We start from the raw sequence: 59,553 nt of genomic DNA, 5'->3' as shown, positions 1-59,553 counted from the left end.
ACAATGATATGTAAAAATGGATGAAACACATACATCATGGTGGGGCCCACGGAGCACCAACCACCGGTGGCTGGTGGCAGGGGAGTAGCCAATCCGTTTCGGGGAAGGTCGGATCTTCCTGACACATCGGATAGATGCATATCCTGCAATCGGACTCGGATTGCGTCCTACCCTCAGAGGACCGCAGGTGCTCCGTGGGTCCCACCGTGATGTAGGTGTTTTATCCACACTGTCCATCCATTTTAAAAGATCATAGCAAGGCATCGGCCCAAAAAGGAGGCAGATACAAGACTCAAGTGAGCCACACCAAAGGAAGCACTACTGACAATGACGCCACCGTTGAAGTCTTCCTAGGGCCCATCTTTATGTTTATTTGCAATAATAATGTCAAAGCGACCTCGATGAACGGAAAACACAAATATTGATCAAAAACTTCTGCGGTCCGATCCACTGTTTTCTGTGGTGTGGCCCACTTGAGACTTGTATCTGCCTCCTCTTCGACCATGCCTTTCAATAATGATATGTTTAAATGGATGTACGGCGTGGATGAAACACATGAATCATGGTTGGCCCCACATTCCGTTGCCAAGACCGAGTCCGTCCTGTCAGAGGTAGGACGTAATCCTCGCTCCCTGCAATCATAAGAGAAAAAGAACATGGATGCAACAGGGCCTGGTATACATTGGCTGGGGGCATATCCCTCCAGTTATTTGTGTTGGTGGCCCATGAAGGTTATGTAGCCGTATGTAAGAGACTTTAGGAATTTTAGCTCGTACAGCCTCCTACAACAACTAGACAAATAATCCCGTGTCCGAATCCTCTGTTTGTCCCGATCAGATATTTCCTATTTTCCATTGGCCCACATCATCGCTGCCCTGAAATGAGGGGGAAAACGGATGAAACTGAGTAGAGATACCTCGTTTCAACACTTGAGGCCTTGGTATCGATCCCTAGTGGGGGTGGCTAACATGGAGTGTGTGCACTGACATGGGTGTGTACTAACACGCTAACCCAACAAAAAAAAAAAAAAAGATAAAAGAAAAAAAGAAAAAAAAGAAAAGAGGTATGATGAAGGGAAACAAACAAGTAACAGCTTTATCCAGAACTTCTATGACCCACGACAAGATTTTAATGGTCACCAATGTTTCCTGTATCATGGTTCACTTGAGATTGGATCTTTTCATTTTTAGTCTCACGCTCTAAAATGATCTGATATTGTATCAATGTATAATAATGGGCTTTAACAAGTACTTTTGATTTGTGTAAAAGCAGTAATCTTGTTGGATGAGGTCACTTTTTCTTGTTTTTTTGAAGTACTTTGCAACCTTGGGTAAAATATCTCTGCTGCGGATTTACAATACACTATCTCCAAGATACAATCACCAACATCTAATCTGGACACAGTACACACGCTATGTGAGACCTAATACTGAGAACACCACCACACCTTTGTACGCTTAGGTAGTAGAAGAAATACGAGAGTTTTTTACAAGAAATTGAAGAGACCGTCTGTATAACTAAAGAAACGGAACCTATTTTGTAAACTCAAACGAGAGAGAAGCTTAATCTTACCACGACACTGCTACACTACATGTACATAGCGGTTCACATGTGTGGAGATGCTGCATACATGTGGGACCCATATAAGTATACTAGCTCCTGAATCCCACGTACTCAGGTTCACATGTTTTCATGCTAGTTTTTCCACCAGGCAGGCTTAGGGTGCGCGTATGTACAAGAACACGGTAATCCGTTTTTCAATTTGAGTATTCAATGTGACTTACTGTACATGTTCATCATTCGTTCGCCCAAAACTAAGATTGAGAGAATGATCTTAAACCTGATTAATAGGCATTAATTTGCTGAATTGGAACCATTCATTGATTATTTTCATTTTGACCCTACATTGCACCACCAAGAACCTTGCTAATTAGAACATAATGTTGTAGGGAAAATAGACCGACTGATGAGGAAAGGTGAGGTCAGGATCTTACACACTTCATATGGTCGGACACGGCCATAAACTCAACTTCCTACTCCGAGATCGAGTAAGAGATGAGGTCGAGCTCGGTATCTCGCCTATAGGTCGGAAGACCCACCAATCTACCCAATCCGAAAGGGGTTCAATTCCAAGTCGGCATGACTTGCTGGTCGACATGTCTCAAGGTCGGCACAGGTAGGTATGACCTACCTTTTGATAGGTTCGGCCTGATCCCAACTGCCTCAAAGATCTAGGAGTTCAGTCAGGATATAGATCTCCCCGAGATCCTGGGTAAGAATCTCTGGAAGATCCTCGTGACATATACGAAATCCGAATCTTACTACAACTCATCTCTACTAGATAGGGAGATCTCTCCTGGGCTACTGCCTCTTCCCATCTATAAATAAAGTCATTCCCAATGGTGAGAGGTACGTACAATCTTTAGCTTTAAACCATCATTACTGGACTAGACGTAGATTTCTAACTTTGGCATCGGAGGGTCCCCTGCACTAGCAAGGGTCTTCCTTGTCTGTTCTTTGTGCAGGTATGCAAAGGTCTAAAACAGGTTAACCAGATTTCTACATCAACACATAAGATTAGGGTCTGTTTGATTTTCCATGATATATATAAATCTTGGTAAATAAGTAATTATTACTTTTTCGACTGGTTTGAAAATGTGAGAGTAATTCTACCTCGAAAATTGATACAAAATTGTTGACTTAAATTTGTGGATCCCATCGTAATGTATATGATATATCCACACCGTCCATTTATTTTATTAAAACATTTTGGGGCATGAGCTGAAAAATGAGGCAGATCCAACGCTTAAATGGCCTACATGAAAGGAAATAGTGGCCTTAATTCATCCAACGTTGAAAGTTGTTTCATTCGCTGGCTCCACATCGAGGTTTTTTCATCATCTAACCCGTTCATAGGGTCACAAAGACATGGATAAGGGGAAAACACAAATATCGACTTGATCTAAAACTTTTAAGGGCCCCGAAAAGTTTTTAATGGTAGGCATTCAATTCCCATGTTTCCTATGGTGTGATCCACTTGAGCTTTGGATCTGCCTTATTTTTTTTTTTTTGCTTATGTCCTAAATTCAGCTGGTATAACAAATGATCTATGTGGATAAGTCATATACATCACGATGAGCCCCACATTAATTTCATAAACTTCTCCATTTAAGTGTTAAAAAAGTAAGTTGTCACATTTTCACTTACAATTATACAGTAAATAATTATTACCCATTTAAAGTCTCTTGATATATACTAATATGCCATTCTATGATGGCTCTAGCTTTTAAAGAAAGCAGTGATTTCACATTACATCGTAGCATGAGTCAAGCGTCAAGCTTTGCAGATAGGGCTCTTAATGGGCCAGGCCTGGTGTAGGTCTCAGCCTAGATTTTGAACTGTTTCAGCCCAGCCTTACTCAAAATTTTGATTTTTCAGGCACGACCCAGCCTATTGACACCCTTACTACTGCCTGATTATCTGTCTTCTCCACGTAGGATAGTAGTGAAGAGAGATGTGATGCTGAGTCGGTATTTGGCAGAACCTGCATATCCCAGATCCACCTCTCCACGAGGAAATTGTCCCCGTGATTTCGTAATCAGGACCGTTCATTTAGGCACCGTGATTTCTTAAACGGGACCGTTCATTTAGTGGGAATCATCATGGATGGCTCAAGGTAAAAAATCGAACTTATATAAGGAATTCTACACATGGCTTTTCTTCACTAAATCTGGACTGTTAACTACTTTCTTTTCTACCGTGTGTTTTAAGGCACGTGAAAAGCTGAGATCATCAAACATACATGTTGTCTGGACCACTCATCACCATCCACATTAGGACAACTAGATGAAGGTTCCAGATAAACTCCCATGTCTACCGTATCATCCATCTACAATGCAAGATAGTGACGTAGCATGGAAATAATTATGTTGACACTTACTAGCAAAATTAGCCATGGAAGCGAGATCCGGGATAGATATATAAACAACGCATACATGGAGGTGGGCCCGGGTCCCACCAACCCACATCACTGGATCGGACGGGGATTGTTACTGCTGCCAGCAGGACGGGAGCGGATTGGGCACTACTGATGGGGTTTTCCTCCTCAGTTCAGGGGAGAGACAATGTAGTGGGTTGGAAATTCGGAGTATTTCACCGCGCTGCTCAATCGGTCGAGAGGGCTGCTCGACTGGTCGTGAGTGGTGCTCGACCAATCGAGTGGGGCTCGACTCAAAGTCCAGCGACCATCTGATGTATTTTCTCCGAGGTGCTCGACCAGTCGAGGGAAGTGCTCGACCAATCGAGGACACTGTTCGACCAGTCGAAGTTACACAGATTTGTTCTGCGATTTTGTGTGGATTGCGCAAATCTGAGGCCTTTCGCGACAGGGTGTGAAAAGGAGTTTCCTAAACTATAAATAGGGGTGCTTAGGGCTTTTCTAGGTAATGCAAGAGGGTTTCCTAAAGCTTTACAAGGGTTTGTCAAAGGGTTTAGAGTTATCAAAGGTGAGGGAGTGAGAGAAAAGAGAGAGAGGAAGCTTATAGAAGGGAGGTTATGCTCGTAGAGGTGATCTACTGTGCACTCGACATCTCAGCGCTTCTACGTCCTCATGATTGGTGAGATCTCTCTGTTTTCTTTTATTCTCTTACTGTTTATCCACTCCTGCGTGAGTGAAGAAGGTTGTAACGTTCTACTTCATAGTGGATTGTTGATCTGGACGAGGTCCCATGGTTTTTACCTCTTTGAGGGTTTTCTATGTAAAAATCTCTTGTATGGTGTGGTTTATGTTTTAATTTATTTCATTGCTTTATTATCTCATAATTCTGGTTTATTTTAGGAGGCTAGATCCTAAGGTTTTGTGCAGGGCCCCCAACAACTACCCCTAAAGACGGATGGTATTGTCAGATGCTCTGTGGGACCCATCGTGATAGATATGTTTTATCCAAGCCGCTCATCTATTTTCGAAGATTGTTTCAGGTCATGAGCCAATAAAGGATGCAGATTAAAGGCTCTAGTGAACCACACCACAGGAACCAGTGTGACAATGATCCCCACCGCTGATATCTTCCTAGGGCCCACCATTATGTTTATTTACCATCCACTCAGTTCGTAAGGTCATATAGACACGAATGAAGGGAAAACATAAATATAAGCTTCATTTGGCATTCAATCTTCATTGTTTCCTCTTGTGCGGTTCACTGGATGACAGGTTGGATAAAACATATCTATCATGGTGGGCCCTATAAAACCCTTGGTATCATTGTCAGTCCCTATTTTAACAGGTCATTTTAGGGCATGAATCGAAAAAGAAACAGATTGAAGGTTCAAGTGGATCACAATGGACGTAGCAATGGGGATTTAAACCCTCTCGTCAAAAACTTTTTGGGAGCCATAGAAATTGTGGATTAAATTGATATTTATGTTTTCCCTTTATACAGGTCCATGTGACCTTTTGAATAGGTTCTACGACAACCAAACATTATGGTGGGCCCTAGGAAGTTTTCAAACATAAGCATTTATTTCCCGATGCTTCATATAATGTGGTCTACTTGAGCCTCCGATCTACCTCCTACCCACGATGGACCTCAAAGAGCCTTTGACATAACCGCCGTCTCCAGCTAGGTCATCATGGGGTACCACCCAATCTACGTCCAATGGTCCAGTCAAGGGCTTTATAGGGCCCAGCGTGATGTATATATTAGATCCACAATATCCATCCATTTTGACAGAGCCTAGAGCCCAAAAATCAGGCAGATTGAATGCTCAATTAGACCACACCGGAGGAGGTGGTGGGGATTAAAAGCTTACCATTGAAAATTGTTATCGATAAGCAGATATTTATATTTCCTCTTCGTACGTGTATATCAGACCTTTTGAACATATTGGATGGCAAATAAACAACACTGGCCCTAAGAAGTTTATTAGGAATTCTATCCCCACTACTTCCTATGGTGTGGTCCACTTTAGCCTTAAATTTGTCCACTTTTTAGGGTCATACTTTAAAATGATCTGTCAAAAACAATGTGGATAAAATATATACATCACAGTGGGCCCACAGATCCACTAACTGGACTGGAAACGGATTGGATGGTATACCACAAACCAGCTATATAGCTGGTGTAGATACGTGTCGTGCACAGAGCTAGGCATCGTGTAACATCCTTGATTTTCACTGTTTTGGATTTCTAAAAATCCATCAATTTTTATTTTTATTTTTATTTTATTTAATTAACCTAAATATTACTTAATGACCATTAGCACTCAATGTCAGTTTATACAGGGTGTACCAGTGAAGAACTGCACAAGTCCGGTTAATCATGTAACGTCCCGTCCAACCAGAACAGTGTACTGAGGCGTCCTCGTAGGATTTGCCGCAGGACCGTTTGTTTAAACTACTCATGGTTTAGTGCCATAACTAAATTAAGTTAGGATTAGCCCATTAAAGTAGACCAGTCAGGTTGTGATTGGGCCAAGTGCGGGCCGTCAAGCCAAATGGCCATTTACACTTGGCAGCAGCCCGTGCGGGCTATACCGCGACGTGGGAAGGTCAGAAAATTATAAAAATTGAGGGGAGCATAGATCTCACTGGGTTTGGGGACTATCACGGACCACGGACCCAGTGGACACCCAGAAGTGTAATCTGGCACTTGCCAGATGCGCCCCACCCATGCCAAAATTAGAATCTGGCACGTGTAAATAAAACTGAAATGTAAGACATTTCAGCCATCAGATTTTTTCATAATTTACGATGAGGGTCTAATATATTTTTCTACACCCGCCCACAAAATCTGGGACCTGATCGTGAAGCGGTGACCATTGATCGTAAATCGGACCGTTGCGGTAAAATCCCGCATCCGTTTACCCCCAAATTTTGCATGGCCCTTCATCGGGCCATGGAGCACCTATCCTATTAGTTTCATGGCAAGAGGGCCACCAGAACTGTCCCGATTCTCCAAACAAGCTCTAGACCGCTCGTTGGTGGACCACTAGTTCCAAAACTATAGAATAATGTCTGTCTCATTGGGCTTGACGTCCATTGCGGGAATCGAACCTGGGTACGGTCCAGAATCGGTCAACTTGAGCTGAAGGACGAGTGCATGAGAAGTGCAAATACCCTAAAGGAAAGAGTTGGAACTTAAGTGAATTAAGTCGTCCACTCTTATGCAAAGTTGAGGATTTCGGACCGTCGATTTTCCACCAAAATTCACACGTGGAGTAAGGATATTTCCCTGCTCATATCCGTATAGCCGCGACCCTGATCGACTATCGGTGACCGTTGAACAGACTTCTTATCATATCTGTCGATCGGCGCATCCAAATGGCGGGCCGATCATATCCATACGTAGATCATCATTAGGGCTAGCTATCCTACGGTGTATATTGACTTGTATACCTCATAGTGGGCCCTAGAGGCTAGAAAGACCCTCTCATAGGTCTAGTATAGTAAAAACCCAACACTTGGGGCCATTGTCATCAAATCTGGGACTATATAAGGGCCTCATTTGGGGCACCCCTCTCCCCATACGAATTCGCCCTAGGGAGAGAAAGAGAGAAAGAAGAGAGAAAGAGGAGAAAGAGAGAGGGAGAGTGAAGAAGGGAGTGAAGGTGGATCCTAGATGGAGGTGGGGCCCAAAGAATCAAACCCCACAACTCCCTACCTCTTCTCCAAGAAGAATCCCTCCTCTACGACCGCCTATTCATCCCGTTGATCGTCTAGGTAAGACCCATCACCCCTTTTTTCCTTAAAACCCTTATGATGAGAAGGGATTTCATAAATTTCTAACATGCAAATGGTTGTTTTAGGGAATCCGATCGTCCGACCTCAAAAGCCCTCATTCCTAGGTCGTTTCCAAGATCTCAACGATCCATAGGTGCGGACTATTATCCTTAGGTGGCCTAGCACCAAATTATAGTTGGAGTTTAATGATTTTGTTTGCTTGGTGTGTTGCATGGAAGAATTTAGGAAAACCTAGGAATGACATATTGTTGGAATTGTATGAATTGCATCTTTATTTCTTTTTGATGTAAATCTTGCCTCTCTCATAATCTAGTGTATGGATGATTACATGCTCATGTATGGTTGATTTCTTCTTCTCATATGTGTTGCTTCATCTTGTGTATGATTTATTGCTCTTGTACATATGATTTCTCAACATGGAGGAAGTGTTAACTTCCTCACTAACCCACACCACACACCTACACTTTATTCATGATATTAATAGATGTTTGTTAGAGAAATATGAATTGTATGTTGAGCAACATGAGAACATGGTGTTGAATATGCTTGATGTTACATTGGTAGTTGACATGCTATAAGTCACTATTCCTACCCTTGGGTTGGTCAGGAACATGAGGAGAGCGAAGGTGGTTCCGTTGGTAGGACCACCTTGAGGCTAAACCCATGGGTTTGGGCGAGTACGTGTGGGCGGCAGTAGTTAGGCTACATGGGTTGCTTGTACCCGATGTCGTTCTGCCACATACTTACCTGGGCTCATGCGGTTTAGTCCACCGGCTGACCCACCTGGTTGTTAACCTTGTTTGCTCACATATGTATGGAAACTGGAATACCTACCACTGTTGTAGCCCATCGATACCGGATGGAATATTGATCCACAGTCTCGTGAGCCGGGCATGGTGGAATGGGACACGGTGTGCGTTACGCGGATGACGCGCCTCCCGTAGTGACGCGAGCGACCCCACATTCAAGACCCCCATGTGCTTGAAGTCGGGATGGGGAAAACCGCGGTCAAGGATCGCGGGGTCTCGGCCTCACACATTGGGGGGTCTTGGCCTCGCAACTAGTTCAGGGCATTTGATACGTGGGGTGTATCAGATTCCTAAATCTTTTGAATGAATGGACTTAACTAAGAACCCGATTAACATCATCATTGCATGGCATTAGCTAGGTTGGGCGATCTGAGCATCGATGTATGTGTGAGGGCATACATCCACCGCATGCATGGACATTACAAGACTGATAGATATTGTATGATTGATTGTTTTCATTAAATTCTTATTATAATCGATGTTTTGTGCAACTTAAGGCTAATAACATCACGATAGTATGATTTATCCACTTGAGTGTTTTAAAATACCATAACATGCTCATAATCGGTGATAGATTCATGAGCCTGTGATGCGAGCTAAGGTAGGGGAGATTACTCTTACCATTCGAAGTTGATCGAATCGGTTTTCCCTCTGACGTGTTTATTTTGGGAGGCTAGATCCTAAGGTTTTGTGCAGGGCCCCCAATAACTACCCCTAAAGACGGATGGTATTGTCAGATGCTCTGTGGGACCCATCGTGATAGATATGTTTTATCCAAGCCGCTCATCTATTTTCGAAGATTGTTTCAGGTCATGAGCCAATAAAGGATGCAGATTAAAGGCTCTAGCGAACCACACCACAGGAACCAGTGTGACAATGATCCCCACCGCTGATATCTTCCTAGGGCCCACCATTATGTTTATTTACCATCCACTCAGTTCGTAAGGTCATGTAGACACGAATGAAGGGAAAACATAAATATAAGCTTCATTTGGCATTCAATCTTCATTGTTTCCTCTTGTGCGGTTCACTGGATGACAGGTTGGATAAAACATATCTATCATGGTGGGCCCTATAAAACCCTTGGTATCATTGTTAGTCCCTATTTTAACAGGTCATTTTAGGGCATGAATCGAAAAAGAAACAGATTGAAGGTTCAAGTGGATCACAATGGACGTAGCAATGGGGATTTAAACCCTCTCGTCAAAAACTTTTTGGGAGCCATAGAAATTGTGGATTAAATTGATATTTATGTTTTCCCTTTATACAGGTCCATGTGACCTTTTGAATAGGTTCTACGACAACCAAACATTATGGTGGGCCCTAGGAAGTTTTCAAACATAAGCATTTATTTCCCGATGCTTCATATAATGTGGTCTACTTGAGCCTCCGATCTACCTCCTACCCACAATGGACCTCAAAGAGCCTTTGACATAACCGCCGTCTCCAGCTAGGTCATCATGGGGTACCACCCAATCTACGTCCAATGGTCCAGTCAAGGGCTTTATAGGGCCCAGCGTGATGTATATATTAGATCCACAATATCCATCCATTTTGACAGAGCCTAGAGCCCAAAAATCAGGCAGATTGAAGGCTCAATTAGACCACACCGGAGGAGGTGGTGGGGATTAAAAGCTTACCATTGAAAATTGTTATCGATAAGCAGATATTTATATTTCCTCTTCGTACGTGTATATCAGACCTTTTGAACATATTGGATGGCAAATAAACAACACTGGCCCTAGGAAGTTTATTAGGAATTCAATCCCCACTACTTCCTATGGTGTGGTCCACTTTAGCCTTAAATTTGTCCACTTTTTGGGGTCATACTTTAAAACGATCTGTCAAAAACAATGTGGATAAAATATATACATCACAGTGGGCCCACAGATCCACTAACTGGACTGGAAACGGATTGGATGGTATACCACACACCAGCTATATAGCTGGTGTAGATACGTGTCGTGCGCAGAGCTAGGCATCGTGTAACATCCTTGATTTTCACTGTTTTGGATTTCCAAAAACTTGACTCGACTCGGTACCGAGTCCAGCATGCTGAAACCGATTCGAATCCGGGTCTGGCCTGGACTAATACGGACTAAGTTTGACTCGATAAAAAGTACTGAGTCGGATTGAGTTTGGATCAAAAGATGAGGGAGGGAGGGAGGGAGTGGAGAGGAAAGAGAGAGAGGAGGGTGGTGATAGTGGTAAATGGTTGTCGGGTGTGTGCCGAGCTTGGAAGAGGAGGGTGGGAGGGAGTGGAGAGGAAATAGAGATGGGAGGAGGGTGATGATGTTGGTTGGTGGTTGCTGAGCTTGGAAGAGGAGGAGGATAAGGGAGGAAGAGAGAATTTGAGATCAGGTCGGATGTTACGTATAGTGTTATAGATACTTAAAAATTATGGTTTTTTATTATATATATACCTAAATCCGAGTCGAGTCAGTTTCAGATTAAGTTGAGTATAACCAGATTAAGTTTTGGGTCGAGTCGGGTCGAGTTAGTGGGTAAATTGAACTCGACTCGGTTTGAGTTTGGATTGGGCGAAGCCTACTCAGTTCGGACTAACTCACCCGTTCCTTCGGGTCGAGTCTGGTCCAAACAAGTCGGACGAGTCGAGTTAGGCGAGCTGAGTCACACCGTGCCCAGCTCTAGTCGTGCGAAGACGAGCATCGACGCTCCTCGAGCTCCAAGTTGTACAAACGGTTCAAATGAGATCAAAGTTACATGAGCCCCACAATGATGTATTCATTATATCTACACCGTTCATCAATTTTTCGAGAAAATTTTACAGCATCAAGCAAAAAATGAATCATATCCAAAGTTCAAATGGGTCACCTCAAAAATACCAGACGGAATAATGATTTTCACCATTAAAAAAATTCGTAGGCCCACCATAATATTTATTTTCCATTAAATTTGTTCATGAGGTTTTTTTTTTTTTACACATGCACACACCCCAATAGTTACACCACACACACCACACACGCTTACACAGCGCGCGCACACACACGCCATGGGATTTTACCACTGATGGGTACTCAAACCCTTGACCTGGTGTTGAAACCCCTGGGAACCTGTTCATAGGGTTACAAATACATGTATAAAGAAGAAAAACAGATTTCATATTGATCCAAAACTTATGTGACCCCTAAAAGGATTTCAATGATAGACCTTCAATCCCCTGTTACTTTTTGCAGCGTGGTCCACTTTATATTTACATCAGTCTTATTTCTCGTCTAAATCCTTAGGACAAGCTCATGAACGGTTTGAATATAACACATACATTATGATGTGACCCACATAACTTGCCAAGGTCGATGCAATAGCTATATAAGTGGTGTGTAGTACACTTAGCCAATCGGCTTCTCACTAGACCACTCGTCTCTAGCTAGGTCCCTGAGCGTAGTAGCTAGGTCCCGTGCCCTAATGGAAGTAGATTGGCTGGTGTACCTCACACCAGCTACGCTGCTGGTGTATTTACGTCAGCAAATTCTATGAGTTGAGGTATGTATTTTATCCATCCATTTGCTGAGTTAGTCTTAAGGCTTGAGGTAAAAACATAAGATAGATTTAATTATCAAGTGGATCACGCTGTAAAAAGTAGCGGGGTATCAAGGTCCACCTATGAGACCCTTTTTGGGGCCACGGAAGTTTTGGATCAATATGAAATTTACTTTGCCTTTTCATTCAAGTCTCCGTGACCTTACCAAGAGATTGGATGGAAAATAAACGTTACGGTGGGCCCTACAAATTGTTTAACAGTAAAAATCATTATCTCCGTTGTTATTTATGGTGTGGTCCATATTATCTTTGGATATGATTTGTTTTTTGGATAATGCTCTAAAATGATCTCTTAAAATAGATGAACGGTGTAGATATAATAAATACATTACAGTGGGGCCATGTAACTTTGATCTCCTCTGAACCGTTCGTACAACTCGGAGCTCGAGGAGCGTCATTCGGGCGAGGTAGTTCCCAATCCGCGTCCGCTGGATCCGGCGGCGTTCACGGATTAATTACTCACAGGTTGAGTAGTGAGACTTGCTACTAAGTGACGTCACTAAGTTTCATGGCACAATCATAATATATGTTTTGCATCCCACCGTCCGTAAATTGGAGGGCCCATGTTAAGGAATGATTCAAAGCTCAAGTGGACCCCACCGCATAAAACATACGGGGAGAGTGACGCCCACCATAAAAAAATTTTAGGGTCCACAAAGTTTTTTGTTATTTTGTGTTTTCCCTTCTTTAATGTCTGCGTTAGCACGTGAATAAGTTAGATCTCGAATAAACATCACGGTGGACCTTCCTAAGGTTTGAACGGTGGGAGTCACTCTCCCCACTGTTTTCTGTGGTGGGGTTCACTGCAGCTCTGGATCTGTCTCATTCGCTGGTTGATGCCCTAAATTAATCTCTTCAAATGTATGGACGGTGTGGATACAACACATACACCGTGGTGAGACCACAGAAGTTGGTGACGTCATTTCAGAGTCTCTCCACTCAACCAGCCAGTAGATAATCCACGTCCAGCGGCGTCGGAGATAAGTCGCGTCCATGAGAGGCTCATTTTCAGCTGACAGAATTCCTGAAATGCCTCCGCCTCGTAAGATGGCCCATTTTCCTTTCTTTATATGCCGTCCTATCCGGAGCTTCGCTAAGACCAACGCCTGTAAATGGCAGCACATCTATACGCAAATATACTCTCACCTGCAACACATGTGCAAGATCTAGTCCTTACATCATGTGGGTCCCACAAATCCTATCGCCTCTGCTGAAAATAGAACCATTCAACTCACTATCTACCTCACAAGTTTTTTCGAAAATAATCAAGGGCAATAAAACCTTAACAAAGTTATTTCTACCTATACATTTTAAAAAATATATTGTGAACCTGCGAGGTGATTGGTTGGATCTGATTTTCAGCACATGTCATTTACACGTTGAGAAACAGGTGGAGGACGGTTTGGATCTTTCACACGTATGCCAGATTGGCAAATGTAATGGCCTGAAGATAGCCTTACAAACGCGTGTTAGCGAACCTCTCCCTTCCAACGCTCGTTAACCACTTCACCGAGTAATGCCCCAGATCCTAATGGCTACGCTACACCTAGTAATGCCTGAAGGTAGCCTTACAAACGCGGAGAACCTCTACCATCCAACGCCCGTTAATGGCAATGTGTACAACGAGCCGAACCGAGTCGAGCTGGCCTAAGCTCGGCTTGGCTTGGCTCGATCAGCAGGTATACCCAGCTTGAACTCAGCTCGGGTCGGTGACCAATCCTGCCTCTCCAGCTCGGCTCGGCTCAATCAACAATGAGACCAGCTCGAGCCAAGTTCGAGCTAGTTTTGAGCTTTCGAGCCGTATTCGAGTTCATGCTGCGTTTGATAGACAATCCAAATTGATAGACGCAATCGATATTGGCCAATAGCTCATCAACTGGATGATCTAAATTGATGGGCACGTTCGAAGTTGGCCAATAGCCCATTAATCGGATGATCTAAATTGGCCATCTGGTTGGTGATCTACTATATCATTTTCCTAAGAAGTTACGGCTTATCGGCGAGTTGAGCATGCAAACTGAGTGTGCTGGACAGGGAACAAGTGATCTGAGCATGCCGGACGGCGAGGTGAAAGCTTGCCGGACGGGGATAGGTCGAGCTGAGCGTGTTGGACAGGGACAGGTCGAGCTGAGCGTGTCCGACACCGAATAGGGACAGGGCGAGCTGAGCGTGCAAGCTGAGAGCATGCCAAACAGGGAACGGGTGATCTGAGTGTCCGAGCAGGGCGAGGTGAAATTTGAGAGCGTGCCGGATAGGGCGAGCCAGAGAGGAGGAGAGAGACTAGAGAGAGAGAGAGAGAGATAGAGAGAGAGGAAAAGGAGTAATAGAGATTAGGGGCGCTGAGCAGTAAGGGAAATGGGTTAGGGCTTAGGGGCACCGGTCGTGCAGGCAAAGGAAATGGGTTAGATGCTTAGAGAGTAGTAGGTTTTTATTTTTTATTTTTTATTTTTTAAGGGGTATATATATCTCTGCACCAAGTCGAGTCGAGTCGATCCGAATCGAGCCGAGTTTGAGCTGGATTGAATCCAAGTTGAGCCGAGTTGGAGCTAGCTCGAACTCAGCTCGAACTCGTTTTCGAGCTCTAAAAATCAGCTCGACTCAGTTCGAACTCATGTTCAAGTAGAGATGAGTCGGGCGAGCCAACCGAAATATCTCGGTTCTTGTACACCCCTGCATGGCTCAACCGAGTAATGCCTCATATTCATATACTGCTTTCAACTTTGAAAAATTGGAAAATATTTTACTACATATAACTGACCATCCACATGCAACCGTACCACAATCTATGGTACTTCTTAATATCTTAATTGCCATGATGCTACTTATTTAGTAGATCAGTACCATGTAACCACATTCCCCACCTCCCTTCACGAAGACGACCTTTTTTCCAAAGTGGGCCACATACGTATGCTGATTCAGACTGGTGGGGTTGTCCATTGAATTTAACAGTATGGCCCACCTGATGAACAGACCGAATTAATTTTTGTGCTATAGTTGATTTTGTGTCGCGGCATACTGCCTTAGTGGTACTGATGTATGCCAATAGTGGCATTTTGACAGGGAAGGATGGTACGAAAATGTAGTACCTTGCCTACGTGTGAATTTGTGATCACGTCCCTTTATTATTTTACTATCAATATTAGATAATTATATTTTGGTTCGAACATCATGTAACGTGAATTGCTAGCTGGGTTTGCCACGTCAAGATAACAAAAGGGTAAAATTCTCATTTCATGCATGTGGCGTTTACCGTGATAGGATTCCGTGGATTCTCATGTCAGTTTTCAAATATGGATTCACCTCATTTTTTGTGTACGAGTATTTGACAATTGATAAGATTAAAGATGGTATCTGAACATTTTTGTTTTCTTCCAAAGTCAAACATGGCACTGAAACGTTCCATGAATATGGGCATTTTTACTAATTTACTCTTTGGCCTCTTTGTATAATATCATGTATCTTGAGCTAGAGTAGGTTGCTTGCACCACTCAGCAATTGTACTCATTGGAAATCTGATCTATATTTGGGACCCATCTTAGAGGATTGGAACTATTCATTCATTGGCTTAAGTGGATGGGATTCTTATGAAATTCTCATTGATTGAGAAAGGTATATCAAATTAACATGGTGTACTTGTTGGCGAATCATGGAAGCACATAGAGATAAATCAAACAAAGTACTTAAATCACATAACCAAGTCCAATCATAAACAAATTGAATTTAACGTGGAAAAACTTTTGTGAGAAAAAATTTGCGGCACAGAACGACAATAATGTACTATGAAAGTAGAAAAATTATAAGAGATAGAGATTGCCCGATTCGAACAAGCCTTGAATCACCCAAACTATAACCTTGAAACCCTATGAACGAATTAAAAAGCCTTATATACACCTTATTCCCCATTGCACTAATATATATAGCCTCTATAAGAATCACAATCGGAATAGAAAACAAATTCCGCACTTACACAACTCTGCGTAAATTTGCACAATCGTTCGATGACACTTTTATGTCACTTCGATGATGTTGATCAGCCTTCAATGGCATTGAACTAAACATCGAAACGTTCTAGTGACTAAACATGTATTTTTCAAAATTTTCTGATGGCATCAAGCAGCCTTTCATCGAAATCTGTTCGATGGCATCAAACTTTCATCGACAAATATGTCGACTTACAATTTTAAAAAATCAATTAACAATCTCCACCATGTCTTCAATCGGCAATCTGTATACCTCATTTTTTCTCATCTCTAATTATATTTTTAATCATAGATCCACCATCGTTTCTTGTGCACACTGTTTCCTTTACGCCTTCGCCAAACCCAAAGAAGTTGCATACAACTTGAATTTTGCTTTGGAAATCACCTTAGTGAGCATGTCAGTCGAGTTCACATCGGTGTGAATATTTTCTAAAGTCACGCCTTATTCCTCAGGCACTCATCGGAAAAAATGGTAACACACATCAATATGTTTTATATGTGAGTGATAAACAGAGTTTTTAATCATTGATCGTGTTTTTACTGTCACGATTAATCGATGTGGTATTCTGCCAAAGCCCTAACTGATTTATCATCCCTATCAACCAAATACTTTCCTTAAATGCCTATGTCACTGCTATATACTCAATTTCGATCATGGAAAGAGCTACCACAAACTGAACCTTCGACGTCCAACTGATCACTCCACCCTTTAGCACAAATGAGTAACTGAAAGTCTACTTTCTAGTATCCACACTTCTTGGGTAATCAAAATTCACATAGTCTACTAACTTAACCCATAATTTCTCAAAAGATAAGATGTTATCCTGTGTACCTCAAATGTATTAAAGTAATCATTTCACTACTTCCCAGTGTTGCTTGCTAGGGTTAGACATGTATTTAGTAATAACACCCACCGCATGTGAAATATCGGGTGTAGTACATATCATGGCATACATCGAGCTATCAACCGTATTCGAATAAGGCATGCGAGGCATATCCTGCTTTTCTTCATCTGTTTTAGGACACTATTCCGAAGAAAGCTTGAAGTGAGCCACGTGGGGAATGATGATCGGCTTTGCCTTGTTCATCCCATACTTCATCAATACTTTCTCGAGGTATTCAGTCTGAGATAACCATAACCTGCTCATTTTTCTTTATCTGTGTATATCTTCCTTGTAGCTCTCAAATCTTTCATTTCGAATGTCTCTGATAACTGAGTCATTAGTAAGTCCATCTCGGACATATTCTGACTGGTGATAAGCATGTCATCAACGTACAATATCGAGATAATGAATTTCTCGTCATTCAGTGTCTTGTAATATACACAATGATCGTATTCGCTCCTAATAAACATCTAACTCACCATGAAAGAATTAAACTTTTTATACCAATATTTAAGCAATTGTTTCAAGCCGTACAATGACCTCTTTAACCTGCAAACCTTATTATTTGCCCCTTTTATATCGAAACTTTCTAGTTGCTTCATGTATATATGCTCTTCCAATTTTCTATGCAGGAAGGTAGTCTTCACATCCATCTTCTCCAAATAGAGATCGTATTAAACAACTGACGCTAACACGACTATGATATATATTTACTTTACAACCGGTGCGAATATCTCTACGTGAAGTGAACACTTTCTCTCTAAGCATATCCCTTCGATACCAACCTCACCTTATACCTATCTTATTTCTACTTAAAGATCCATTTGCACTCGATCGCTTTTAGATCGATAAGAAGCTTCACAAGCTCCCACGTCTCTTTTTTGTATGAGGAGTCCATCTTATCATTCATCACAACTTTTCACTTTTCGGCACCTTGCTTATCAAGAGTCTCTTGAAGAGTAGACGGATCCCGTTAATTCGTAATAAGGGCATGCATATATGACATTAGAATCATTCCTGTATCTCACCGGTAACCTGCGATCACTTGGCGGATTCCTTCTCACAGGTGACTACTTAACCGTCTCCTGTACCTCTGTTTATGTCTCTATATCTGCCTAAGTCTCATATGTGTCTACCTGGACGTTCATAACTAACTTTTTTCTACTACTCGTGCTTATTCTTACGGAACAAGGATCTTTCATCAAATTTGATGTCACAATTAAGGATGATTTTTCATGTGACCCGGTCATATAACCTGTATCCTTTCACACACCACCATAACCGACAAATATGTACTTTTTAATTTTTTGGTCTAGCTTATCTCTCTTAATTAATGTTTACATGAGAGTAAGTTTCACAATCGAATACTCACAATCCTAAGTAGCTTACCTACTGACCACTACACACTTCCTCTGAAATTTTATATTCAATGGTCGTAAAAGGGGACCAATTCACCAAGTAACAAGCCGTATTAACAACCTCAGTCCATAATTTCTTGCTCAAACCAGTATTATTAATTATGTATTGGGCTCTTTCTAAGAGAGTCTGATTCATCTACTTAGCCACATCATTCTACTTTGGTGTATGGTGCATTGTGTTGTGCCTCACGATTCCCACTGTTACCTGTCTTTAATACTTTCACTTTTTCCCATGAATATTTTTCCATCAATACCTTCCACTGCTTGAGGTTGGTGAAAATATCAGATTTATTTTTCATAAAATAAACCCACACTTTTCTATAATAGTTGTTAATGAACGTGACGAACCATGACAATCCTCCACTAGAAACTACAGGCAACGACCCTCATATATCAGAATTTACATAATCAAGAACATCCTTACATACATGTTTACCAGACTTAAACTTAAAAGATAACCTTGAATGTTTACTGTATATACATTAATGCTTGCGTATATTAAAATCAAAACTTTTAAAGACCGGAATTAAACAACGGTTAGACAGTACCTTCATGCCCCACTCACTCTTGTGGCCTAAGCGTGCATGCTACATATGTGCAGATGTGGAATCCGCTATAGATGATGCAGCTCCACCCAATAAAGATCAACATATAAACGTTTCCGTTCCTTTGTGCCTTCATGACTACGAGTGCCCCCATTTAAAACTTTAAGGACATAATCAAAACCGATGAATTTGCATCCAAGCACCTCGAGTGCTCGAAAAGATATCAAGTTTTTCCTCATTTCAGGAACATGTCTCACCTCGGTTAAGGTAGCTCCATGCCATCAAACATCTTAATGTATACCAGTCCAACACCCACAACATTACATGCATTATTATTGCCCATAAATACCTAGCTACCATCACACTCTCTATAACTGGTGAACCAATTCCGATGAGGAGTCATGTCATATGATGCCCCAGTATCCAAAATTCACTTTTTCTTATGATCATCGTATAAGTGTTCAATCATAACCACTCGTCCCTCCATTAGACTCGGTAATGTTGGCTTCACTGCAAGAAACCTCTGAATTCTCCTTTTTAACATTAGGATTTATACAATCCTTCTTAATGTGTTTGGACATCCCACAATACTAGCCATGCAACTCTTGTCCTTGGATTTGGACCTCGGTTGAGAAGACTTATTGTCTCGCTTAGAATTTCATCCTCTCGTAACCAATGCATTAGTAGAGGAGCTCACGTCACCGCTTTTCTTTCTCATCGTCTTTCCTTCAAATGTTGAGATAACAGTATCGATGTTAATGGTCGATCTACTGGTGCACACTGAGCCTTTGAATGACTCATACGAAGTCGGGAGATTTCAACAGGATGCATGCCTGATCCCTATCTTTCATCTTTTCTTTTACATCCATTAGTTTGCAAATAATCTTATTAAAGTTACTAATGTGGGTCTCAACATTAACGCCCTCTACCATCTTTAGATTAAATAACTGAAGCTTCAAGTACAGATGATTCTCAAGAGATTTCTTCGTATAAATGTCCTCTAATTTCGACCATGTACTTGTTGCAGTTTTCTCTCTAATTACATTGTAGATGACTTCATCCATTAGGCACAATTGGATATATTTTTGCTTTCTTATTCATCTTGTTCCAATCATAATCTGTCATAAAATCTGGTCGCTTTTCAACGATGGTATCGTCCAATCGTTGCTGAATTAGGAGACCAATCATCTTGACCTTATATAGTTCAAAATTATTTTTTCTAAAATATTTTTCAACATTGAACTTTGGATTAGAAGTCATTGATAGTATGCTTTCAGATTCAATTTGCTTCCCAATGTTATCTTTGATTTCACTTGTTATATAACTGCGAAAGTACCAAAGATGAATCAAGCAAAGTATTCCAATCGCATAACCAAGTCCAATCATAAAGAAACCAAATTTAACATGGAAAAACTCTTGCGGAAAAAAACCATAGCACAAAGCGGCAATAATGCACTATGAAAGAAAAAAATTACAAGAGATAGATATTACCCGATTCGAAGAATCCTCGAATCACCCAAGCTATACCCTTAAAATCCTTTGAATGAATTAGAAAGTCTTAGATACACCATATTCCCGATTACGCCCATATATATATATATATATATATATATATATATATATATATATATAGCTTCTATGAAAATCACAATCGGAATATGAAACAAATCCTGCACTTACGCAACCCTCCGTAACTTTGCATGATCATTCGATGACACTTCGATGGCATCGAGTGGCCTTTGATAGCATCAAACATCTTTGATGTCATCGAACTAAACATCAAAATGTTTTAGTGACTAAATTTGTATTTTTCAGATTTTTCCAATGGCATTGAGCAGCCTTCGATGGCATCGAAGTCTGCTCGATGCCATCGAACTATCATCGATAAATATGTTGATTTACAGATTTAAGACATCAATCAATGATACTAACTAAAGGGTGCAACCTGGGTGGGGTGAGGCTTTAAGAAAACCCAACTGGCAACCTCACATGACCTGAGTTCAAATCCAATGTGCCCAATCTGAACCCAACTCAAGAGTCCTCTTTTGTTCAACCCAACCTAACTGGCCCCAATACATCTAATTTTCTCAACCGTAATTCAAACCAGGTTTGACAACCCAATCTAACCTACTAAAATTCGGGTTGGGTCACTTGGGTTCAGGTCGGGTTCAGTTTGAATTGGTATCGGTAGATGCTTTGGACCAAAAGAGATATTGAGACGGTTGGTGTTAAAGCAGTCGCTACTATCCCATTGATTTAATAACCTAACTTGATGCATTCCATCAGTCCTCAGGCTCGTGGTGTATTAGTTAAGTTCTTAATAGTAGATCATTTAAGTTGATTGGCTTGTGAGCTAGGTAATGTTCTTGGTGGGTCCCAACTAATAATTGGTCCAGGTTTCGGACGACTGCACCGTGATGAAATGAGTCCCTTCCACATTGGTAGAATGGACCCATAATCTTACATTTGTGGTGTTAATTTTTTATGTGAATCGCATGTACCTTAATAGAACGTAGGGTTATTTCTAGAGTTGTACACAAATCGGGTTAGCTCGGTTACCTCGCTCGACTTGACTCGAACAAGCTCGATTCTACAATGTTTGAAACTGAGTTGGAGCTGATTTTTTAACCTCGAAAAAATTTCAAACCGAGTTTGAGCTTGCCCGAGCTCGACTCAACTCATAACGAACCCCAACTCGAATCAAACTCGGATCGAACTAGTTCAGTGACTCGGTTATTTGGATATTGATGTTGCTCATAAGTGTTTGTTGAAATGACTCAACGAAGTGTTAGCCGGTGGCGAGGAAGGTATGAATATAAAACAAATACCCTTTTATCTTGATTATGATGTTGCCTACTGAGTGCTTGATAAAATACTCATAAAATTGTTGCCGTTGTTTTACATACCTATGTATTTGTGAAAATGCGCACAGGCAAACTCATCTTGATCTTGGGTCGAAGTCGGCTCAAACTGGCCCAAGCTGCTGATTGAACCGATTTGGGCTGGCCAATCGGCTCGAGAACCGAGCCAAGTCAAGTTCAAGCTGGGGTCAGCTAGTGGCCGAGCCAAGTCGACCTGTGCCAAGCTCGACCGGTTCGACTAGTTTACACCTCTAGTTATTCCCAAAATATAAGCAAGCATGGCATGTATATCTATCATCTAATCTGTTGAAATGGTTGCACTACAGTGAAGATAATCAGGCGTGCCGTCCGTTCATAGATGACAGTCACAGTGGACATTCAATGATTGACTCGATTTACACGTCTAGCTCAACTGATGGGTGGATAGAACTTATTTATACATTCAACGATCTTCAAGGTTAGGCAAGCCTCTCTGACGGTTCAGATGTTATATACAAGCATGCAAGTGGCTGCCAACTCAAACATCCATTTCGGTGTAAGTGATCTCTTATTCAATGAAAATGTCCCGAAATACAATTCAGGGCAGATTTAGTAGTCCACCAATTCAGGTGGCTCTCCAGGTTGCCATTGATGCAGCTGCAGACGATGGGACCCACTTATTTTCTAAGGGTTTTGGTACAATGCAATGGCTCACACCACGGCTCCGATGTGCGGCCAGGTTCTCACGTGAGATGTCACGAACATCAAAGATCCAGGCCATCCATTACGAGTGATCACTGTCAACATGCCACGTAACAAAAATCGGGGCAGCATACTCATGAAGTAAGCCACACATGTACATTGAATTTGGACCGTTGGATATATTTTCTTTTTCCTACCACTCACTTTCTTAGCACAAATTTGACCGGTCTAATAAGCACACCAACACCTAGAGGTGGGCGCAAACCGATGCCACTCATATAACTCGATTTGTCCGACTCATTTTGATCTGACTTGACCTTACTGAATGGGTGAGTCGGTCCAAACCGAGTAGGCTTCGTCCAATCCAAACTCAAACCGAGTCGAGTTCAAGTTACCCATAACTCAATTCAATCCAAAACCAACTCAATTCAAATTCGGGTATATATATATATATATATATACCTATATATATATATATATATCATATATTATCACAATCAAACAAAGAAACAAATCGACGTGTGTGTGTATATTATCTCTAATCCTAGATGCCACACTCGACCCTATCCTGACTTAATCCCAAACTCTCTCTTCCTCCCTCATCCTCCTCCACCACCATCACTACCCTCCTCCTCCTCCACTCTCTCTCGCCCTCATCTTCTAAGTTTGACAGCTGCCCGATAGCCACCCACCACCGTCACCGAATTCACCATCCTCCTCCTCCTCTCTCTCTCTCTCTCTCTCTCTCTCTCTCCTCTCTTCTATACTTCCTCCCTCCCTCTTTCATCTCTCAATCCGAATCGGTGCCAACTCGAAATGACTTGGTACTTTTTATCGGGTTAGATCCGGATTAGTCTAGACCAGACCTGGATTTAGATCGGTTGAGGCATGTTGGACTTGGTACCAAGTTGAGTCGAGTTTGGGTCAGGCCTATTTCAAAACTTGATTGAGTCCGGTCAGCCTTAACACGGTCCGAGTCGTCTCAATGCCCAGCTCTACCAACACCATTTTTGTTCCCTGACGAACGGCCCAGATATCCGACACGTATACCGTTAGCGGTGGATTTGATTATAATTTCTGGCCACTAAAATGAAGGGCCCCTCGTTGAATCGCGACCTTTAATTGGCCGACGTACATTACAATGTTTCTCCGACAGTTTTAGGTCCCATCGTTTTCACCGGTGAGGGCACGCCATCTGAAATTTGGAGTCTGGTCAGCACGCGCAGTGGTGCGTCGCAGTTGCCGTACTAACAGCCACTTTGCGTACATGTACATCAATCTCAACCGTTCGGATCTTGAACACTTCTGTAGATGGTGCATGACATCATGTTATGCTCGGCAGACAGTTTCTACACTACGTTAGGCTTTCCAGTTGTACATGTCAGCCGGCACGTGGATTGGTTGCTACCCCCCGCCTGTCCCTAGCTCGGCACCGGCAGGAGCTCTGAGGGGCCATCGTGATGTATGGATTTTATCCACACCGTCCATCCATTTTGAAATAACATTTTCGGTATTGAAAAAAGAGCCAGAACTTTTCAATAGTAAGAGTTTAATCCCCACTGTGTGGTCTACTTGAGATCTTGAACTACTCATTTTTGAACTTGTAATCACAAATGAATGGAAAAATGGATGGACGGTGTGGATAAAACTCATACAACACAGTGGGCCCTCAGAGATCCTGCTTGTGTCAACCTAATGATAGGCTTACCTATCCGTGTCCTTGCTCGATTTAAAATGGGCCTCCGTACTAACACTAAGAGCCTGTTTGGGCAGTGGGGTTAGAAGGGATTAGGTGGGATGGAATTGCATCCGGTCCTGTGTCAATTCCACTCCATGTTAGGGAAGAATGGAAAAGCATGGAGTTAGATACGATGAAATTGCATTGGGTCCCGTGCCAATTTCACACAATGTTAGTAAGTTGTGTAGGTCCCACCATGATGTGTGGGCTATATCCACACCCATCACCCATTTTTTGAGATTATTTTAGAGCATGGGCCAAAAAAATCAGTTAAATCTAAAGCTCAAGTGAACCCCATCATAGAAAGCAACTGAGATTGAATACTTACCATTGAAAACTTCTTTGGGGCCGCATAAGTTTTGGATCTACTTCATTTTTAGGCCCATGCCATAAAATGAGGTTACAAAATAAATGAACAGTTTAAATATAATACAAGTGTGTTATTCTCAATAATTTCAAATAATGATGGGTATATTCATTCAATGTACCACCATATTACCAACAAAGCATAACATTAATCTTATCCCATGGGGTACAAGGGGCAATCCCAACCACGGGTAATAATTATGTTTTTGAATCCCATCCCACCTAATCCCTTCTAAACCCACCGCCCAAACACGCCATTAGTATGCTTAGGTTACTTAGTACCAATAGATTTAGCTTCTGTGTTGACGTCACAAAGTTCTGTGGGTCCCATTAGGAGGTTTGTGTTATATCTCTACCGTCTTTTCATTTGGTGAGCTCGTCCAAAGGCTTAACAGAGAAATAAGACAGATCTAAAGACCAAGTGGACAAGAATGCAAAAAGCTGAGGGAATTGAATGCTTACCATTGAAACCCCTTTGGGGTCACAGAAGTTTTCGAGCAATATGATATTTGTTTTTCTAATTCATCAGGGTCTGTGTGACCTTATGAATAGATTGGATGGAAAATAAACGCTATAATGGGCCCTGCGAATGTTTTAACGTTTTAACGGTGAGAATCAATGTCCCCACTACTATTTCTGGTGTGGTCCACTTAAGATTTTGATATGAATATACCTCTTTTTATTTATTTATTTATTTTTAATTATTATTATTATTATCATACTCTAAAATAATCTCAAAAAAATAGACGGACGGTGTGGATATAATAAATAAATTATTTCTGGACCATGTAACTTTGATCTACTTTGAACCGTTCGTACAACTCGGAGCTGCAACGTTGGTCTTCGCACGATACATTCCCACACCAGCCAAGGCGGGGCAATCCGCCAGATTACATGAACCGTTGGACATTCTATTTTGTCATTTTCTAGTTGCCCGTGGACCGCTGGTGTAATATATTTCTTAACCGTCTATTCAATGGCCGACCTTTTAAAGGGTCATTATTTTACATTTGTAAAAAGACCCTTCAAACAAAATCACCGGATTATGGCCCCACTTTACAAACTCAACGTTGTACGGTTCTTCCGCAAAATTGATATTTATATTGGACAATCAAATGTCAAATTTAGTCCATTGTTTTCCTTCTTTTTTTAAACCGTTCATTAGATGGTCACCAATTGAATAATGTGCCTACGCGCCATCCAAAAAGGGGGCTAAGATTTCGATGGCCTGGATCGATGTGTAAGTACACCATGTGCTCTGTGGATGGATTGCTACGAGCTAGACGACCGGCGCATCGATTTCAATCACCCCACCATACACGCCGCATTTGGTGCATCAATCCAAACCGTATAAAACTTAAGCCATTACGGATGGTATATATCCCGGAAAACAGATTAATAAAATGATCCAAACCATCCAATTGACGAATATTAAATGAACGGTAAAAGTATAATGTTTATTGGTCGAAAATCAACGGTCGATCCGATAGTTCAGCTTGAATATCCACGTCTTAAAATAGTGGTGAACTAGCACCTTAGACGTCATAAATGGTAGGGGCGCGCCCAGACAGACTTACACTAGGTGTTACCCGGGTAACACAATACTGGGTGTTTAACTGACCGTGGGGCCGACCTTGAAGTCATATATATATATCAACGCCGTCCATCCGTTTTTACCACTCATTTTAGGTAATTTTAACAAAATTAAAACTGATCCAAATCTCAAGTGGACCACACCACAGGAAACAATGATCATTGAACGCTTACCATTAAAAAATTCCGAGGGCCCGTGGTAATGTTAATTTTCCATCCAACCCGTTGATATGGTCACACAGACGTGGATTAAGTGAAAACACAAATATCAGCTGGATCCAAAAATTTCATGGCTCCCAAGAAGTGTTTAGTGATGATAATTCAATCACTACTGTGTGGTCCACTTGAGATTTATATCTACTTCATTTTTGGCATAATTATCTAAAATGATCAGTAAAAAGAGATGGATGGCATGGATTTACAACACATGCAAGTTGCATCCCACGGTCAAGGAAACACCCCGTTACGTATTACCCAGGTAACACCTAATACGTTCTTAGATAAAAAACGACAGCCTAGCAAGGAGTTTCGATTTCGCTAGAAAGTACGTCAATTCGTCGAACCTTCGTTCGAGTTCGTTTGGCATTTGGCGCGACTCAGATTCCATCACGTGCTACCGTCCACTGGGTCCACATGATGAGATTTTATGATGATGTGAGCTGTCCATGTTCCATTTATTAGCATTCTTAAGTTATCATTTTATAATCACTCTTCATTAATAAGGTTGACCTTTGATTTTATTTTATTTTATTTATTATTATTTTTTTAACATTTAAATAAGAGGCATTACAAATTTTCTTTTCAATGTTCTAATTCTTCTGCAGATCGAGACAATCTCAATCATCCATTCACAGTATATTTCATTGGGTTATTACCCTAGCATAGATTCCACAACATCAACGGTTCCGATGATCGTAGCACTCAGCGTGTAACCCCAGCGCGACGAACACATACTAGATCCTCAGTCACGACAGAGGCAAAACTAACTCCAGTGGGCGGATTGGTACCACCCACCGACGGACGCGTTTTCGCGCCACGAGCCAGGTGGCTAGTGGTCGGTGCTATGTGGACCCACCGTGATGTATGTGTTTTATCCACGCCGTCCATCCATTTTGAAAGATAATTTTAGGGCTTGGTGCCAAAAATGAGGTAGATCTAAATCTCAGGTAAACCACACCATGGGAAAACATTAGTGATTGAATTTCCACCATTAAAAACCTCCTAGAGTCCATTTTAAATTTATATAGTTATTTCACATCTAACCTAACCTGTTGATTAAGTCATACAGACTTGGATGAAGTATGTTTGAGTGAGCACCGACCATCAGCAATTGGCTGGTGGCAGGGGAAGTAGCCAATCCGTTTCCATATATCATGGTGACGTCATAGAACGCCGACCACTAGCCATTGGCTGATGGCAGGGGAGTAGCCAATCCCTTTTCCCCACCGACCTAGCCACATACTGACATTTCTGTTAGTGACTCTGTGGGGCCCACATGATATATACGTTTTATCCACGCCGTCTATCTGTTTTGATAGGTCATTTTAGGGCGTGATCCCAAAGAGGATGCAGATGGACGGCTCAAATGCGTTGCGGTCGACTTGAGCCTTCATACGGCTACTTTTTGTATCACTCCGTGACATGATTGGTCAAAAACGGATAGACGCCGTGGATAAACCATATACACCACGGCGGATCTTATAGGTCCTTGACAGGACCGTCCGTCCCAGCTAATTCCTGGTGGGGTAGTACGGACCGTTCGTCTCCAACTATTTCCTAGTGGGAGTAGTACGGACCGTTCGTCTCCAACTAGTTACTGGTGAGGGTAGTACGGACCGTCCGTTCCCAGCTAGTTCCAACCACGTCCTTCCTGGTTAACTACACTAACCGGATGCGGATTGCGTCCTAGCCCCCGCCCGTCTCCGGCAAGGAACGGGCAGGAGTTCTGAGTGGCCACCGTGATATATGGGTTTTATCCATTCCGTTCATCCATTTTTACATGTCATTTTAGGGCTTTGTGCCAAAAATGAGGTGAATATAAACCTCAGGTGGACCACACCACAAGAAAACAATAGTAATTAGATACCCACTATTAAAATCCTCCTAAGGCCCACTGTACTGTTTATTTAACATCCAATATGTTTATTAGGTCATACAGACGCTGATGAATGGAAAAAACAAAGATCCGCTTGATCCAAAACTTGTATGGACCCCCAAAAGTTTTTATAGGTCCTTGACAGGACCGTCCGTCCCAGCTAATTCCTAGTGGGGTAGTACGGACCGTTCATCTCCAACTATTTCCTAGTGGGAGTAGTACGGACCGTTCGTCTCCAACTAGTTATTGGTGAGAGTAGTACGGACCGTCCGTTCCCAGCTAGTTCCTGGTGGGGGTAGTACCCAACCACGTCCTTCCTGGTTAACTACACTAACCGGATGCGGATTGCGTCCTAGCCCCGCCAGTCTCCGGCAAGGAACGGGCAGGAGTTCTGAGTGGCCACCGTGATATATGGGTTTTATCCATACCTTCCATCTATTTCTCCTTGGCATTTTATGAAATGAGACAAAAAATTGGGAAAATCCAAAGCTCAAGTTGACCACACTACAAGAAGCAGTGGTGGTGGTGATTCTCACCGCTGAAACTTTCGTAGGCCCCAAGGTGATGTTTATTTACCATCCAACCTATTCATAAAGTTACATAGACTTGAATGAAGGGAAAACAGAAATATCAGCTCGATCCAAAACTTATGTAGGCCTAAGAAGTTTTTAACGGTAAGAGTTTAATCCCCATTGTGTGGTCCAACTGTGTCCTTGATCTACCTCAGTTTTGTACCTATTTTCTGAAATGATGTTGATAAATGGATAGACTGTGTGGATAAGACGCATACATCACGGTGACCACTCAGAGCTCCTGCCTGTTACCCGCTAGAAACAAGCGTTCACACCAACCTCTCTGTAAGAGGTGCGCGGATTCACTCATATCGTGACCGTGGGACCTACCTGGATATGTCTATTGTAAATCCAGGCTGTCCATCAGTTTCCAAGATCATTTTAGGACGGTGGTCCCAAAAATGAATTATATCGAAATATCAGGTGGACCACGGTGATTGAATGCCTACCGTTAAAAAATTTCTAGGCCCACCGTAAGTTTTATTTGCCATCGAACCTGTTGTTAAGTTCAATCAATCCCACGTACGAGCTCTTCTTATGATTGATCACTAGAAAAAAGATAGTCTCGTGTGGACAATCTTATCCGTCTCAGTGAGATTTCCATCTTGGAATGAGAGTAATCTGATGCTTTCCCATTTATCTTCCACTTATACTCCTCCGATTAAGGGCAAGGATCATCCCAACAAAATAAAGCTTTATACAATGGTGGACCTACTGAAAGAAAAGTTCTGATCTTGTTTATTGTTTGTGGAAAGGAGATCCAGGCCATCGAAATCTTGTGCCGGACAGTTCAAAGGAGATCAAAGTTATATGGCCCCACAATGATGAATTTATCATATCTACACTGTTCATACATTTGGAGAGATCATTTTAGATCTTGATCCCAACTTTGAGTAATTTACAACGCTCAACTGGACCACACCACAAATAGCAGTCGGACAATGATTCTCACCTTAAAACATTCGTAGGGTTCCCCGTAATTTTACTTTCCATCCAATCTGTTCATAAAGTCACACAGACCTGGATGAAGATAACAAAATTATCATATTGATCCAAAATTTCTGTGACTCCAAAAGGTTTCAATGGCAGGCGTTCAATCTCCCACTGCTTTTTACAGTGTGGTCCACTCGATTATTGGATCTGTCTTATTTTTAGGTTCAAGCCTTACGAATATCTCACCAAGTGGACGGACGGTTTGGATATAACTCATACCTCCTGATGGGACCCACAAACTTAGTGACGTCAACACACTAGACACATCAGTGGTGTGTGGTGCACCAGAGCCAATCCGCTTCTGGGAGGGACTGGGCCAGGTCCAACTACCACTCCACTCCACTCCTCTCTCTATAAATAGATACGAGCTTGTATGACAATGGAGGAAAGGAGCAGACGAAGGGAAAATTTCAAGATGGGTTGTGCTACATGGATTATCTTCCATGCATGCCTTCTCCTTGTATCTGCATTCCCTTCCTTCGGGGGAGAAAGCCCTCCTCCTCTCTATTTTCATAAACCTGCACCACCCCCTCTCTTGCACCACAACCCATCACCACCACAACCATTACATCAAGAACATCACCATCACCACCATCAATACCATCACCATCACCATCATGATAATGATCACCACAACTCCCATTATGCTACACCTCCTATCCACCATCCAGCCCCATATCCACCACCTCATCATCCTCCACCTTACCTGAAATCCCCACCTCCCAAAGCCCCTCATGCACATGGCCCACCTCCCAAAACCCATCACTCTCCTCCCCCACCTCCCAAAACCCCTCATGCACATGCCCCTCCTCCCAAAACCCTTCATCCATCTCCCCCACCTCCCAAAACCCCTCATTCATCTCCCCCACCTCCCCCACCTCCCCAAACCCCTCATGCATATGCCCCACCACCCAAAACCCTTTATCCACCTCCCCCACCTCCCCGAACCCCTCATGCGCCTCCCCCACCTCCCAAAACCCTTCATTCACCTCCCCCACCTCCCCAAACCCCTCATGCATATGCCCCACCACCCAAAACCCTTTATCCACCTCCCCCACCTCCCCAAACCCCTCATGCTCCTCCCCCACCTCCCAAAACCCTTCATTCACCTCCCCCACCTCCCCAAACCCCTCATGCATATGCCCCACCACCCAAAACCCTTTATCCACCTCCCCCACCTCCCAAAACCCTTCATTCACCTCCCCCACCTCCCCAAACCCCTCATGCATATGCCCCACCACCCAAAACCCTTCATCCACCTCCCCCACCTCCCCAAACCCCTCATCCAGCCTCCAGCCCACCCAATTCCTCCCCACCTCCTCCACCTCCCCAAACCCCTCCTGCATATGCCCCACCTCCCAGAACCCTTCATCCACCTCCCCCACCTCCCCAAACCCCCCATGCATATGCCCCACCTCCTCAAACCATCCATTCATATCCACCACCTCCACAAACCCCACATGGCCCACCTCCACCCCCTCCACCTTCATCCCCACCACAAATCCATCCTTCCCCACCTCCTCCTAACCATCCACCACCACCACCACTGCCACCACCACCACCACCCCCTTATCATTAGCTCCTCTATAACTCATCATCATCATTGGCATCGTGACCATCATCATCTTCAACGGTATCGGTGGCTGCATCAATAACAACAGTGTTTTCTTTTTCTTTCTTCACTTAGCTGATGTTACTCCATTGTCGCTGTACTTTTCTTTCTTAGCTGATGTTAATACCTTGTTGCACTTTTCTTACTCAGCTGATATTACTACAGTGTTGTAGCGCTTTTCTTTTTATTTCTCACGTAACTGTAGCTTCTTCTTTCATGTAAGACTTCAGCCACTTGGGATGATTTGGAATAAAGAGTGTTTTTTATTTTATTTTTCCTTTTCCTGGTTCCACTTTATCAAGAATAGGCATTGTTAATTTGTTGCCCTGATAGGTTTGATTGTCGATCTAGACCGTCCGTCTAATGCATCCTACCCCTTGATGGCCTGTCTCACTAGTGTGAAGGTCGAATCTACTTCACACGTGTCGAGTAATAGGAGATGAATGCTCCATCGGAGGAAACGGATTGGCTACTCCCCCTGCCACCGGCCAATGGCTGATGGTCGGTGCTCCGTGGGCCACACCATGATTTATGTGTATCATCCATGCTGTCCATCTATTTTTTCAGATCATTTTATGCTATGAGACCAAAAATGAGATGTATCCAAATCTCAAGTGACCACATTTCAGGAAACAGTGTTGAATGAGAGTCGACCATTAAAAACCTTTAGGGGGCCATAAAAGTTTTGGATGAAGCTGATCTTTGTTTTTTCACTTCATCTGGATCTGTATGACCTAATCAACAGATTGGATGTTAAATAAACAGTACAGTGGGCCTTATGAGGATTTTAATGGTGGATATCCAATCACTATTGTTTTCCTGTGGTGTGGTCCACCTCATATTTATTTATATCCTTCTCATTTTTGCGTTTAAGCCCTAAAATGATATGTAAAAATGGATGAAACACATACATCATGGTGGGGCTCACCGAGCACCGACCACCAGCCACCGGGCTGGTGGCAGGGGGAGTAGCCAATCCGTTTCCCAAAGAGGAGTGGTTTCACATGATCCAGTGTTTTGCATCGAAACGAGTTTTTGTGATGTACGGTTAACAAGAGAAGTTTGATCTGATGGACGGAGTGGATGCCACATGAACTACAGAGTGGGCCCCACAGAGCTCTTGTGTTTTCCCACGGGATACCCGGGTAACACCATAGCGGGTGTTTCCCTGACAGTGGGGTCCACCTTGATGAATGTGTTGTATATCCACGGTGTTTATCCAATTTCTAAAAGATCATTTTATGATGGGATTCCAGAAAAAGTTGCAGATCCAGATTTCAGGTGGGCCACACCACAGGAAATAGTGGTTATTGAACGCTCACCAGTAAAAACTTCTTAGGTCGTTCATAACGTTTATGTTTCATCCAACTTATATATAAAATCACCCAAACCTGAATAAATGAAAAACTTAAATATCAGCTTGATCCATTACCTTTGTAAGCTTTTAATGGTCAATCATCACTGTTTCTTGGGGTGTAGTACACAGAGAAAACACTCACTGCTGCGTTACCCGGGTATTACCTAATCCGCTCCTTCCGCACAATGCGTGCAACGTTTAGTAATTTGAACGTAATAATGCTGCATCTTCTTGCACGATTCATGGATGCAGAGTACGGCGAGCCAGGTTCATATGCACGCTTCCACAATACTCGTTATATGTATTTCTCAATCAAAGCCATCCTAATCCGAATTCATTCAGAAGCACTGCTCCTGCGTTTCTTTTTGTTTTAGCTAAGTATGAAGGGAAACACAAAACTTTTTGCCCGTCATTAAGCATCAAGCCACATGATAATATCCTTATTAACTTATTTTAACCTACAAATGATACTTCTGTCGTATCATTCTTAGCGTATCACAACTATCCCGAAAATTTCTTCCTCTCTTCATATAACAATTAATGCAACACATATGGTGTGCTTATATATAGGAAGTGGATTGGCTGGGTTAGCAAGTTCGGTGGGTCACATCATGAGGTATATGTTATATCTAAACCATCCATCCATTTTGCTAGGTAGTCTTAAGGCTTGAGCCAAAAAATAAGGCAGGTCTAAATATCAAGTGGACCACACTGCAAAAAATAGTGGGGGATTGAATGTCTACCATTGAAACCCTTTTGGGGGTCATAGAAGTTTCGGATCAATATGAAATTTGTTTTTCCTCTTCATCCAGGTATTTTTGACCATATGAACAGATTGGATGGAAAATAAACGTTATGGTGAGCCCTAAGGATTTTTTAACAGTGAAAATCATCATCCCCGCTGCTATTTTTGGTGTGGTCCATTTAACCTTTGGTTATGATTCATTTTTTGGCCAATGCTCTAAACTGATCTTGAAAAATGGATGAAGGGTGTGGATATAATAATGCTTCTCTTCTTCATTGTTTTTTTACTTCTGCTTTCACGGACCCTGATTCTCTTTTATTCCGCCCATTGCAATGGCTTATAAGGAATCATCTACTTCATCTCCGGCCCAGACCCCCCTCCCTTTTCTTTTTGTGTTGGAACCGCTTCTAGTCTCTCCATGTACCTTTTCCTTTCCTCCTACATCTTCTCCAAACCGTTTTGATCTCTTTCAATATTTTCCTGTCAATGAGAAAGGTTTCGTCATTGATCTTGACTCCATCAATTGGAGCCAATGAAAACCCAGTAAAGTTCCAAGATTATGGCCTTGTAATACTTGGGTCAACTTTCACGACATCCTAGGGCGTCCTCTAGCAAAACCGCCACATGACTGTGCTAGGCAGCCACATGGAGCACATGTGCGAATTCCTAATAGCCTAAGGATGAATGATGTCAGGTGTTGCGGCCGCCAAATTATGAAGGAATGAGGTCACAAACATAATCAGACTTGAGTATGACCTAAATCGAAAATGGGCCGTGGGGTTGGCTCTTTTTGTTTAAACTAACATGATTTAAATGATTTTTAAACTCGCAAGTATACGAATCAGATGCAGATACGGTACGTATTACGAGATCGTTCCCACGAGGACTGATCGTCACAATTCAAATCTATGATTCTCCTTAACTAATCCAACAAATAATGGAATGAATTACTAAGCACAATTTTATGAAAAACAATTAATTAAGAACAGGGAAGAAAATTCAATCAGAGGGAGAGAGCACTAGGACTTTCGAATCCACCCCTAATTATCCTAACCTTGTTTTGTCTGTTGATTCACCTTGATCTAGATTGATACCACATATACAGAGAAAGCACAATCTGTGTCCTTAATCGGGCATACAAACTGTCTAATTCCTTTAAGCAATGCCATGAATGACATATCCCATATCCTTGGTCGGGTACATGGAATGTACATTCATTAAAGCACCCTGTTTCTTCCTCTATAGGAAACTTGTTCTTGATCAGACACAAGTACCTATAATAAGCATCCAAACAACATCCATATATATACTTTAATCAAGTTCATAGATGGAGAAGTATAGAATTTAAATCCATAAAGCCCACTTAAAGAAAGAAACAAATTAATTGAAATTCAAAGTAAATCAACCAATACAAGAGCTAATCAAATTAGGGGCTTCATCTCAGCCCTAGCTGAGAGATTAGTGACCCATAAAATCCATAAAAAATATTAAATAAAATTCATAAAAAAAACGTCAAACCAAACAATCTCTCTCTCTTCTTTCTTCTCTTTCTTCTCTCCCTTGCTCCAGATCTGGAATCCCCTGGTTCTGAATGCCTTTCCCACGTCCAAAACTCCCCTTTTATAGCTGCTGGATGGCTGGGGTCGGTGGCAGAGTCGTAGAAGGACTCGGAGTACAAATTTTCGCAGCCGTGATCGGTGGGCCCCACAGAGGTATTTTCTGGAAAATCCACCCCGTCCATTGGATTCAGAACGAAATTTCAGTCAAGAATGGGTGGTTTTGAAGGTCCATTAGCGCGGCCCACAGAAGAAATCTCAAAAAACTCAGTTTTGAACGTCCCGGGGCAGTCTACTTTTGGCCTCTGTACCGCACACGTGTGTACGCATGGGCGAGGAATATCAACATGGTTTTGAAGCTCTCGAAGCCCTCTACACGATGGACGGATCAGATCTTTCGGAAAGTTGACGAGTGGGGCCCACTAATTTCTGCAAAACTGGCAGCGTCCGTGCGTTTCGCGGATGCCAAACCGACGCTGCGATGATGGTTGGGTCCATTATTGGACTTTTCACAGGAATCCACGCCGTCCATTGGTTTCAGCTCGAAAAATCAGTAGGAATTGACTGGTTTTGGGGTGGATTCGGTGCTGCCCACGTGGCTTTCTGTCTTGCCGTCCATCCTGCGTTTGTACGGTTAAAAACCGATCTATGCTATCATTTGAAGTTTTCGCCACCTAGGCAATGCTAATGGCTGCCCCAGGAAGTGGATGGACGGTTTGGATTGTCCATTTGGACACTAGGTGGGCCCCACAACCGACAACTGTGGATCGGTTCCGCGGACGCTGCAGCGGCGAGAGAGAGAGACGGGTCAGCGTTCTCGCTGACCGTCCCAGCGGTGCGGTGTAGTGCCAGCGCACGTGCGCTTTACGCACACACTCACGCATGTGGGGCCCAATGTAATGTTTGTGGGAAATCTGCACCGTCCATCCTTTCCTTCATATAATTCCAACCGCCAAAACCAAGTTTGAGGCAGTTCCAAATATCAGGTGGGCCCCAAAGTGAAGATTAATGGGCTGATCTGTCCATTGGACCACTTCCCGAGATCCTCAATGGCTGAAATTTAATATGTACGGTTAATTTACGGCCCTCATCTCACGTATGAAGTTTCGAACTGATCGGATAGCGGGAACCATGTGATCTTGCATTCTGGACCCTTTTCGGGCCCCTTTGGCTTGCTTTCCTCAGATCTCAGGCACCAATAAAGAAACATTATTGGTTTTCTGGAGTCCATCCCATGCTCTGGAGACTTTGGATCATGAAATCCATGCCTTTAACATCAATTTTCAATTAACGCTCTTGACTTCATCCTATAACAAAAATACAATTAAAATACTCCATTAAGCATTATCATATACGTAAAATCTGGTAATGATTAGGGTCTAATATGCAATATTCGATCCTGATCACAACCCCCAACCAGCATTTTGCTAGTCCCGAGCAAAACATGCGAAAAATAATTTCAGAAATAAAAGACAATTCCTGTAAACTCAAGTGACTTGTGAACAGATAGTTGAGATGTGAAAATTTTAAGATTCATGATTGGTGTGTGGAATTTTTCTCTTGGAATCAAGCTCTCGACAGATTTCATAATTAATTTCAAACTATTAATCCATTAATTGGAACAATTCTGAACATCGAGCTCCATGAATGTAAAGTGTAATCTCGACTTACAAACATTAAGAGATCCAATTGTCAATCTCATGATATCATTGGTAATTCGTGACAACCAAGCTTGAAACCAACACTTATCTCACAGATTAACTTTTCATTTTACCAGCCTTTGATTTTCTTTATGAGCAGTAACGCAAATGAGGGGAATCAAATTCTTACCTATAGGGAGCAAACCTATGGCGAAAACTTGTCGCCTAACTTTTTTTTTTTTTTTTTCATATGTCAACTATGGAGAATCAAATCTGCACCTATAGGGAGCAAACCTATGGTGAAGATTATGTGACTTAGCCTTTTAATTCTTCTTTTTACCAAGTTAATCATTCAGTTATCGAACCAAAACTTAATGTGCAAGCGAGATGTGATATGTGAAATCATGACTCAATCAATGTTTACAACGTCTAATCATGGATTAACAATTCAAAATTGACTGTGAAATCAAGCAGATGGCCGAATCCAAGAGTCATTAGTTACCAACATCATGTATCTTATAATGTTAAAATCACAACTATCCTTCAAAATCACTTTGAATTCAATAGAAATTCAGAAAAATTTTTAAAATTTTCACAAATTTTGCTCAAGACCAAGAAAATACTGATTAGGTACCCTAATCTCCCACCCCCAACCTAAAATCTACATTGTCCTCAATGTAAAAGAAATAAACAAGCAATGCACATGGGACAACGAGAATAAAAGAGGAGTGATGAAAAGATAATACCTGGATGGAGAATCAAGAAGCTTTCTCAAAATTTGTGAAAAATTTCAACATAAAAGCGAGTTAGCACAAGAGAGAAATCAACATAAGCAAAAATAACAAAAATAAAAATAAAAGAAGATCCTACCTATACTACTTTCGCAGGTGCTCTCGATTGCATTTAGCGCATGCAACAAGCCTTTAAACCCCTAGGTTACCCCTAGTGGATGAGTTGTAGTCTCGTGAGGGTTTGCAGTAATGTTACCCACAAACATTGAAGTAACTAACTAAGAAAAATGAAAATGAATGAAATAAAAAGCAATACAATAAAGCAAAAGGCTGGGTTGCCTCCCATGAGCGCTAAGTTTAACGTCTTCAGCCAGACAAGAACGGACCATGAATGAAATAATCTTTATAACCAGGGTCCGCCAAAGAAATTACTTCAACACTTTCATTAACCGATCCCAGACAAGTGATGTGAGTTCCCATGAACTGTGCTATCTGAAATAAGGCAACTGACACTGTCGTCAAATAATTTAAGGACTTCTGCTCGAACGACTTCTTCTATGTTAGGATCACGCTTTCCTTGCATGTTATGCGATATTACCACAGCATGATCCATCCATACAGTGGGGCATACTCCCTGAATTTTTTCTATCTTCCGTTCAATTGCTGCCTTATATGCTCTAAGAACATTAAGCAGCCTGCTCTCCTTTGTCTTCTCAGAGTTACAAACTGTGCTGTCAGGAAGAGTCTCAGAGGGATGAAGAGGTTCCACTTTCGCTCTCCATTTTTCAGTCTCCAATATAGGAGGAGAGTCGAGCAATGCATTGACTTCATGGATGGGACTATCAATGTTAAAATCCATGCCCGATTGTGCTAAGCAGGTCTCAAGAGGATCTTCAAAAGATGTACGGAAGGAGTCTTGCACAAGGCTCTCGATCATGTCCACTTCAAATATGTCATCCAAATCTGAGGGTTGTTGTCCTGCATTAAAAACATTGAGTTTAATATTCATGTTACCAAAGGACAATTTCATAAATCCATTCCTGCAATTGATAATAGCATTAGATGTGGCCAAAAATGGACGACCCAAAATGACTGGGATCTGACTATGAAGATTCTGGACAGGCTGAGTATCTATAACTATGAAATCCACTGGAAAATAAAATTTATCAACCTGGATTAACACATCTTCAATAACACCCCGGGGCACCTTGATAGATCTATCGGCTAGTTGTAATGTTACCTTAGTCGGTTTCAACTCACCAAGTCCTAGCTGCTCATAAACCGAATATGGTAACAAATTGACACTCGCCCCTAAATCAAGTAATGCCTTCCCGATCTTATGATCTCCTATGCCGCAAGAAATGATGGGAGCTCCTGGATCCCTAAATTTAGGAGGGGTGTTATGTTGAATCATGGAGCTGAGCTGCTCTGCAAGGAAGACTTTCTTATGAACATTCTGCTTACGCTTTTGAGTGCATAAATCTTTAAGAAACTTAGCGTAAGCAGGGACTTGCTTGATAGCGTCAAGCAACGGGATGTTGACTTGCACTTTTTGAAACACATCCAAGATTTCATCAAAGTTATTTCTTTTCTTATTGGTGCCAGACGTTGAGGAAAGGGTGCTTTGGGCACATAAGGTGGCACATTAGTGGCTCTTGGAGAGTCAGAGAGCTTTTGGACTTTGGATGCATTGGTATGGCTCTCTGCTTCATCTTGATCTTCTATTTTAGAATTTGATTCATCCCCAGGCATCTCTATTCTGTTATCAATCTGCTTGCCTGACCTAAGGGTAGTGATCGATTTGGCCTGCTCATGATATTGCCCTTGGTTGGAATTAGAGCCAATCTCATACTGTCCCTTTGGATTAGCCTCAGGTTGGCTAGGGAACTTGCCCTTCTCTCTCTCACTCAATGTGGCAGCTAGTTGACCCATTTGTACTTCCAGCTTGGCAATGGATTGTGCATTTGCATGTAAGCTTTGCTGGTTGGCCAGTAAGGTTTGTTGGGTGTCTTTTTGGAATTGGAGAGAACTCTGCATGAAAAGATGGAGTGTATCCTCAAGAGATGGTTTCCTTGATTGTGTAGGCAGTTGTTGATATTGTGGAAACTGTTGAGGTTGTTGACTGCCAACTTGGAGGTGCGGTTGCATGGGAGGATTTCCAGATGGTCCTCCTTGTTGTGGTCCTTTTGCCCAAGAGAAATTTGGATGTCTAGCCCACCTTGGGTTGTATGTGTTCGAGTAAGGATCATTCCCAGATTTTTGAAAAGTGTTCATAGCATGAACTTGTTCAGAGAGAAGTTCTGGGAATGCTGCACCAGATGGACAAGACTGCATAGGATGGGCAGGACTAGAACATGTGGCATATGCCTCGACTTGAGCTGTTTGTGGTGGTCTACTATTTAATACCGAGCATCAACTTTCTTTGTCAGTTTATCAAGCTTGGCGCTCAGCTCGGGCATGACTCCTATCTCATATATACCACCTCTCTTTTGTGGTTGGGGACTTTTGTCACCTCTATTTGAATAATCCCATTTCTGGGAATTTTCGCACAAGGTTTCAAAGAAGTTCCACGCTTCGACATCACTTTTGGTCATGAATGACCCTCCACTGGTGGCATCAACCATACGACGGTTCTGTGGTGTCAGACCGTCATAGAAGTATTGAACTTGTTGCCACTTCTCAAAACCATGGTGAGGACATTTAAGAAGCAGTCCCTCCATCTTTCCCAACATTCATGAAAGTGCTCGCCCTCTTTTTGTGTGAAGTTAGTAATTTCTCTACGGAGGGCATTGGTTTTGTGAACGGGGAAGAACTTGTTTAAGAACTTCTTAGACAGTTGGTCCCATGTAGTGATAGATCCAACTTCTAGAGAATTCAACCATGCTTTCGCCTTATCCTTCAAAGAAAAAGGAAACAGCGTAGGCGGATCGAATCGTCGGAGAAGTTTTGGAACTTAAAGGTGGAGCAAATGTTTAAGAATTCTTTCACATGATGATATGGGTCCTCCTTGTCCAATCCATAAAAGGATGGCAACAATTGTATGACTCCAGGTTTAAGTTCAAAGTGTGCTGCCGTAGTGGTTGGCAACACTATGCATGAAGGCGCATTAAATTGGACAGGAGCTGAATAATCTTTGAGAGCTTTAACTTCAGTCTCATTCGCCATTTCAACAGGACTATTTCTCAATCTTTCACGAATTGTTCTTTCAATCTCAGGATCAAACGGTGCTAGTTCTATATTCAGAGATCTACGTCCTAGCATAAACTATGCTATCAATATAAGAAAGAAAACTAAACTAAGATGCAACATAAGCTGAATAAAACTAAAGGAAAAAGTTATGAATTCCTAAAAACAAGCGAAAGCTATGTAATCGAGAATTGGAAAGAAGAACCCGAGAAAAGGAGATGATGAATGTCTGAAGATTTGAGAGCTCCTCCTTTTGAAGACAATGTTATTTAGCAGCTTCCTTCCTTAATTCCTGTAAACAAATAGAAAACAAAAATAAATTAAATTTACTAAAATAATGCTGGAAAAAAAAATCCTAAGCAACGGTTAATTTCTAAAAAAAAGAAAGTTTGTAATCTTAGAAATAAAAACTAAGTTAGTTTCTAAAAAGGGAAAAAATTTCTAAAACTAGAAAATAGAAAGTTACTTGAAAGAAGAATCAGAATCTAGAATTGGAAAATAGGAAATTTCTAAAAATAAAATAAAATAGCCTAGAAATAGAAACTTTCTAAAAAAAAAAAAATAAAACCTTAATTCTAAAAATAGAAATTAGAAAAAAATAGAAAATTTGGAAAGAGATTACCAAATTAGTAGTTTATGTCAGGTCCCTACAAAACAGGCAATAGGTTAGTTTCTAAAAAAATTTAACCGAAAGTTAGTAAAAAACCTAAGACTATGAATTATGATAAGAGAGAATCTTAAATCCAATTGGACCGAAACAGTCCCCGGCAACGGCGCCAAAAACTTGATGTTTTTTTTTAAACCAACATGATTTAAATGATTTTTAAACTCGCAAGTATACGAATCAGATGTAGATACGGTACGTATTACGAGATCGTTCCCACGAGGACTGGTCGTCACAATTCAAATCTATGATTCTCCTTAACTAATCCAACAAATAATGGAATGAATTACTAAGCACAATTTTATGAAAAACAATTAATTAAGAACAGGGAAGAAAATTCAATCAGAGAGAGAGCACTAGGACTTTCGAATCCACCCCTAATTATCCTAACCTTGTTTTGTCTGTTGATTCACCTTGATCTAGATTGATACCACTTATACAGAGAAAGCACAATCTGTGTCCTTAATCGGGCATACAAACTGTCTAATTCCTTTAAGCAATGCCATGAATGACATATCCCATATCCTTGGTCGGGTACATGGAATGTACATTCATTAAAGCACCCTGTTTCTTCCTCTATAGGAAACTTGTTCTTGATCAGACACAAGTACCTATAATAAGCATCCAAACAACATCCATATATATACTTTAATCAAGTTCATAGATGGAGAAGTATAGAATTTAAACCCATAAAGCCCACTTAAAGAAAGAAACAAATTAATTGAAATTCAAAGTAAATCAACCAATACAAGAGCTAATCAAATTAGGGGCTTCATCTCAGCCCTAGCTGAGAGATTAGTGACCCATAAAATCCATAAAAAATATTAAATAAAATTCATAAAAGAAACGTCAAACCAAACAATCTCTTTCTCTCTTCTTTCTTCTCTTTCTTCTCTCCCTTGCTCCAGATCTGGAATCCCCTGGTTCTGAATGCCTTTCCCACATCCAAAACTCCCCTTTTATAGCTGTTGGATGGCTGGGGTCGGTGGCAGAGTCGTAGAAGGACTCGGAGTACAAATTTTCGCAGCCGTGATCGGTGGGCCCCACAGAGGTATTTTCTGGAAAATCCACCCCGTCCATTGGATTCAGAACGAAATTTCAGTCAAGAATGGGTGGATTCGAAGGTCCATTAGCGCGGCCCACAGAAGAAATCTCAAAAAAACTCAGTTTTGAACGTCCCGGGGCAGTCTACTTTTGGCCTCTGTACCGCACACGTGTGTACGCATGGGCGAGGAATATCAACATGGTTTTGAAGCTCTCGAAGCCCTCTACACGATGGACGGATCAGATCTTCCGGAAAGTTGACGAGTGGGGCCCACTAATTTCCGTAAAAACTGGCAGCGTCCGTGCGTTTCGCGGACGCCAAACCGACGCTGCGATGATGGTTGGGTCCATTATTGGACTTTTCACAGGAATCCACGCCGTCCATTGGTTTCAGCTCGAAAAATCAGTAGGAATTGACTGGTTTTGGGGTGGATTCGGTGCAGCCCACGTGGCTTTCTGTCTTGCCGTCCATCCTGCGTTTGTACGGTTAAAAACCGATCTATGCTATCATTTGAAGTTTTCGCCACCTAGGCAATGCTAATGGCTGCCCCAGGAAGTGGATGGACGGTTTGGATTGTCCATTTGGACACTAGGTGGGCCCCACAACCGACGACTGTGGTTCGGTTCCGCGGACGCTGCAGCGGCGAGAGAGAGAGACGGGTCAGCGTTCTCGCTGACCGTCCCAGCGGTGCGGTGTAGTGCCAGCGCACGTGCGCTTTACGCACACACTCACGCATGTGGGGCCCAATGTAATGTTTGTGGGAAATCTGCACCGTCCATCCTTTCCTTCATATAATTCCAACCGCCAAAACCAAGTTTGAGGCAGTTCCAAATATCAGGTGGGCCCCAAAGTGAAGATTAATGGGCTGATCTGTCCATTGGACCACTTTCCGAGATCCTCAATGGCTGAAATTTAATATGTACGGTTAATTTACGGCCCTCATCTCATGTATGAAGTTTCGAACTGATCGGATAGCGGGAACCATGTGATCTTGCATTCTGGACCCTTTTCGGGCCCCTTTGGCTTGCTTTCCTCAGATCCCAGGCGTGTAAAATCTTCATTATTGGTTCTCTGGAGTCCATCCCGTGCTCTGGAGACTTTGGATCATGAAATCCATGCCTTTAACATCAATTTTCAATTAACGCTCCTGACTTCATCCTGTAACAAAAATACAATTAAAATACTTCATTAAGCATTATCATATACGTAAAATCTGGTAATGATTAGGGTCTAATATGCAATATTCGACCCTGATCTTCCAACAATCCGCTGCGATAGACTAGAATGACCGTGTACTACCCGTCAAAGATCCGTTAAGTCAGAAACTATAGGAAACCGTAGGCCTCATTAGGCTTGAAGTCCATCGCGGACGACGAACCCAGACAGTGCCCCAAACTACACAAATTGGGTCGAGAAGGAAGTGCTTGAAAAGCACGACTCTCCCAGACAAAAACTTGAAACTTAAGTAAGGTTGGCCCCGCCACTATATTGCGAAGTTACGACTTTCCAACCGTTAGATTACGATCAAACTCGGGCTATGAGCCAAGCATATTTCCCTACTCATATCCGTATAATTGTGGCCCTGATCGAACATCAACGGCCGTTGATCGCAAGTAGAGTCCCCACGGTTAAGCAAGACATCCGATTTGCACTAAATTCGGACTGATCGCTCAGCCGATGATGTGACACCTATTCCATGGCACAGATAGGCCAATGGGCCAAAATTGAGCCCACTAGGGCATGCATGTTAGAAAAAGTACTCACATGGTCATTTAGACACAAATATCAAACTACTTAAGCTCAAAAATAACACTCCCTCACTCCCATACGAAATTTCTGTTGTAAAGGAGAGAGGAAGTGAGGAGAGTAGAGGAAGAGAGCTCCTAGGGGAGCTGACTCAGGGAAAATTTCCTCGCACTGCTGCTTGCATCAGAACCTACAACTGCACCGCCTTAGAGAGCGGCCCAACGATAGCAGAAAGGTAATCAATGTAGCCCTATTTGGATTTCGGCATCTTAGGCCGCTTGCATGCGCCCTAACAAGCGAATTCTATCGGCGTAGGGCTTCGATACGCCAACCCACGGACCTGAAACCTTAAGAGCGACACCACGAACCATCGGACTACTCCTAGGTGCGGACCATTAACATTAGGTGACCAATTATTGCACCTAGGTTACATCTAGTGATTGCGTTGTGCGAAATTGGTGTGCATGTTAATTAACAAGAGAATCTTGTGTTGTTATTCTTCGGGGAATTTACCAAATCATGCTTAGTATAGTCAATTATTTGCTTCCATGCTAATTTAGGCCAAAATATTAAACTGCTACCAATGATTATCCTAATTTCTGTCGGATACAATTAGTTTATGGATTATTGTAAAATCTGCTATAAATTTGAGGCAATGTACCCCCATGCCTGTCATGATGTTCGATTGATTTGAATCCCCAGATTTTAATGCCATGCATGCTTGAAATTTTCTGGAACAATTAATGTTTATGGCCTTCTATAAAACGATTGAATTGATTGACCAATTGGGTTGGCTAGCAAATTGCAAAAATCCACAAGGCCAGCCCTATCAAGTTGGCTGCCCAGGGACCGATTCGACCAATTCGGGTCGAACACGGATATTCGGCAGTAGTTAGACTACACGGGATGCTTGCACCCAATGTCGGATGTTTTGTAGTTCACCTGAATCAGCTGAATTGGCCCACTAGCTGACCAACCATGTATGATCATGTCTATCAGAACCCGAGACACCCCACGCCCTTGGACAACCATTTACAATTACGATAACACGATCCACAAGTCTCGTGAGCCGGGCATGGCGGTATGGGACACCATGTTCGAGCTGTCGGCCTACGCTCCGGTGACGAGCCTCCCTATAGTGATTGCGAGCAATCTAAATTTGCAACCTGCCATTTGTATGAGTCAGTTGAGAGTGATGAACCTAGACGGATCAAGGTTCGCAGGCGCGAGGCTGCTACGGCCACCTCGGGCCTTGCGATCGGATTTGGGCATTGATTTCGTAAGGGTGTCCCAATTTTCCAAACCTTACTGGATGAACTGACAAAATTAAACACTTTGCTAACATGATCACGATCTCATTACATTAGTTAGGCTGGCGACTCGGCAGTCGAGATCGCATTGAGAGAGTATTGGTCATATGCAAACGTATAGATGATGTCGCTTAAGATAGTATTAGATGGTGAGGGCATGCATCATAATCACAACACCATGCATGTGCATTAATAACAGTACCTAGGAATTATATGTCTAGTTGCTTTTTATTATTTGCGTCTATGGAATTGATAATTTGTGTAACTTGATGCTAATGGAATCATTGAGTTGATCACTCACTCTCACTTTGGGACGGTGTTTTAAAACACCAACCAGACCCTATCTTAGATGCAGGTATCAAAGAGCCTCATCCGCTGGATGGGGTGATCATAAATGACAAGGATGAGCTCTCCTACTTTCAGCTGTTGGGTGGGTCGTCCTAGGTTGCCTTAAGACCAGTGATGGGGCCTTAGGGTAGGGGATATTTTGTACACCTTTTTGGACTACATGTATTTGCCGGGATGCGGTCCCCATACTTTATGCGTATCACATCATTTTGATAGTCGTACCTTAATTTAGTTTGTTGATTGCAATTCATGTCGCATGATTCATTTAATCTTTCATTTGCTCATACCCAATCAAATAAAACCCAATTTAGTCAATCAACAAGGCATAAGTGGCACCTAAAAATTTGGGAGTTGGGCTTTACTCGACCCCCGAAATTCAAGGCATTACAGGCTTAAAAGTCCTTAAGAATAGATTCGTTGGCCTTATTGTAATGGATCGATATAGTGAGATGAGTGTATTCACATGTCTGTTTGTGAGATTCCTCTTATCATTGCCCTTCTTGTCACTATCACTTGTTTCTGGAGTCGTTTAGCCAATTTTTTCATTTTAGATGCGGTCCCATGAGTCCTTCCATCGCAAATTTTGTAGCCTAACAAGTCTTCCACATACAGGGTGCAAAATCTATCCAAGGTATCACTCTAGTCCTTTCAATGCTCATTTTGATAATTCCAATGCGAGAATGTCGTATGGCCCTTAATGGAATGTGAGGCCAACATTGAAGGAAATGTCTTTTATCACGAGTTTTGTGCTTTCCACCTGATGTGGATTTGTCTTTTTTTTTTTTTTTTTTATGTTGTGTCCTAGTCGGTCAACTAACCAAAGAGCATACCGACTTGGCTAAAACTCTCACGGCCAACCAAAAATATCATTGGCCCCTTATAAAACCCGTATCCTAGCCCATACTGTTCCGTAGGTTTCTGTTGTCCTCCCGGTCGAATTCCAGTGACCTGCGGCGCATAGACAGCAGTTGCGCGTGATCCTGAGTCATCTCCCGTATATCAGAGTTGGCTCGACTCGAGACCGGTACCATTGCGACCGCACCGTCGCCGCGGTTCCAACGCCGCGACTCGTGCACTGATCCAATACCCTGACAGGGAGATGTGGGCCGGCGTTCAGTTCGAGGAAAATGCCGCACGTTTGCAATTCCAAGAGAATTTCTACACCATGTCTCATCAATCAATCCCATCAATCACCTCATGTCAAGTACAAAGCAACCCATGCTTTCTTTCTCCACAAGTTAAGCAAACCCAAAAGTCAACAAATCCATCACCTCACCCATCACTCACATCCATCACCCATCTCCCATCACTTCTCTTTCAACCTCTCTCTCTCTCTCTCTTTTCACAAATTCCAAGCAACCAAATGAGCTCACGTCCATACTCTTCCATGAGAGAAAAGTGAGTTGTGTGGCCCACTTTCCATCCTAAAAATCCATCATCTTAGCCCTTCATTTCTCATCTTCTCCATCAAAGTGAAGCACAAGGAGGTCGACGTTCTATCGGACCAAGGAGATCGAACAGTGGGTGTTTCCATAGGCTAGATTTCATTATTTTGATGATGGGCCAAGTGAGGCTTACCGATCGATGGTATGGATCTCACTTTGGACCCTAGATGTGGCCGATGGCCCACCTTGATTTTTATTATAATTCCATGATGAGGCTATTCTCCATAGACCCCATCATGATGTTTACATTTCTAGCTTGAAGTAGGGTCATCTAGACCGTCTATTTTAGTGGAGAAGGAATCTTCACCATTGGATTTTTATTTAATGGGCGCACATGTATTGAGACCCACTTGATGTATGATCGATTTCAAAGGAGGGCCCATAGTGTCGGGGTCCCTCCATGCACGTGTTTGTCCTTCTCTCTCTCTGTCTCTCTCTCTCTTTCCTTTTGTGATGATATAGTTGAGTGGCCCACTCGGATGGACCCCACCTTGGTGTATATTTTATCCACACCATCCGTGCATGTGGTGGCCCACCTGAGCAAGGCCCACCTTAAATGCATGGGTTATGGCCAAACCGTCCAGCGTCTAGAGACGCTGGACGTGAAATGGAAACCACAAATCTTAGCTTTGGTTGAAAGCTTTTGGGGAGGGCTATTTATGTAGGCCCCACTCTGATGTATGGGACTAATCCACACCATCCATTCCATTTTCCAAATCATTTTAGGCGTTGAGCCAAAAAATGAAGCTAATCCAAATTTTTGGTGGGACATACCTTAGCAAACAGTAATTTTCACCGTTTAAATTCACTTAAATCTTTTTTCCATGCCAAGACATATTGCATATTGGACTCGTTTGGTCTGTCTCGAGCCATAGGATCCAATGGGTGGAGTGGATTTACTTGAAGCAGACCCCACCTAAGAAATTCCTCCGAAAAACCAACTTTTCAAAAAAAAAAATATATATAAGAGAGAGAGAGAGAGAGAGAGAGAGAGAGAGAGCAGCAGCTGCTGCCTCTGACTCGTTAGAGGACGCCAACGGCGTCCTGCGCTCGACGGTCGGCTAGGGACCGTGGGTCCCCAAACCTAGGCCCCACCGTGATGTGTATTGAACAACCACACCGTCCAGTTTGTGGGCCCCCTAGGGACAGTGGCCCCCACCAAAAATCAGCCATATACGTTACTCAGGTGGCCCACACCACAGGGAATAGTGAGGTTGAACGTTTGCCATGGAAACCCTTCTGCGTATCACAGAAGTTTTGGATCACTTTGAAATTTGTTTTTCTTTTTCATCCAAGTCCGTGGGACCTTATCAATAGATTGGATGGTATATAAACATTATGGTGGGCCCCACGTGGGACCCACTGATGATGTGTTTTAACCACACCGTCCCCACCACTGGGAGTGGGACGGCTGGTGTACCTCACTCCAGCCATTGCTGCTAGAGTTGCGTCACCAAGTTCTGAGGGTCCCCCTGTTTCATCCACACCCTCCATCTATGGGACCCACCATGATGCATGTGTTGCATCCAAGCCGTCCAACCATTTGGCAAGCTCATTTTAAGGCTTGAGGTTAAAAATAAGACAGATCTAAAATCTCGTGGACCACACTATAGAAACAGTGTTGGATTGAATGTCTACCATTAAAACCTTTGGATTATAAGGTTGGACTAATATGATATTTGCTTTTCCTCAAAATCCAGGTCCTTGTGACCTTATGAATAGATTGGATGGGAAATAAATGTTATGGTGGGCTTGGGAATTTTAATAGTGGAAGTCATCATCACCATTTATATTTGGGTGTGGCCCATTTAATGTGCATATGGCCCATGTGATTAGGCCCATTTTGACGTATTCTAAGGCCCATCTTAATGTAGTTATGGCCCAACTGTGAGGCCCACCTTTGATATGTTTATGGCTCATCTGTGAGGCCCATCTTTGATATGTTTATGGCCCGTTGTTGAGGCCCACTTGACATATATGAGGCCTATATGATGTGGCCCATTGTGATGTATTTGGAGCCCATGGGTTGAGGACCATTGTAATGTGATTCCATTGTGATTTATGTGTTGACCTTTATGGCGGGCTATGCTTAGGGGCAATGTTGGTTTGACGTTCACATTGTAAGGAAAATGTTGGTTAAATGTCCATATTGTACTTCTCCCTACGGCCCATTGATAGGCCCGTACTTGTTGTGCGTAGGCCGTTTAGGCCCATTTTCGTTGTGAAGATAATTTATAAAATGCTTAGTATAACTCCATGACTCATGCCATACGCATCATATGTGTGCTTGATTTGAGTAGTGACTGACCATTGCATATGCCATTGGGTAGACTATTTACGGGACTCCTTATGAGATGGAGTGCCCACATTATCGCGCCGTATGTGCAGGATTGCTGCATGACTGGATAGTGTGTCTCATGCATCTCACATATATGTGACTTGATCATTATATGCCCTAGCGATATCAGGGTCGTGGCCTCCACAGAGACATTGTGGATGGCCAGATGGGACACCGAAAATATTTGGTTCTAGCACCATGGGCACTTAGGATGTCCTTGGGTGAAAATTCCAGAACCTCCGAGGTCAGGAGTAGCCCCAACGTCTAGACCGAGTGGAACATGAGCGCCTGAGTGCCGAATACCAGTAGGCCGTGTCTCCCACTGTGTTGTGGTTGGTTGAGAGAGGGTGTGGCCTTATCCACCCGAGTAAGGGGGCTATAAGCTAGGCTGAATATGACCAGCTCGTAAATGGGTCCGCTATCGATGAGCCGAGTAGGTATTGGCAGACTACTGGTCAGGCGGATAGTGAGGTCTATTCCGCTCACTGGACTGTGCAGCTAGGGAGGAGGCAGTCGGTGTCGAGTGTAATAGACCCTGGTGATTTTTTTCAGAGAGCAACCGTACTGATATGTGGACTTATTGAGCAGGAATTGCATATCCATTCATTCATTCATTTACTATCCACTTGGGCTGGTGGTGCGTAACTATTTCTTACGTGTACCATTGTATGGCCAGGATTTTGGTTGGGCACGCGAGTAACCTGAGGTCAGGAGTTTACCACATTGTGTCTGACTATCCAAATTTAGGTATGGGACTAGTTTGGATAAAAGTCCCTTGTGATGGACTCCATAGCCTGTGATACTTCGTACTATCAGTCCGACTTCACATTCCAGCATGGTCATTTCATTCGCACCGCATATTACATTGCATCCGCAGTACTTAGCATTTTGGGTTACTATGTTTTTGCATGAGGTTGATGGTGTTCGTGGCTTGTCAGGATTTGCATATTGCATTGCATTCCCAGCATCTGTTATTGTCTTATTATATTTTGTATTGCATAGCCTTGGTACGACTGATAGCACTCATGGACTTACCAGTATATTTCCGCTTACTCTGATATCGTATGATTCATGATCTTATCAGTATTTGTGCTTATTCCGATGATGTATGATTTATGGGCTTTATGGTATACTTGACACTTATCTTATGCACACACCTTCACCACCCTCTAAGCTTTTGTAAGCTTATGCACGATAGATGCGTGCAGGTGGCGTTAGGTTGCAGCAGCGTTGAGCTTGGAGCATGCAGCTGTCCTCTGGAGCTTTGATTTTGATATATATGTGTACTTTTCTCTCAGCATTGTACTCAAATGATTATATTAGTGGATATGTGATGATGATGTTGCCTTTATGACTTGGTTATATTTGTGGTTATGCTCCATTATAAAAAAAATTCATACTGAAAATCCTCCTTGTAGGATCTCAGGATCGGAATCGGGCACGTGAGGCTGGGATCCGAGAATGGGGCACTACGGAGGCTGTCGGCGCCAGATTCGGTGATCGAAAATTTTGTGAGCCCGTTTTCCGAGTTTGGGGCGTGACACCCCTTTTGTTCTTTTTAATCTTTATCGAGGTCTTCGGCCGGCCAAAAATGGCATTGGTCCCTTTTGTTCTTTCTAATATTTATCGAGGTCTTCATGACTGTTATGAGAAAAGTAGGTCGGTCCATAAGATGAAGTTGGACCAATTAACACAACTCGATGGGCCAATGGTTAAGAGAAGGGCACCTTCTCTGACAAACGACCATAGGTCGACACAACTACAAATCAACATGACCATAGATCGAACTCTCCTAAGAAATATCTTAGCAGGGCTATTAAGTCCCGTGAAGACAAGGATCCCAAGGGCCATTGAAGTTAGTGATCAGAAGGACATCACAAGCTCGCTCAGTCGATATTATTGTCTGGATGACACCGACCTTCTGATAGCTCGGTATCGCTAAAAGGTGTTAAGCCTCTACTGTCCAACCTTATCTATGGGTCGGGAGGAATTATTTTCTTCTGGCTGACATTCGGTTTCATCCAAAGTAAACGACCTGAGGATCTCTCCTGAGATCTTGGGGGGTAAGATCAGAATCACGGAGATCTCGGGATTATCCTCCGATGGTGTGATCTTATAACATCCCAAAATTTCTACTGCCCAAGTATATACTTGTGTCCGAGAATTCCGAGTGTCAATAATATATAAATTGGATGCTTTAAAGAGTGCACTATATTTTTTTCATTTAGATCACATCCAGTTACATTCATGAAGGTAACCATTCACGAGAATAAAATTGACTGTATTTATTATTTCATTTAAGTAAAAGAATTCAACAAATTTTCAAATACCCTCTCAATGGGAGCTTATTACATTATCGAGTTTGCAGCGAAAATGTAAGATTAAATCATAAAACTATCTTCTTATGTATTCAATATAATCTTTCATAAGGAGATGGTCCTCTAGGTCTTTGATCTATCCATCACATACATCATTTGTACAGTTGGAGAGGGCAATGCCCAAATCATAGTGGTGGTTATCCTTTAATATTAACAATAATTCAAGAAATTCATAAAAGTAATGTGAGGGTTCTAATATGTTTCGTACTCCACCACTACGAGAGGTATCGGTATGCACAACCAATATGTATATGAATGCATGCCTAGCAAAGTGTGTGTAGCTTATCATATGTAGTGATTATCATAATATGGAATTTAATTCATAGAAAACCCGACTCGCCCCGTATCCCATAACTATGGAGATTCGCCAGCGTGTCCAACGTTAACGTGGATTTATGCGAACATCTCAAGGCGACACAACAACATGATTGGGGGATTTATATGACAAAATGTGTTTATAGAGTGACTATTTGAGACATCCAATCCCAAGAAGTGATGTAACACACATGAAAATTTACTTACATCGATTTTACACTACTCTAACCAACCCACGGGATTACGTGCTAATAGGGGTGTACATCGAGTCGAACCGAGTCAAACTGGCCTCAGCTTAACTCGGCTCGGCCACTAACTGACCTCAGCTCGAACTCGGCTCGGCTCGGTTCTTGAGCCCGACTGGCTAGCTCAGCTCGGTTCGGTCATTAGCTCGGGCCAGCTTGGGCCGAGTTCAAGCCAAGATCGAGCTAAGTTTGCTATTGAGGCATTTCCACAAACACCTTGACTGCACCTTGAAAATACCTTTGTATGTGAAATGTTTAGGAAGAACAAAGATTCGCTCATCAATCATCTCTATAAATTGGATGAAAACTCTTCAAATCCCCTCATATTATAAGTTTGCTAGCCCTATGCACCTCTCCACATGCAGCATACATGCCAATGCGACAAGCTTCTTATGTGTTCAAGCATCATGTAAGTTGGTTCTGCACACTTTCCAGGTTGGCAAGCATAAAGGTGTAAGTTAAGGTAGCAACTATTTGGAATATCAACCACAGGAAAAACAGCTCACCCAAACTAGCAAGCTTCTAACATCTGAGTCGAACTGGTTCGATCCAAGTTCGATTCGAGCTGGATTCGATCCGAGTCGAGTCGAGCTGGGGCCTGCTTGAACTCATTTTCAAGCTCAAAAAATTAGCTCGACTCAGCTCGAACTCAACTTTGAACCGAGTCGAATCGAGCTTTTTCAAGTCGAGTCAAGCGAGTTAACCGAGCTAGCTAGCTTGGTTCGTGTACACCCTTACGTGCCGACCAAGAGGGCCGCTACCCATAACATATTACGTCCACGATAAATATTTGAATCACTAGTTGTGATACTTCTAACACATCACTTACATCGATAGAGAAATAATTTTAATTATGGGAGTTTTGAAATTCCAAGATACATGCCCAAGCTATAAAGGTAAATAACACAGGGCTAACATAATAAAGGAAGAGAGTAACAATGGCTAACTCAACAAAGAGGAGAGTAGCAAGGGCTAACTCAACAAAGAGTTGTGTAACAATCCTTTTTTTGTGGGAACCGACCCCACCGTCCGCTTGCATGTGGCCCACCTGAGTTTTGGATCAGCCTCATTTTTGGCCTCATGCCCTCTCATGGTCAGGCCAAGATGACGGACGAAATGGATTTATAACATCACTAGTGGTACCCACCACATCTTTAAGAAAAAAAAGAATGAATTATCTCCAATGACGTGCAGAAGCACGTCAACGCCGACCAACCCAGTCTCTCCCTTCTTCCTTCTTTTTCGTATGGTAATGGGCACCGAACCCTCCCACCAATCGAAACTGTCCACATTCCCCACTCTTTCATTTCGTTACTCACCGCCTTAAAATAAATAAATAAATAAATAAACAATCGAATAAAAGACAGAGAGAGAGAGAGAGAGAGAGAGAGAGAGAGAGAGATTGGAGCAGGGTCGGATCATCAGATTTTTTTAAGGTAGGTGATCTTAACTTGAAGTTTAACATTTTCAATTAATTGTTATGTTATTTTATTCCAAAATTTTAATAGTAATATTGCTTAAATTAATTATTATGTGATTGATCTTTTATTTAAAATTTATTTAATTATTTACTTTAATTGTTGAAATTTTGAAATATACCTTGAAGTAATTGTTGAATTAAATCGGTTTGATTCATAGTTAATATATATATATATATATATATATATATATATATATATATATATATATGTATGTATGTATGTATGTATGTATCTTAATTATATTAGATTAATTAATAAATTATTGAAAGTATAATTCGATAAAAAAATCTAATTTTAGTTCTAAACTTTTAGAAATTAATAATTTAAATAAATTTTGTTATTAAAATAATCAAATTCATCAACTTTGGAATTTATTTAATAAATTAGATTATAATTTGATTGATTTAAATCTAAAGTTAAATATAAATATAAATTAATTCTTAAATTATAAAAATACTTTATTTGTATAATTTATTAAATTTTATTTATATGTGTGTGTGTGTGTGTGTGTGTGTGTGTGTGTCTTAATTATATTATATTAATTAATAAATTATTAAATCCCACCACCAGTATATTATATGTAATATAATATATAATTTATATATATAGTACATACAATATTATATATAATATTATATTATATATATATATATATATATATATATATATATATATATATATATAAATATATATATATATATATATGTTAAGTTTATATTATAATTAAAATAAAATTTAAATTTTAGAATTTAGCGAATAAAAATAAAAAATATTTTTATACTAATATTTAATATTATTTTAAGTAAAAAAAATTCAGATTTAATTAAAGTTAGAATTTAAAATAAAATTTCTTATACATTATTAAATCAATAATTTCTAAATTTAATAATAGTAAAAATAATATTTTATTTAAATGTTTTAGTTATTAAAGTTTCAACAAAATTATATCTAGAATTATTAATTAGAAATAAAAATTTATATTGTTGATATTTTCGATTGCGAAACAATGATTCACTTACATGCATGTCTAGAATTTATTGAGCATCGATTTTTATATGTTGGATGTAATGTAAGCAAATAGGATGATTGTGTCCCTTGGGTGTAAGATCATAAAGTCAGCAAGTAGGGCGATTGTGTCTCTTGAGTGAAAGACCTTAGAACCCACTGGATCCTTTGAAGTCTCTTTTGTATATGGCGTATGAGTACAATTGTGTGTGTTGACATACATTAGAAGTATAACTGAACCAGTAGTCTGACCAGCTAATGTATAAATGAGTCCATCTGCATGAGGTACCAGTGTGCGGGCATTATTGCAACATGGCCATCTACTTGGGTATGGTGTTGTATGAATTGATATATATTGTTTATAAGAATTCATGGAAAATATCACATGCGTCACAATTTTATAATTCTATTGCTTAAATTCACGTTCTTTTATTATCTATATTCTATTTTTCTCCATTGTCTATAAAAAGTTGATATAATCTGATCATGTTAAATTTTAAGTAAGAAATGACCTTACTAGGCTGTTATGCTCACCCTACTACAAAAATGCACAGGTGTAGAGCTGGAATACAATGAGCAAGCGCTCTACTATTAGTTTTATTTTTCTAGAAAATTATATTTAGTTTAAATTTAATTCAATTTTTTGTTATTTAGGTTTAGTTTAAATTCCAAATTTCGATATAGAAAAATAATCAAGAGAGTTGAATTTAATAAACATTTCAGCAGTATTTTCTTTTCAGATGACTTTGAATATCTATTAAATTTGATTGAATCATTTGGATTGTAATAAATATCAATATATTATAACTCATAAACCTGGGATTTGGGTCCCAAATATCCTATTTGGGTACCCGAATGTCGAGGGGTGACAAGTTGGTATCAGAGACAGGTTTATATTAAAAACTATGGACCTAGGGTTGTCTTTTAAATTAGTGACACAAACATAAATTCATTTACTTTTATGATAGAAAAACTAGAAACATAAACGTAGGAATCATTTACATCTATATTGATATCAAATATGGTCTTATTTAAACTTTACATTGAACTAACAATCCAAGTCTGGACCCTAAGAAATTTTTAGCATACTACGGTAAATTGGATATCAATTGTAAGCAGAAAATACTTTACTTTCAAAAATCATAACTAATTAATTACAACTCCGTTTAAGTCGATTCAAAATCTCAGTCGTATATTAACAAGTGTAGTTTTGATAAAAAATAATTCAAAAATGTAAATTTATGTTTATTTTATACCAATGTTAGGTTATGTGTATATTAGTCAGAAATCAATTGTTTCTGGGCAAACCTGATTATCCGAATTTTTGAATTTTCTTTAGAATTTATATTAAGTTGAAATTTTATAAAATTATAGTAGACTCATAGAAGTATCCTCATAAAAATTTTTAGATCAATTTGACACTTGTAAGTAATAGAAACTTTAACGGGAATAATATCCTAAGAATATAAATTTTCTACACAACAACCTTGATATATATCACTGCTTGAATATTCTTAACCTTCATGTATAAGTCTTTAGACTATTTAATCTTTCTTGCAATCCAATAAATTTTCCATCCTCCTAGAGACCTTAAATAGTATGCACTCCCTTAATGATACTTAGAATTCAAATTAAATACTACAATTTACCTTAGTTGTCACACATTAAAGCTTACATGTTTAATCAATCTTAGATTATGGCGGATCACAATATTGATATTGGATCCTTATCAGGAGCTTGTGGTCCCGATACTACTGAAAACAGGTCACTTATGGGTGAAATTATTAGAGCCATAAGAGATCTTATAACTCTTGTTGGCTATCAGATAAGACAAACTCAAGCGTAAGGTCAAACACAAGCCGTTCATGTAGCTAACGAAGGGATACGAACTTTATTGAAAAGGTTCAAAAGATAGAGGTCGCCTGTATTTAAGGGTGGGCTTGACCTATCTGAGGCCGAAGTGTGGAAGAAATAGATTAATAAGATTTTCACGGTTATGAGGTGTGATGATTACCAAAAAGCAGAATTGACTATTTATGTGCTAAAAGGAGAGGTAGATCATTGGTGGGACTCAGTCATTAGGATGAACCCGAGAGTTGAAGCCTGGACCTGGGCCTAGTTTTGTGAGAAGTTTGATGATAAATACTTTTCTTTGTATGTAAAAAATAAAAAGGCGGGAGAATTTATGAAATTAAAGCAGGGTGGCATGACAGTGCGCCAAAATGATGATAATTTCACAGAGCTATCACGATTTGTAACTTTTATGGTGTTCGAAGAAACTTGTAAGGCACAAAAATTTAAGAAAGGTTTGAGAGCCTCCATTCATAGCCAATTAGCCCCTTTCGTATAAAAGACCTATGCCAAAATGTTGGAGCGTGCTTTAGTAGTGAAGAAAGACATCAACGAATATTAGAAGAATTATCGTAATAAAAAGAATGACGTAAAGAGTAGTCATAGAACTGCTACCCACATATCGCCAGCCCAACAAGATGCAGCTAAGAGACAGAAAACAACATCGACATCGATGGCCAGACCGACAACAGCATTTCCTGCACCACGATTTTTGAGATTCTACTATAATTGTGGACTTGGGGGCCACACCACTCATTTCTCTTTCAGACCACAGCGCACTTAGTATCCATGAAGGTCGGGACCATTACATCAGTCTTTCAAGCCTCCCTAGTAACATGTGCTGTTACCTATATCCTAGCAACCTCCATTACATCCTTCCACATCACAGACTTCCTCGAGACCACCTCAGCCATATACACTGAGGCCACTATAGTCATACTCGAGGCCACCACAACAAGGACCTTCGTCGGTATATCAAAGACCACCTCAGCAGCAGCAACCACCAATTAGACCTCAACAGTAGCAACAGTCGAGGCAAGGAGGTCAGACACCACAACCACAAGCCCAAAGTTGAGTCTACGCCCTAGTACAGTTAAGAGATAGCACAGTGTAGTCGTACGAGAACTTGGCGTAATAATATGAAGGCCCAATTCAGAGTTATGATGTTCTAGCACAGTCTAAGGATGAAACAACCCAGACTTATGATGATGTCGCACCCTTATATGAAGATCCAGCACCGCCAACAGATGACATTATTCAGCCTGACATCAACGCTACCAGCGATATAGTCGAAGGTACCATCGTCATTTATTCATCATTAGCTAGAGCGTTATTTGACTTTAGATCATCACATTCATTTATTTCTTATTGCCTTTTATGCTCGCTTAGGTTATCACCTAGTCCATTAAATAAAAAGTTAACGATAGCAAACCCCCTTGGTAATTCAGTTGACCTAAGTCAAATTTGTAAATTTTGTCTAATCATGATCAAGAACATAAATTTATCAGCTAATCTTATAGTTATGTCGATGCAAAAATATGATATTATATTGGGTATAGATTGGTTATCTCTATATCGGGCTAAAATCGATTGTTTTAGGAAGATAGTCATATTGAATATCGATAGGCTACCACCGTTACAATTCCTTAGGATGTGAAGGAAGGGAGTACCGGTTAGTTTGTCGGTCATCTCGAAAGTTGAACCCCAAGGAGTAGAATAAATTCTGATTGTTAACGAATTTTCAAAAGTATTTCAAGATATCCCTGGATTACTTCCAAAGAGAGATGTTGATTTCACAATCGATCTGGTACCTGGGACTGCACCAATCTCCAGAGACCGTACCGTATGACTCTTGTTAAATTGAGAGAATTAAGGGAGCAACTTCAGTAGCTCCAAGACTAAGGCTTCATTAAGGCTAGTATGTTGTCGTGGGGTGCACCAGTATTATTTGTAAGAAAGAAGGATGGATCTTTGAGGCTATGCATCGATTACTGTCAACTTAATAAAGCGATTATCAAGAACAAGTACTCGCTGCTGAGGATAAATGATTTATTTGATCAGTTGATGTAACATCTCAAATTTTCACGACAAGAGTTCATACTCATGCCTGAGAAAACTAGGTGTTAACAATGTATAAACTTGGATGCTTTTGACAATCGCACCCTATTTTTTTTTCATTTGGATCACATCCAAATACATTCATGAAGGTAACATTCATAAGAATAAAATCAACTGTATTAATTATATTTCGTCAGAGTAAAAAAAATAATCAAACGCCTTCTCAGTGGAAGCTTATTACATTTATCGAGTTTGCTGCGGAAGTGTAAAACTAAATCATAAAACTTTCTTATTCTTTCAACATAATTTTTCATATGGAGATGGTTCTTTAGGTCTTCGATCTGTGCATCACCTGCATCATCTGTATGGTTAGGAGAGGGCTAATGCCCTACTCATAGTGATGGTTATCCTTTAAGATTAACAATAATTCAAGAGATTCATAAAATGTAAAAATAAGGGTTTTAATACGTCCCGTACTCCACTAATACGAGGGGTATCAGCATGCACAAATAACCTACATGAGATACATGCCTAGCAAAGTGTGTGCGGCTCATTATATGTAGTGATCATCATAATGTGGAATATAATTTATAGAAAACCCGACTCGACCTACATTTCACTATACGGATATTCGTCGGCATGACCAACGTTAACGTGGATTTA

At 41.3% G+C, this 59,553-nt stretch overlaps 1 protein-coding gene and 1 non-coding gene across 2 annotated transcripts; both read left to right on the top strand.

Annotated features, from left to right (window-relative positions):
• The first annotated feature begins 22,356 nt into the window (after positions 1-22,356).
• On the top strand, positions 22,357-31,717 carry LOC131232318 (leucine-rich repeat extensin-like protein 3). The gene is made up of 3 exons (XM_058228554.1): positions 22,357-22,522; positions 30,506-31,102; positions 31,160-31,717. Exons 1-3 carry the CDS (start codon positions 22,357-22,359, stop codon positions 31,411-31,413), a joined length of 1,017 nt encoding a protein of 338 aa, XP_058084537.1. The 3' UTR covers positions 31,414-31,717.
• Positions 31,718-40,157: 8,440 nt separating this feature from the next.
• Positions 40,158-40,263, top strand: LOC131234112 (small nucleolar RNA R71). The gene has a single exon (XR_009165523.1). It is a non-coding gene; the product is annotated as a small nucleolar RNA R71 (small nucleolar RNA).
• Positions 40,264-59,553: the final 19,290 nt, after the last annotated feature.

This window comes from Magnolia sinica, chromosome 18 (genome assembly GCF_029962835.1).
Source record: "Magnolia sinica isolate HGM2019 chromosome 18, MsV1, whole genome shotgun sequence".
Lineage (NCBI taxonomy): Eukaryota > Viridiplantae > Streptophyta > Magnoliopsida > Magnoliales > Magnoliaceae > Magnolia > Magnolia sinica.
The sequence above is the reverse complement of the archived record's forward strand: the minus strand, read 5'-3'. Positions and strand labels throughout refer to the sequence as shown.

What these genes read in the sequence shown, in the direction of transcription:
- LOC131232318 (XM_058228554.1), top strand. Translation starts at nt 22,357, where the DNA reads ATGTCCCGAAATACAATTCAGGGCAGATTTAGTAGTCCACCAATTCAG. An exon ending in ATGTGCGGCCAGGTTCTCAC is followed by an intron (nt 22,523 to 30,505) that starts GTGAGATGTCAC and finishes TCCACCATCCAG; the next exon opens with CCCCATATCCACCACCTCAT. An exon ending in CCTTCATCCACCTCCCCCAC is followed by an intron (nt 31,103 to 31,159) that starts CTCCCCAAACCC and finishes CACCTCCTCCAC; the next exon opens with CTCCCCAAACCCCTCCTGCA.